At 45.9% G+C, this 72089-nt stretch overlaps 1 protein-coding gene and 3 non-coding genes across 4 annotated transcripts; all 4 read right to left on the bottom strand.

Moving 5' to 3' along the window:
• Nucleotides 1-38826: 38826 nt before the first annotated feature.
• Nucleotides 38827-51015, bottom strand: RPS12 (ribosomal protein S12). The gene is made up of 6 exons (XM_077289342.1): nt 50918-51015; nt 50736-50783; nt 50164-50280; nt 39546-39648; nt 39214-39315; nt 38827-38917 (listed from the first exon to the last, which is right to left on the bottom strand). The coding sequence occupies exons 2-6, from the start codon at nt 50747-50749 to the stop codon at nt 38855-38857; spliced, it is 399 nt and encodes a 132-aa protein (XP_077145457.1). The 5' UTR covers nt 50750-50783; nt 50918-51015; the 3' UTR covers nt 38827-38854.
• LOC143810841 (small nucleolar RNA SNORA33) lies at nt 38992-39123 on the bottom strand. Its single transcript, XR_013223220.1, has one exon. It is a non-coding gene; the product is annotated as a small nucleolar RNA SNORA33 (small nucleolar RNA).
• LOC143810850 (small nucleolar RNA SNORD100) lies at nt 39381-39467 on the bottom strand. The gene has a single exon (XR_013223229.1). It is a non-coding gene; the product is annotated as a small nucleolar RNA SNORD100 (small nucleolar RNA).
• On the bottom strand, nt 39728-39797 carry LOC143810815 (small nucleolar RNA SNORD101). The gene has a single exon (XR_013223197.1). It is a non-coding gene; the product is annotated as a small nucleolar RNA SNORD101 (small nucleolar RNA).
• Nucleotides 51016-72089: the final 21074 nt, after the last annotated feature.

Genomic DNA, 72089 nt, shown 5'->3' on the forward strand with positions numbered 1-72089 from the left:
TCCCAGGAAGGCTTTAACTTGCTTTTTGGAGACTGGTTTCGGCCATGTTTGGATTGCCTCCACTTTCCTGATTTGGGGCTTTATTTCTCCACGACCCACTATATAGCCTAGGTATTTAGCTTCTTCCTTACCCAAGGCACACTTCTTCGGGTTTATTGTAAACCCCGCCTCTCTTAGAGCATCAAACACCGCTTGGACTTTCTCCAGATGACTCTCCCAGTCTGGGCTAAAGATGACGATATCATCTAGGTACGCAGCAGCGTAGGCCTTATGGGGTGCAAGGACTCTATCCATAGCCCTCTGGAAGGTCGCCGGAGCTCCCTGTAGGCCAAACGGCATCCGGACATACTGGAAGCATCCATCAGGTGTCGAAAAGGCCGTCTTCTCCTTGGCTTCCTGTGCCATGGGGATCTGCCAATACCCCTTTGTCAAATCCAAGGTGGATATATATCTGGCGTGCCCAAGCCTTTCGATGAGCTCATCAACGCGGGGCATGGGATAAGCGTCAAACTTGGAGACCTCATTCAACTTCCGATAGTCGTTGCAAAACCTCCATTCTCCATCAGGTTTTGGGACCAGGACAATTGGGCTCGACCAACCGCTCTTGGATTCCTCAATGACTCCAAGCTTCAACATACACTCCACTTCCTTGGAGATAACTTCTCGACGAGCTTCAGGAATACGATAGAGCTTCACGTTCACCTGCACATGTGGCTCTGTTAGGACCTCGTGCTCTATGTCCTTCGTGTGTCCTGGCAACTCTGAAAACAGGTCCCTGTTTTTCTGGAGTAACTCCCAGCACTGCTGTTTCTGGGACTTCGATAGCGTCTCCGCTATAGTAACCGCTCCAACCTCACCTTCTGGGTTGCTTAACAACGATGGAGATACTGTCAGCTCTCTATCTTGCCACGGCTTGATGAGGTTGACATGGTATACTTGGAATGGTTTCCGTCTTCCTGGTTGGTGAATTTTATAATTTACTTCACCAAGTTTCTCGACAATCTCATATGGCCCTTGCCATTTGGCCAAGAACTTGCTTTCCACCGTCGGAACTAACACAAGAACTCGGTCTCCCGGATTGAACTGCCTCACTCTTGCAGACCGGTTGTAGATTCTGGCCTGAGCTTCTTGTGCCTGGAGGAGGTGTTCCTTCACGATAGGCATCACCTTTGCAATCCTCTACTGCATCAGGGCCACATGCTCAATGATGCTTCTGTGGGGCGTGACTTCGGCTTCCCAGGTTTCCTTGGCTATATCCAGGAGTCCTTGCGGATGTCGGCCATATAGAAGCTCAAACGGTGAGAATCCTGTGGAGGCCTGTGGAACTTCACGAATGGAAAACATCAGGTAGGGTAAGAGACAATCCCAGTCTCTACCATCTTTCTCTATAGCTTTTCTCAGCATGCTCTTCAGTGTCTTGTTAAATCTCTCAACAAGGCCATCTGACTGGGGATGGTACACCGAGGTCCTCAACTGGGAGATTTTCAGGGCTTTGCACAACTCCCTCATCATTTTGCTCATGAAAGGTGTCCCCTGGTCAGTCAGGATCTCTTTCGGCAGACCTGTCCAGGAAAAGACATGGACCAACTCGCGGGCTATACTCTTTGAGGAAGAATTTCTCAGAGGAATTGCGTCAGGATAGCGTGTGGCATAGTCCAGGATGACTAATATATACTGATGGCCCCGGGCTGATTTAACTAAGGGACCGACCAAGTCCATGGCAATTCTCTCGAACGGCACCTCAATAATGGGCAGGGGCACAAGGGGGTTCCGGAAATGAGGAGTGGGAGCAGTTAGCTGACATGTAGGGCAGGACCTGCAGTAGTTCACTATTTCCCGATGACACCCATGCCAATAGAACCTCTGCACAACCCGTTCATGCGTTTTTTCCACCCCAAGGTGTCCACCCAAGATGTGTGAATGGGCCATGTCCAACACCTTTCGTCTATATGGACCCGGCACTAGCAACTGCTCTACCAACTCCTCCCTTATTTTCGTGACCCGGTACAACAACTCCCCACTCATCAGAAAATGGGGAAATCTGGTGTCTGCCCCCGGCTCCTGTACCACCCCGTCAATAACTGTGACATTATTAAAGGCTTCCTTCAGAGTGAGGTCCCTATGTTGGGCAGTCCCAAAATTTTCACCGGTTACCTCTAACTCCATAGTGTCAGATGCAGGGGATACTTCCTCCTCATCCCCAACCAGCACACAAAAAGGAAACCTGTCTGTCTCTGGGTGTGGTGACACCCTTCCAGGGTTCACTGGTTCCCTACTTTTGCTAGGGAGCTCAGAACCTTTTCCCCACAAATCCCAAAACAGACAGAAATCCTGGCCAATAATTATAGGGTGCAACAAATCCTGCATGACGCCGACTATGTGGGACTCAGTGTCACATGCCGTTTCAATGTCCACCCTGGCCAAAGGGTAGTCCTTGGCATCACCATGTATGCACCGCACGCCGACCTTCTTTCCTGGGAGCAGGTGGAGAGGGAAAGTGGCCCTCACCAGGGTCACTAAGCTCCCTGAGTCGAACAGCGCCGTTGCTGCTCGACCGTTCACCCTTACGGGACACGCTTGAGGTCCCTCGTTGGGCGGAGAGTTCACACTGCAGGCTGGATACGCATAGTATGAACAACGGCGTCCCATGCTGCAGTCCATCTGCTCAGTGGTCTGGGAACAACGGGCAGCTATATGTCCTGGCCCGTGGCACCTCCAGCAAATAATGTCACGCGTAGGGACCTTGGGCACCACCTCCCCCGCCCTTTGTGACCTTGGACGCGCCACCCCTTTTTGGCACTCAGCAGCTTTCTGGGACCCCCAGTACGGCACGGGCTGCCTCCCAAAGGAGCCTTCCATCCCTTGGTATCTCTCGACCAGTCCGATCAGTTCGTCGGCATTCTGGGGATCACCCTGGGCAACCCAAGTCTGTATGGACCTCGGGAGGGAATGCACAAACCGATCCATCATCACTCGTTCCACCATCTGTGCCGGTGTACATGACTCTGGCTGCAGCCATTTCTGGACCAGGTGCAACAGATCAAACATTTGAGAGCGAGGCGGTTTGTCCCGGTGATAGGCCCAGCTGTGAACTCGCTGTGCCCTGACAGTCAGTGTCACCCCAAAACGTGCGAGAATCTCGACTTTCAATTTGTGATACTCTTTGGCATCCTGCAAGGTCAAATCATAGTACGCCTTCTGGGGTTCTCCCGTCAGGTATGGCGCCAGTACCTCTGCCCACTGCTCTGGCGGGAGTTTTTCCCTCTCAGCGACCCTCTCAAACATCGTCAGGAAGGCCTCAACATCATCCCCGGGGGTCATTTTCTGCAATGCGCGTCTTACTGTCTTCCGGACGTGGGTGTCATCAGCCAGACCTGGGGTTGGGGCACTCGTCTTGCCCTGGATGGCGGTTGCCAGAAGCTGCATCTGCTGCCATTGCTCCTGCTGGTTCTGTTGCATCTGCTGCCGTTGCTCCTGCTGGTTCTGTTGCATCTGCTGCCGTTGCTCCTGCTGGCTCTGTTGTATCTGCTGCACCAACAGCCTGTTGGTCTCTTGCTGCTGTGACTGCAACAGCCTGTTAGCCTCTTGCTGCTGTGACTGCAACTGGACCAAGTGTTTCAGCAGTTCCTCCATTTTCCCCGGCTGGCTTACAACAGACTTGACCCAGGACATTCAATAACAGACTTTTCGCCTCCGCTGGGAACGCTGCCCGCACGTCTACCACCAATTGTAGGGATTTCACTCACTCAGGTGCGACGGCTGACACTTAGGAGGCAGGTTCCAACAAAAGTTCAAAGGTTTATTGCTTCATAAACCAGTTTAGCATAAACAGGAAAAACAAATAGCCTTTAACTCAGGCAAAAGGGAAAAACAAGAGTCCATTCCTTCAGGCTCAGTGCTAGAGCCTTAACACACTGGAGGCTAGCCCCTCCACACATATATCCTGTGTTAAGCATTTGCCTGTCTTATATAGAGCTAACCACACCCAGTAACCCATCACATGATTAGCCATGTGGTCTGACATCACCACAGGTCCTGGAACACACATATATACATGGTTATATACAACAAAGAAATACTCCGGGCTACATTACAGCAACAAGGCACTTATGTGGCACATACCTCCCGTCGACTACACACCCTTTAGCCATGCTACAATATGTATATACAGTATATATATATATATATATATATATATATATATATAAAGTAATATTATATCCTTCAAAGGACCATACAGGTCTTTGCATAGTAGAGGCATTACTACTTTCTGTGGGACACTTTAATTTTTCTGGGGTCAGTGGTCCACACTGCAGGTGCACACAGAGTGGGGAGTTTTTGTAGGTTGGGAATAGATGGAGACAGCGCTGGAAATGTGAGAAGTCAAATGTACCTTTCTTGTAATCTGTGCAGATGAGTCCTTGCTGGAGAAGTTGTCATGTTGGTCTGGGCTAGATAGAAAAGTGAACGAGCCAAATCAGAAAGAACGTCATCTGTAAGTTACTATATATAACTGTACTGTAATCACTTCTTCTGCGGAACTGGTATCTACCAATATACGGTGACTTTAAGGTTGTAATATTGCTCTTTTTAGGTAGCATTTTTTTTTATTTAGTAGCAGCTTAATGTAATTCAGTCATTATAGTAAAAGGTGTATGATGGTATCATTGGTCTTTGTATAGAATGTAGTTTCATGTAGAGGTGATGATATTATAATATTACTAGCTGTTTCCAGCCAGCTAACGCTCGGCACGCTCATTGCTATCTAATTAACGCTGCTGGTGATTAACCTAAAGTAAATAATGACAACATTCAATAACGCTTACGCAGGTGGTAAATTAACTTAAAATGAAGTTAATAACAATAATAATCATTAAAAATTTGAATAATACTAATAATACATTTTATTCACAGTGTAAAATCAAAACCAAACTGGATTCAGTAAGATGTGCGTTTTTTATTCATTCCAGCATCTAAACAAATTTCATAACGAAACATAAATTGGTGGGGGGTGGGATTATGTGTGGTAATGGGGTGGGGGCGGGATTATGTGTAGCAATGTGGTGGGGGGGCGGGATTATTTATTATTATTATTATTATTATTATTTTATTATTTATATAGCACCAACATATTCCGCAGCGCTTTACAACTTATAGAGGGGACTGTGATGTGATGTGGTGGGGGGTGGGATTATGTATGTTAATGTGGTGGGGGGCGGGATTATGTGTGGTAATGTGGTGGGGGGTGGGATTATGTGTAGCAATGTGGTGGGGGCGGGATTATGTGTGGTGATGTGGTGGGGTGGAATGTGGTGGGGGGCGGGGATTTATGTGCAGTGATGTGTTGGGGGGCCGGATTATGTTTGGTGATGTGGTGGGGGGCCGGATTATGTTTGGTGATGTGGTGGGGGGCGGGATTATGTGTGGTAATGTGGTGAGGGGATGGGATTATGGGTGGTAATATGGTTGGGGAGTGGGATTATGTGTGGTAATGTGGTGGGGGGGTGGGATTATGTGTGGTAATGTGGTGGGGGGGTGGGATTATCTGTGGTAATGTGGTGGGGTGCGGGATTATGTGTAGTAATGGGGTGGGGGGCGGGATTATGTGTAGTAATGGGGTGGGGGGGCGGGATTATGTGTGGTGATGTGGTGGGGGGCGAGATTATGTGTGGTGATGTGGGGGTGGGATTATGTGTGGTAAAGGGGGGCGGGATTATGTGTGGTAATGAGTTGGGGGGGCGGGATTATGTGTGGTAATGTGTTGGGAGGGCGGGATTATATGTGGTGATGTGTTGGGGGGCGGGATTATGTGTGGTGATGTGGTGGGGTGTGGGATTATGTGTGGTTATGTGGGGACGGGAGTATGTGTGGTGATGTGGTGGGGGGCGGGATTATGTGGGATAATGTGGTGGGGGGCGGGATTATGTTCTTCATGTCCGAGTGTGGACCTATTTGTCCAATTAGTGACCAAAGAATTTTTAGATATCCCCAGATATATCTATAGGGATAATCTGACAAGAGAGGAGAGGGGGCGGCTTCGTGTCCTTCAGGACCTTGGGGATGTAGTGTTTAAACCGGCGGACAAGGGGGGTAATGTAGTAGTAAGGCCCAATGTTATGTATGAAAAGGAGGCGTTCCGCCAGCTTCATAATCGGGTCTGCTATAAAAAGCTTACATTTAACCCCTTGTCCGCCTATACTAAACAACTTACTGATATAATTAGAAATGCTAGGGATGCTGGTACGATTACTAGCGATTTAGCGGCAGCACTGGTGGTGAGTGAACCCACCATCCCTACGTTCTACCTTCTCCCTAAGGTCCACAAGGACATGAAGACGCCCCCTGGCCACCCTATTATCTCTGGTAGAGGTAATTACCTAGAGAAGGTAAACCAATGGATTGATTCCAAACTGCAACCATTGGTTATAAGCTTGCCTTCGTACCTTAAGGACACTGGTGAGCTTTTGAGGTGGATGGATGGGGTACACCTTGAGGAGGATGAACTTTTAGTGACGGCTGATGTCGAATCACTCTACACGAGTATTCGGCATCAGGATGGTCTGCGTGCTATTGAATTTTTTCTCGACACATCCAATTTCTCAGTGGAGATTAAGAGCTTGATATACCAACTGTTAGAATTGTCTTTGACACAACATTTTTTTGTTTTTAAGGGGTCCTTCTTCCTGCAGCTTCAGGGAACAGCCATGGGGGCCCCATTTGCCCCTGCATACGCCAACTTGTTCCTGGGGCTGTGGGAGAGGGACCTCCCCCTGCCAGATTGTCCGGAGTCAATGTGCCGTGTCCTTTTGTGGACACGATACATTGACGACATATTGATAATCTGGCGGGGTTCTTCTGTTAGTTTGCATGATTTTATGGCATCCTTGAACAACAATTCATGCAACATCACATTGACGTACAAATTTGATGGTGACACTATAGAATTTTTGGATGTCACATTGAAACGGGATGTTGCAGGTGGCCTACAAACGGTCATTTATAGGAAGCCGACTTTGACCAACCTTTTGTTGCACGCCTCCTCCTCGCACCCTGACTATGTTATTCGAGCTATTCCTACGGGCGAATTCCTCCGGCTGCGGCGATTGTGCTCTACTGAAGCAGATTTTCTCTGCCAGGCCAAAGATCTAAAAAACAGGTTGTTGTCCCGAGGTCATAGTAAAAGGAGTATTAAAAAAGCATTTAATAGAGCTAGATACACTTCCAGAGATTCACTCCTTTATAAAAACAATGATAAACAGGAACGTGATATTGTCCGCTTTGTCACGAGATATCACTCGCAATTCCCAATGATGAAGAGGATCCTCCAGAGGTCCTGGCATGTCTTAAAAGCAGATCCTGTAATTGCATGCCATTTGCCTGAGAGGGCTGGGGTTGCGGTTAGACGATCTAGGAACCTTAGAGACATGCTTGTTCATAGCCACTACACAGGCCATGGGGTGGGAACTTTTTTGGATTCAGTGGCGGTTCGAGTGGGTTGCGTTCCCTGTGGCCGCTGTGTTGCTTGCCCTAACATTGAGAGGGCAAGTGTCTTCTCCAATTTTGATGGATCACGGGAGTATAAAATTCGTAAGAAAATCCACATGTTCCACTAGGAACGTGATTTACATGGTCACCTGTCCATGTGAGAAAAAATATGTTGGAATGACTACTCGCCAACTTAAAACACGTATACGGGAGCATGTTTTGGGCATCAGCGCAGCGGCCACGGTGGAGGACATCACCACTCTCAAAACATTGCCACGCCATTTTAGGAGGTTCCACTCCTGTGATGCCAGTCTCCTCAGGGCTAGAGGCATTGACCTTCTGGACATAGGGATTCGTGGAGGGGGCAATTTCCAGCGGTTGGCCCGTGTTGAGTCCAGATGGATCTGGACGTTGAACACGGTCCAACCTGCGGGACTTAATGACAACATAAGTTATGCCCCCTTCCTATAATCAATTTGTAACTAGTCTGTAATTATAATAACTTCGTGCGGTCCTTGGTCTTTTCTGTGGTTTGGTTCCACTGGAGGGGCCGTTGTATTGTTTTTAATTGTTTTTAACAGGTTTCTGTTTTTTCCTAGTGTATTTTGGCCCCGTGACAGCCGCATATGTTATATGATGTACTATCCTATATGGTGAAAATCTTCGAGTCAAGTCTATTCCAGTTTCGAGTATCCAGTCTACGTCATGCAGTTTCTGGATTTTTATTGGATGAACTGGCTAAAATTCATCTGTGTCGTTTTGTTTTTTGATTTGGGATGCTGGTTTAATATTTAAAATGATTACATATTGTTGTATGATGTTGTCAATAATGCTCATTTGATATTGTGTGGGTAATCGTTGCACTTTGTGTAGATGCAATGCCTTTTTCTATACTTGTCTATGCTCTTTAGGTATATTTTTTATAGATACATTGCAGTAGTTGGGCTATACATTTCTTATATGGATATATTTGCAGTATCTAGGACTTTATTTTCTAGTCCTATGTCATCTACAACTTATATATGTTTATATTATATTTATTTACTTTCTATTGCCCTCATGATTCATCTGTAGCGAGCTCTGACACTACGATGATAGTACGAATATGCCTATATGTACTTCTTAGTGCCCAATGTTTATTATGACATATATTTATTATTAGTTTGATTGACCATACTTACGGTAGTTTTATCCATATTGTTCATTGATAGTGTTGATATATTTGCCGTTGTATCCTTCTGTGTCTGCGCGTCTTTGGGATGGTGGTTGGATGCTTGTGGTCACATTGGGCCGCTGTGATCTCCGGCGTTCCTCTGCCTTTCTCGGAGCGCATTGACGCGAAGGTTGCCATGGTGCGGCGTGACAACTTCCGGGTTTGTCCGCATTCATTTCCGGGGTCTCCTTTCCTTTTTAAACCCTGTGTGCACACTTGTTTAATGCCCCCTGACGAAGGTGTGAGCACCGAAACGCGCGTTGGGGCGGAGGCACGTCCCCGGGATAATCAGTCCCTCTTTTGCGGTGGGTACCTTGTTGCGGCTACGTATGTATTCAAACATCTTTGTCACCATTATTATTATGTTACAAGTCAGGATTATCAGTGTGACTTAGTACACCATTTATGGTTAGATTGCTATGTCTTATAGATTGTGTTTCACTGTAGCCTGCATTCCGAGGTCGCACCCTTAATGGATTGTTCCAGCTATATTTCTACTCTTTCTTTATGTTTGTTCTTTTTTTAGGTTACTTTGTATATTTTGTTTATTTTTTTACTAATAATACTTTATGAGCATATGATTGTGGTATAATCATGAAGGACTGTCATCCTGTGTACGTGCCTCCTTGTCAGTTTTTATAACGTCTCCTCAGTGTAGCCACATTTCCCTCCGCACACTTGTTTTAGTTATCATTAATAAAGTATATTTTTGCACATTATAGTTCTGACCATGTGTCATCCTTTTTTAGTGTTGGTAGGTAATACGCAGAGCAGAATCTGAGTGGAAAAATCCGCAATGTGTGCACATACCCTAAAAATTCTTTTGGCCAGAAAAAAAGCTGCTGATTATGAATGTGCTGGGGTGGAGCTTGGGCAGAGTCTCAAGGGGGCCTGAAAATTTTGCCAGTATGGGGCCCCGAAATTCCTAGTGGCAGCCCTTGTCTGTCTCATAAGCTGCAGACTGCAGCTTCCTGAGACTTCAGTGTGCTCACGCAGGCGACGCGATGACATTATTGTCTCATGCCGCTCTGCGGACCATAAGAGAAAGGCTGCAGTGGCGGGAATCATGATGAGGTGAGTATAAACTTCATTATTTTTAATATGGAGACCTGGGGCCATCAATCATACTTTATATATGGGGGAACTGGGGCCATCTAACTACATACATGGGAAGAACTGGGGCCATCCTACTATATATATATATGGGACAACTGGGGCTATTATACTAAATATATGGGGATAACTGGGGCCGTCATACTATATATATATATATATATATATATATATATATATATATATATATGTATATATATATATATATATGTATATATATATATATATATGTATATATGTATATATATATATATATATATATATATATATATATGTATATATATATATATATATATATATATATATATATATATATAGGAAATATATATATATATATATATATATATATATATATATATAGCACAATGGCCCAAGTTGCCCATATACAGTATATAGTATGATGGCCCCAGGTCTCCCCACATATATAATATGATGGCCACAGTTATCCCTATATATATATATATATATATATATATATATATATATATATATATATATATATATATATACACTGTATATATATATATATAGGGATAACTGGGGCCATCATACTATATATGTGGGGAATATCGGCAACTTGGGCTTTGGCCATTGTGCTATATTTATGGTGGGAACTGGGGCCATAGCACTATGTCCAATATATATGTGGGGCTGTGGGGACCATCATACTATATATGTGGACCTTCATACTATCTATCTATATAATTGTCTAAGGGGTACTTCCGTCTGTCTGTCTGTCTGTAACTAATTTACGTAACGGAAATCCCGCATCGCTGATTGGTCGCGGCCCCGATTGGGGCGGGATTTGAACACCGCTTCACTTTTTACTATTGATGCTGCCTATGCAGCATCAATAGTAAAAACAGAATGTTAAAAATAATATATATATATATATATATATATATATATATGTATATACAGTATATATATATGTATATACAGTATATATATATATATATATATATATATATATATATATGTATATACAGTATATATATATATATATATATATATATATATAAAATAATATTATATCCTTCAAAGGACCATACAGGTCTTTGCACAGTAGAGGCATTACTACTTTCTGTGGGACACTTTAATTTTTCTGGGGTCAGTGGTCCACACTGCAGGTGCACACAGAGTGGGGAGTTTTTGTAGGTTGGGAATAGATGGAGACAGCGCTGGAAATGTGAGAAGTCAAATGTACCTTTCTTGTAATCTGTGCAGATGAGTCCTTGCTGGAGAAGTTGTCATGTCGGTCTGGGCTAGATAGAAAAGTGAACGACCCAAATGAGAAAGAACGTCATCTGTAAGTTACTATATATAACTGTACTGTAATCACTTCTTCTGCGGAACTGGTATCTACCAATATACGGTGACTTTAAGGTTGTAATATTGCTCTTTTTAGGTAGCATTTTTTTTTATTTAGTAGCAGCTTAATGTAATTCAGTCATTATAGTAAAAGGTGTATGATGGTATCATTGGTCTTTGTATAGAATGTAGTTTCATGTAGAGGTGATGATATTATAATATTACTAGCTGTTTCCAGCCAGCTAACGCTCGGCACGCTCATTGCTATCTAATTAACGCTGCTGGTGATTAACCTAAAGTAAATAATGACAACATTCAATAACGCTTACGCAGGTGGTAAATTAACTTAAAATGAAGTTAATAACAATAATAATCATTAAAAATTTGAATAATACTAATAATACATTTTATTCACAGTGTAAAATCAAAACCAAACTGGATTCAGTAAGATGTGCGTTTTTTATTCATTCCAGCATCTAAACAAATTTCATAACGAAACATAAATTGGTGGGGGGTGGGATTATGTGTGGTAATGGGGTGGGGGCGGGATTATGTGTAGCAATGTGGTGGGGGGGCGGGATTATTTATTATTATTATTATTATTATTTTATTATTTATATAGCACCAACATATTCCGCAGCGCTTTACAACTTATAGAGGGGACTGTGATGTGATGTGGTGGGGGGTGGGATTATGTATGTTAATGTGGTGGGGGGCGGGATTATGTGTGGTAATGTGGTGGGGGGTGGGATTATGTGTAGCAATGTGGTGGGGGCGGGATTATGTGTGGTGATGTGGTGGGGTGGAATGTGGTGGGGGGCGGGGATTTATGTGCAGTGATGTGTTGGGGGGCCGGATTATGTTTGGTGATGTGGTGGGGGGCCGGATTATGTTTGGTGATGTGGTGGGGGGCGGGATTATGTGTGGTAATGTGGTGGGGGGGTGGGATTATGTGTGGTAATGTGGTGGGGGGGTGGGATTATCTGTGGTAATGTGGTGGGGTGCGGGATTATGTGTAGTAATGGGGTGGGGGGGCGGGATTATGTGTAGTAATGGGGTGGGGGGGCGGGATTATGTGTGGTAATGGGGTGGGGGTGGGATTGTGTGTGGTAATGGAGTGGGTGGGCGGGATTGTGTGTGGTAATGGGGTGGGGGGGCGGGATTGTGTGTGGTAATGGGGTGGGGGGGCGGGATTGTGTGTGGTAATGGGGTGGGGGGGCGGGATTGTGTGTGGTAATGGGGTGGGGGGGCGGGATTGTGTGTGGTAATGGGGTGGGGGCGGGATTGTGTGTGGTAATGGGGTGGGGGGCGGGATTGTGTGTGGTAATGTGGGGGGGCAGGATTGTGTGTGGTAATGTGGTGGGGAGCGGGATTGTCTGTGGTAATGTGGGGGTGGGATTGTGTGTGGTAATGGGGTGGGGGCGGGATTATGTGTGGTGATGTGGTGGGGGCGGAGCTACTGTGCAGGGGCAGGATTAGCGAGCAATCACGATGCCTCTTATATACATAGATGTATTCGCTGTGTAGTTGTGATAGTAGCAGGCACTGTGTAGCCGTATTGTATGTATGTTTGTAAGTAAGCTCAGTTATGGCGCCATATCTAAGCAGTAAGCTTGGTTCTGGTACTGTATCAATGTAGTAATCAAGATTATGGTACTGCTACAGTTTCTATATAGCAGGCTTGGTTCCATGTAGTAGACTTATTAAGCTCTGTTCTCCCATATCTCTGGAGTATTCTCCGTTCTTATCCATATCTCTGTAGTAAGCTCAGTTCTGCTCCCATATCACTGTAGTAAGCTCTGTTCTGCTCCCTTATCTCTGTAGTAAGCTCTGTTCTGCTCCCATATCTCTATAGTAAGCTCTATTCTGGTCCCATAACTCTGTAGTAAGCTCTGTTTTGCTCCCATATCTCTGTAGTAAGCTCTGTTTTGCTCCCACATCTCTGTAGTAAGCTCTGTTCTGCTCCCTTATTTCTGTAGTAAGCTCTGCTCCCTTATCTCTGAGTAAGCTCTGTTCTGCTCCCATATCTTTGTAGTAAGCTCTATTCTGCTCCCATATCTTTGTAGTAAGCTCTATTCTGCTTCCATATCTCTGTAGTAAGCTTTGTTCTGCTCCCATATCTCTGTAGTAAGCTTTGTTCTGCTCCCTTATCTCCGTAGTAGGCTCTATTCTGCTCCCATACCTCTGTAGTAAGCTTTGTTCTGCTCCCATATCTCTGTAGTAAGCTTCTGTTCTGCTCCCTTATTTCTGTAGTAAGCTCTATTCTACTCCCCTATCTCTGTAGTAAGCTCTGTTCTGCTCCAATATCTCTGGAGTAAGCTCTGTTCTGCTCCCTTATCTCTGTAGTAAGCTCTGTTCTGCTCCCTTATCTCTGTAGTAAGCTCTATTCTGCTCCCATATCTTTGGAGTAAGCGCTGTTCTGCTCCCTTATCTCTGTAGTAAGCTCTATTTTGCTTCCATATCTCTGTAGTAAGCTTTGCTCTGCTCCCATATCTCTGTAGTAAGCTTTGTTCTGCTCCCATATCTCTGTAGCAAGCTCTGTTTTGCTCCCATATCTCTGTAGCAAGCTCTGTTTTGCTCCCATATCTCTGGAGTAAGCTCTGTTCTGCTCCCTTATGTCTGTAGTAAGCTCTATTCTACTCCCCTATCTCTGTAGTAAGCTCTGTTCTGCTCCCTTATCTCTGTAGTAAGCTCTGCTCCCTTATCTCTGTAGTAAGCTCTGTTCTGCTCCCATATCTCTGTAGTAAGCTCTATTCTGCTCCCATTTTTCTGTAGTAAGCTCTGTTCTGCTCCCTTATCTCTGTAGTAAGCTCTATTTTGCTTCCATATCTCTGTAGTAAGCTTTGTTCTGCTCCCATATCTCTGTAGTAAGCTTTGTTCTGCTCCCTTATCTCCATAGTAAGCTCTATTCTGCTCCCATATCTCTGTAGTAAGCTTTGTTCTGCTCCCATATCTCTGTAGTAAGCTCTGTTCTGCTCCCTTATCTCTGTAGTAAGCTCTATTCTGCTTCCATATCTCTGTAGTAAGCTCCGCTCTGCTCCCATATCTCTGTAGTAAGCTTTGTTCTGCTCCATTATCTCCATAGTAAGCTCTATTCTGCTCCCATATCTCTGTAGTAAGCTTTGTTCTGCTCCCATATCTCTGTAGTAAGCTCTGTTCTGCTCCCTTATTTCTGTAGTAAGCTCTATTCTACTCCCCTATCTCTGTAGTAAGCTGTTCTGCTCCCTCATCTCTGTAGTAAGCTATGTTCTGCTCCATCATCTCTGTAGTAAGCTCTGTTCTGCTCCCTTATCTCTGTAGTAAGCTCTGTTCTGCTCCCTTATCTCTGTAGTAAGCTCTATTCTGCTCCCATATCTCTGGAGTAAAGGCCCCGTCTCACATAGCGAGATCGCTGCTGAGTCACTAGTTTTGTGACGCAACAGCGACCTCAGTAGCGATCTCGCTATGTGTGACACGTACCAGCGACCAGGCCCCTGCTGCGAGATCGCTGGTCGTGTCGGAATGGCCTGGACCTTTTTTTGATTGTTGAGGTCCCGCTGACATCGCTGAATCGGTGTGTGTGACACCGATCCAGCGATGTCTTCACTGGTAACCAGGGTAAACATCGGGTTACTAAGCACAGGGCCGCGCTTAGGAACCCGATGTTTACACCCTGGTTACCAGCGTAAATGTAGAAAAAAACAAACACTACATACTCACCATCTGATGTCCGTCAGGTCCCTTGCCGTCCGCTTCCTGCTCTGAGTGCCGCCGTACAGTGAGAGCGCAGCACAGCAGTGACGTCACCGCTGCGTTCTGCTCTCACTGTACGGCGGCACTCAGTCAGAGCAGGAAGCAGACGGCAAGGGACCTGACGGACACCGAAAGGCAAGTATGTACTGTTTGTTTTTTTTGGTAACCAGGGTAAACATCGGGTTACTAAGCGCGGCCCTGCGCTTAGTAACCCGATGTTTACCCTGGTTACCCGGGTGCTGCAGGGGGACTTCGGCATCGTTGAAGACAGTTTCAACGATGCCGAAGTCGTTCCCCTGATCGTTGGTCGCTGGAGAGAGCTGTCTGTGTGACAGCTCCCCAGCGACCACACAGCGACTTACCAACGATCACGGCCAGGTCATATCGCTGGTCGTGATCGTTGGTAAATCGCTATGTGTGCCGGGGCCTTAAGCTCCGTTGTGCTCCATATCTCTGGAGTAATCTCGGTTCTGGGCCCAGAATGTACCATCCTGTTTTTAATGCCTGTTATCTCAACTGCTTTAATACAATGGCCAGAGATAAGCAGGGAAAAGGAGGGCCACCGCAACTCGAGGGCCACTGCCTTGTGATTGCCTCCCAGGCTGAAAAGTGCCAGCCAACCCCTGTTACAGCTACAGACTGAAAGAAACTGAAGGAGTCATATATTAAAAATTGTCTTATACTGACATCTAGCTGCTGAAAGAAAACACTGCAATGCTTGCAGAAATGCAGGACGAGCCCTAGTGGCGCTCATGGAACTGAAATGTAGACTCGACCTAAAATTTTACAAGATCAGATCGCTCTTGGCATGAGTGATCAGTCCCCACTCTATAGGTCTCCTCTACTCAAAATAAGTGATTAGACACCTCTTGTAAGACCATTGACCGTGAAAAGACGTTTCGCTTGCTCTTTGAATTTATGGTAATTTCTATGAATAGATCTGCATATAATTATGTGTTGACACAATTTGATCAATATAACAGCTGAAGTTTATTGTTCTGTGGCTTCAACAGATACAGTTCTCATCCTCTGCAATCAGTTCATACTAGCACCCCTCATCTTCACACATAAGATTTCTAAAGTACCCTTCCTACAATAGTAAGGGAGCACCGACTCTGTATTTTGTTCCCTTCTGTCCTATAGGCACAAATCGCTTTTCCTATTTGTGATTGTTGCCACATCTGCATCAAAGCCACAAGTGGTTTTCCCATCACTGACACCGCGCTACCAATCCTTCAGCTTCCATACTTACCAAATTCAGCCAGGTGATATAGATTAATTGTACTACTGCTCATTGTCCTAATATATTAGACTGGTATATTTATCTTATCTAAATATACGGTAAAACAACTTTTAAGTGTATTATTTCACTTCACCTATCCATCTAGCACATAAATACAGTGACTGGAAAAAGTGTTAATACCCTGTGAACCTTTCCACATATTTTCACTAGCGTTGAGCGAGTGTGCTCGGATATAGCGTTTACTGGTGTGATACGAGTATCGAGGCGCCTCGAGTAATTTGTTCAGGTCCCCGCGGCGGCATGATTCACGGCTGTTAGGCAATCCCCCATGGGTTGCTTCTGTCAAACAAACTGGCAAACCATAGTAAACCATTCATAGATACATGACTATGAAGGATATGGATTTTTGTGTGGTTTTAATTGCACTGTCTCTTGACTGGCCATTAATTATGTGAAAGATTATTCTTTGCTTGACATCATATGTTTCTTTTTGGACTTTGTTAGGGTTCTATAAAACGCCTATCCATTACTAATCCTATATTGTAAATAAACACACAGCCAGAATATAGCCTTTTATTTGAAATAGAACAAAACACACATTTGCATTTCCATTTAAAAATAACAGGCATAGTTATACTCAGCTAATGCCTAATTCCACTGAATCCCCCGTTCTCCTGTAAGAAAACAAAAATAAAAAACAACAATATCTCTCACCTGTCCATGCTTCTGTCCCACGCCATAATCCATGTCTGGGGATAAATAATTTTTAACCTGGACAGTGCCAAGATGCAACCGTCCAGGCTGAGAACCACTGATGAATGAGCTGCTGCGAGCTCAGCGTCAGTGACTAGCGGTGACATCAATGAGGTCACTGAGGCTGCGTTCACAGCTGGGCAAATGAACTGCTGTGACCTATGCGCTATGAGAAAAAGTCTCATGGTGCAGTGGCAAATTCACCAGGAGATTTTCACTGAGGTGAACTCGCCCCTACACAGTGAGACTTTTTCTCACGGCGTAGAGGTCAGACAGCCGCGGTTCCCATGCTGACAAATGACAGCGTGACACTGCAGCTATAAAGTTTACCTCCGGTCAGTGGTGTCGTTTGATGGGACTATAGTCTAGTAATACATATTAATATAATGCTATATACAATTACTGCATCTATAAATTAATATATACAGTATATAATTGATAGTATATACTATTACTAGCCTCTGACCTCTAGCAGAGCTACTCCTGAGTGTATGGAGATCTCCAAATCTGGGGTTAGCCCACTGATAGTTTGGTGGCTGTTTTGGGATAATAAATTCCCTGTTTTTAGGGGTTTTTGTTTAGTCTTCCAATATAGGTCAATATACTAGAAAGTCTACTGATGAGTCGTCTATGGTTTGAACAACGAGTGAGTGTGGATTGTCACCCTACCCTTTATACATTGCTGAGATGTTGGGTTTATGTTTGTATTAGTCAGTCTCTGGATGTTTTCAGAGGGTGAGTTGTATTTTTGGGATTTAATAAAGTTGAATTTTATCTCATATCAGTGATAAGCAATACTGTACAGCCACATACGGGGTATTTCCACATTCAGCAGAAATTGTGGGACAAATTATGGTGCCGTTTTTACCAATTTCCCAGTGTGAAAATGTAAAATCTGGGGCAAAGCTAAATTTTGGAGGTAAAAATGTAATTATTTTTTTCTTCACAGCCCAATGGTATAAAATTCTGTGACCCACCTGTCGTGTCAATATGATCACTGCACCCCTAGATGAATTCATTGTGAGGTATATGTTGTTTTGTGCCTGTCACTGTGACATGGCACCCTCAAAATCTGAACTTCAATTTGGGGTTTCTTCCGTTCTGAGCTGTACATTGTGCCTCAAAAGTATTTTTCAAACACATATGGGGTATCTTAACACTCAGGGGAAACTGCACAAAAAAGTTTTGGGTCCATTTTCTCTAGCTAACCTTGTGAAAACGAAAAAATTTGGGGCTGAAACAACATTTTTGGGTGACAAATATTTTTTTGCCTTCTTTTCAACAGATCAACATTGTTTTACTGTATTTTTCATAGCAATTTTGCAGATGAATAATTCAAATATACATTATATAGCGCTTTTTCTCTATTTTTCCCATTTTCTGTGGCAGTAATGAAGTTTCAATGTTCTAGAGCGGATTTTGCTGTGCATCTGCAGCAGATTGGCCGCTGCGGATTCGCAGCAGTTTTCCATGAGTTTACAGTACCATGTAAACCTATGGAAAACAAAATCCGCAGTGCACATGCTGCGGAAAAAACTGTAGCGTTGTTTATTCCGCAGCATGTCAATTCTTTGTGCGGATTCCGCAGCGGTTTACACCTGCTCCATAATAGGAATCCGCAGGTGTAAAACCGCAGGTGGAATCCTCACAAAATCCGCAAAAAAATCGTGATAAATCTGTGGTAATTCCGCAGGAAATCCGCAGTACGAGTTACCAAAATCAGTCCGGAAAAATCCGCAGAGTAATCCGCAACGTGTGCACGTGGCCTGAATGTGGTTTTGAGCACCTTGAGGGGTGCAGTTTTTAGAATTGTGTCACTTTTGGGTATTTTCTGTCATATAGACCCCTCAAAGTCACTTCAAATGCAATGTGGTCCCTAAAAAATGGTTGTGTAAATTTTGTTGACAAAATTAGAAATAGTTGGTCAGCTTTTAACCCTTATAGCTTCCGAACAAAAAAAAAATTATGATTCAAAAATTGTGCTAATGTAAAGTAGACCTGTGGGAAATGTTACTTATTAAGTATTTTGCGTGACATATCTCTGTGATTTAAGGGCACAAAAATTCAAAGTTGGAAAATTGCTAAATTTTCGCTAAATTTCAATTTTTTTCACAAATAAACGCAAGTTCTATCGAATAAATTTTACCACTATCATGAAGTACAATATGTCACGAGAAAACATTTTCAGAATCGCTAAGATCTGTTGAAGCGTTCCAGAGTTGTAACCTCATAAAGGGACAGTGGTTAGAATTGTAAAAATTGGCCTGGTCATTAATGTGCAAACCACCCTCGGGGCTTAAGGGGTTAAAGAAAGAGGCAAAGTCTTCAGCAGAAATGAGAGGAGAGGGAGGAGGTGCTGGGGGACAGAGTAGAGAATTAAAAGTGTTGAAAAGCAGGGGATTACAGGAGGTAGGAAAAAATAGAGTAGTATGGGGGTGAAAGTGAAAAGAATTATATTCCGTTACCTGATAGTCAATTCCAGTCCAATTCTAGTCTAATTCAGAGTAGTGTAATTAGAAATCTGTAATTTGAAAGATGGAATTTGTAAGATGCTTGGAGTGCTACATTATGCAAAGTAACCACTGATCTGAAAGATGAAAGCCAAACTGTCTTTAAAATACCTGTTCAGCAACACAATCTATACTCACTTCCTGCAGCGGTGCCACTCCAACAATATTGACGCTACTATTCCAGGCCAATCATGTGATATTGGCTGCAGAGGCCATGTGACAGTAATCAGTAGCCGCTGACCAGTTTCACTATTAGTACAGAATGGACTTTCACATTGATAGAATATGGGTGAGCTACAATGGTCACAAGAACCCACTGGAGAAATCAGCAAAGACATTGTAGTAATGGTGCTACAGTTATAAGAGAGTATACACTCACCGGCCACTTTATTAGGTACACCATGCTAGTAACGGGTTGGACCCCCTTTTGCCTTCAGAACTGCCTCAATTCTTCGTGGCATAGATTCAACAAGGAGCTGGAAGTATTAGGGTTGAACAATTAATATAAATGTTCAATTCTCTAGTTGCCTACTCCTGGCCTAATGGATATTGATCATGTGCACTAAAGAAATACACCAGACACAGTCAGCTGTAACTCTCCTTGATCAATGTATGGCTCAGCTCCAAGAAGAGATTTATTAGTCAAACACAATGTTATATATCTCCTGTAAGGGGGCTCGGTTAGTTCTAAAATGGGAGTGATCGGATGTATTCCATTGGTTAGTGGGTTGGGCATGAGCAAGTCCATGGGCGGATCCATGAGGTCATCAAGGTGGGTTGGTCCGTGAGGTCATCAAAGTGGGCGTCACTGTGGGTGGATCCATGAGGTCATCTGGGTGGGCGTCATCTTGGATACCAGACCGCATGGTCTGCTAAAACAGGAAATGGCGGCCATCTTCAGTGTCTTCATTGTTCATCTTGGATACCAGACCGCATGGCTCTGGTACAGGAGATGGCAGCCATCTTAAGTGTCTTACTTTGTCTGAGGAAAACTTATGTAAGGTTAAACAATACATGTTATGGGTTACTTCTCTCAATTACCTTATGTGTTGAGGTTAATTAAGTATTTGATCTTATGGCTCTCCTCAACAGTCCCCCCTAAATACTTTATTAACCTTTTCTTTTATCTTGATCCCACCGTGGTTCCCTAACCCATCGATGTTAAGTGTTATTATGACATCAGAGGCTTCATGACAATATGGATGCTATAGACACCAGAGAATGTGTGACTAATTATGGGTATACTGAGGAGGTATATCGGAGCGTGTTACCAGTGTCCTCGGGACTTCCCAACCTGCTGGATCTATTACTCTCCAATCTCCCATCTCCATGGTTACTTAGAGTAAAATACACATGTGCGACTAACCCTGTTGTACACATCCTAGATCCGACCGTCTTGCCCGGGAGGGGGAATTGGAGTTTTCACCAGTTTGAGACAAGTTTTCCCTTGTGGAAAACCTCCCTTTGTAGCTGGACTTTGACAAGCAGGTCAGATCCTACTCTGTCCCTAACTGTCTAACAAGTTTATAATGTGAGAGATGGATCCAGGAGGCGCTCAGCAACCCTGACTGAAGTAGGAGTAGTCAGGAGCACTTGGTAGGGACCCTCAAATCTCGACTCCAGGAATGTCTTTCTGATGAACGTCTTTACCAGCATGTAGTCACCAGGTTAGAAAGTATGGGTACCGTCACTGGAATCTGGACCTGGAATGGATGATAAAACTTGTACATGTGTTATTGGCAGTTCTTTAGTAACAACAATTACATATTTTACAAGAGTATCACTTCCTAAGGCTAGCTGTTGTGGAAAATATTGACCCAATCTTGGAGGCCCCCCAAAAAGAATCTCGTATGGTGTGAGTTTAATGGGACCCCTTGTAGTGTTTCTGACTGAGTATAAGGCAACGTGCAAAATGTCTGTCCCAAGTCTGACCTCCTAACTGGCTTTCAGTATTTTATTTTTCAAGGTGCCATTCAGTGTTTCTACTTTCCCACTGCTGTGTAGGTGATATGGAGTATATAAACCCAAATCCGCTCCCACTAATGTTCATAGTTCCTTAGACAGTGCTGCAATGAACGCAGGTACTTGGTCACTCTCAATTACCTCTGGGACCCCATATCTGCAGACTACTTCAGTCATCAGTCTCTTAACAGTCACTCTGGCAGTCATGTTGGTTACTGGATAGGCTTCGGGCCATCCTGAGAACATGTCAGTCACTACCAGTACGTACTCGCACTTCCCTACTTTTGGCATTTGAATACGATCGATCTGAACTCTCTGAAAGGGATAGTGGTTTAGCCAAATGTTTCTGAGGCGGTGCTGGATTGCATGTTGCACACACAAGGCAGGACTTGCAATATTTTTGGGTGACAGTAGAAATCCCAGGTGCCATGTAGGTCTTCCAAATCAGGTCATTCATCCGATTCTTGCCTCTGTGGGTGATACCGTGTGCCCATTCTGTCACTGAAGGGTACAGATTACGGGGTAGACCTTTGTGTTCACCCTCCAGACTCCATCTTCATCTTTTTTTAGTTCCTCCTTCTTGCCATGACTTCTTTTCATCATCTGATGTCTTGTCTTGATGTAGATGGATAATCCTCATAAGAGAGGCTTTAGTCCCTTCTTCAGTGTCTTGTGAAACGTACATCGCTGCTTTCTCTTTCCTAAATGGATCCACAGCATAGGTTTTTTCTGTTTTGTCAGCAAAGAAGTTCCCCCTTGCTTCTGGAGAATCCAATCTCCCGTGAGCTTTGATCTTGATCACTGCAACCTCTGAAGGTAGATTCAGAGCGACCACAAGTTCTTGTATGATAGCAGCATGTTTTACAGGAGTTCCACTGGACGTTAGGTATCCTCTGGCTGCCCAGATACTGCCGAAGTCATGAGCCACTCCAAAAGCGTATCTTGAATCCGTGTAGATGTTGACCACCTTCTCCGTCGCTTCCTGACAAGCCAACGTCAAAGCTTTAAGTTCCGCTTCTTGTGCAGACATGTGCGGTGGTAGCGATCCAGCTGAGATGACCTGGTCATGTGTAACCACGGCATACCCCGTATGGAATCTTCCTGTTTTATCTGCAAATCTGGAACCATCAGTGAAGAACGTCAGGTCAGCATGTGGGAGTGGGTCTTCAGACACGCTTTTCTGGGAGGCTACTTCTTCATGCATTTGTTCGAGACAGTCATGATCCTCTGAGTGTGTAGAGGCATCTTCTCCGAGAGCATCAGTATCATCCACATCCCCCCTGGAAAGAGGAAGCAGCGTGGACAGTTTGAAGATGCTGCAGCGGACAAGAGTGACATTATCCAGAACCAAGAGCGAACATTGGAGTCTCATATGATGCTGCACCAACAGATGTTTAGGTTCCAACAAAGCAATTATGTCGTGTGGAGCCATTAAGAGAACTGGATGTCCTCAGATGATATCAGAAGTTTTATCCAGAAGCATATGTGCAGCATGAACAGCTCTGAGGCAAGTCGGGGAAGCTTGAGACACAGAGTCCAGGCGGGCAGAGTAGTAGCCGATTGGTCTTGTTCTTCCCCCATGTTTTTGTGCTAGGACTCCGAAAGCATGTCCTGCTACTTCATTGACAAACAAGTAAAAAGGTAGTTGATAATTTGGGATTCCAAGAGCTGGTGCAGACTGTATGGCCTGTTTAAGAGCTTAGAAAGCTTCCACGGATTTGGTACATAGTGGAAACGCTGACGTCTTGAGGTCATCGTACAATGGCTGCATCAGCTTTGAGGCATCTGGAAACCTTTGGCAACAATAATAATTGATAGGTCAGCCAACTCATCCGAGGCCCTTGTCTTAGGTTCTTGGCAGAACTCAACACCAGAGTCCCATGTCTCGTCATGCTCCTGTAGAAAGGCATCGGCTGTTTTTCTGGATCTAGAACTTGGTTCAACAGAGTAGCAGCGTGCCGGGGTGTAAACTTGACACAGATGGTGGGCTCCTCAGACATGAGCATTGGCACTGTTGGCGGTGGCACCTGAAGCGGGAGTAGAGATGTAGTCCCTTGTGTATGAGGAGCCGGAGGAGGTAACAGTCCTGGAATGAAGGGCTCTATTTGGGCAGCTCCAGTATCATGGTATGGGCTCCAGGTGACGCAGGCAGTCTTAAAAGCTTTAACAGTCCTGTCCTCATTAATGCGAGTTATTGCTGCACGAAGTTGTTGAGCACTAACGTCTGGATGAATAGGGTCATAAGTAGGGGTCACAGCATGTATGATCATTCTACACAGGAGATTGCCAGCTTTAGTCACCGCTATGTCCCCAACAGCTATCTGACCACGTGACTCAACAATGATTTGACTGTCAGCTTGAATAGTCGCCCCTCCTGCTTCCACTATAGCTCTAGCTACACCTCCATTGTGCTCTAACCGAGAATTGGCAGCATTAACAATAGCGTCTGTCTCCAATGTTGTTATGTCACCCTTTCCCACCACTAACAAGGGTCCCTCAGGAAGTTCTTTTTCAAAAATAGGTTGCCAACATTCCCTCCCCTTTGTGCTTCCTGTGCTATTGGTATCCCCCTCCCACATTGAGCCCCCCCTTGATACAGTCGCCACCGTCCCATACAGGTGTGCGCTTGGCTGCGAGACAGCCCGTGAGGTACTGGGCATAGGGTTATGTAGGCTGCGTGAGAGTGCTGTTGTGGAAGCATTGGGAGGAGAGGCCGCTGCTTGGAGCATCTCATGTGGGTGTGCGGCTAAATTGGCAGTGGAAGTGACAGTAGAAAGGGTAGGTGCTGGGGACGATCCAGGTAGGAGGACTACTGGATTCACAACAGGAGTGATAGAGGAAAGGGTTGGTGCCCCATTGGAAACAACAGAGATAGGAAACATGGGTAAAGCCTGTTCACTTCCCGAAGGAATATAGTATTGGCCGTTAGTGGTCATTACTGGGTAACAAGGATTTGGTGATGTGGCGTGTAGCCTTAATCTGAGATGTTCACCACCAGGAGCAGCACATTCGCCATCCACAACATGGCTGCCTTCAGAATTAACACCTTTGCCATCCACAACATGGCTGCCGTCAGAATTATATTTACCACCACCAAGATGGCTGCCGTCAGAATTATATTTACCACCACCAAGATGGCTGCCGTCAGAATTATATTTACCACCACCAAGATGGCTGCCGTCAGAATTATATTTACCACCACCAAGATGGCTGCCGTCAGAATTATATTTACCACCACCAAGATGGCTGCCGTCAGAATTATATTTACCACCACCAAGATGGCTGCCGTCAGAATTATATTTACCACCACCAAGATGGCTGCCGTCACATTTAGCACCTGGCTCTGGGCCACCATTTTGGCTGCTATCACATTTAACACATTGGCCATTAGCAAAATGGCCACCATTACATTTACCACATGGCTCTGAGCCACCATTTTGGCTGCTATCACATTTAACACATTGGCCATTAACAAAATGGCGACCATTACATTTACCACATGGCTCTGAGCCACCATTTTGGCTGCTATTACATTTAACACATTGGCCATTAACAAAATGGCGACCATTACATTTACCACATGGCTCTGAGCCACCATTTTGGCTGCTATTACATTTAACACATTGGCCATTAACAAAATGGCGACCATTACATTTACCACATGGCTCTGAGCCACCATTTTGGCTGCTATTACATTTAACACATTGGCCATTAACAAAATGGCGACCATTACATTTACCACATGGCTCTGAGCCACCATTTTGGCTGCTATTACATTTAACACATTGGCCATTAACAAAATGGCGACCATTACATTTACCACATGGCTCTGGGCCACCATTATACGGTGGTGGCCGCTCACAGGATATATTTTTGTAATACACATAGGTCAAAACTCTACCTCTTTTTTTCCTTTCCTCCTCTATCCAATTTTCTCTATACAGACTTTCAGAGACTCTTTCCCATGCCCTAGCAGTAGACAACAATCCATTATCTTCTAGGATACCTTTTCTTTCTTTCAAGACAAGCTTCCAGTCCAGGGGCTGCAACCTTCCCCCTTCTGGCATTCCACACAACTTCATAAGCTTTTTACATTGCTTAATATGACTCTTCCCTTCACGAGTCGCTACTAATGTGCATGAGTCTAACTTGCCATCTGAATTTGGCTTAGTGCCTATACGGCAGAACTGCATTAATTTCTCCATCTTTCTATAGATATATATCTATCTATCAAGATAACAAACACCAAACAAACAATAAGACGGGGGAGATGACTCAAACCTGAGATTCTAAAGGGAACTGAGTCTGCAGTACCCAGTTCCTATTGCTTCTTGTCACGTGGTCCCTGTCTGACTTCCGTGCTCCGTACTTTACAAACCAATTATTCCCTACTTTGTCAAATTGCTCCCTAACTTACCGGTCCCCGTGCAGAGTCACTCACTCGATGTCACGGGGCAAAAAAAGGAAAACTATAAATTTAATTGGCTCAAACTGAGTCAATCACTCCAAGTTTCAATGAGCCGCTACACAATTTATTATGCCCGAACTGAGCCAATCGCTCCAAGATTTACCGGGTCCCCCTAGGCCGAGTCAATCACTCAAGGTCCTAGTCCTCATGTACAGAACTGAAAATCTTATCACAGGCGACAACCGTATACCACAGACAAAAATTATTTTTTTATTTTTATTTTTTTTTTTTTTTTACACTTGCTTTCTTTCCTTCTTTAAAAACAAAACCTGTTTTTCTCGTCCTACCACATGCTTTTCTTTCTGTAAACAAACCTGTTTATTCTTTCCTAGTAACCTGCTTTGTTCCAAACACAATGCTTTTCTTTAACTACCAGTACATACCCTGTTTTTCCTGTTTTATCACTTGCCTGTAGCCCTCTGTAAACACTTCTATTTGTCATCTCCCCTCTTCACAACATGTAACAGGCAGTAGGCAACTAAAATATGTGACGGTTCTTGCAATTAAATGACCAGCAGCGGAGATACCCTTTCTGCCGTCTTACAGATACCAAGAAAACCGGACACGGTCAGGCAATCTGCACAGGATACCCCGAAAGACACAGGTAAAGACTACAGATTATAAAAAATCAGCAGACTTACCGTGTTCTGTTAAAGAGGTGATCAGTCTCCAGATTCGGGGTACTCAGTGCATCCAGCCGTTCCACCCGCCGGTTTTACAGGGTTCAGGACTCTCCTCTGCTGGCCCCACGTTGGGCGCCAAATATTAGGGTTGAACACTTAATATAAATGTTCAATTCTCTAGTTGCCTACTCCTGGCCTAATGGATATTGATCATGTGCACTAAAGAAATACACCAGACACAGTCAGCTGTAACTCTCCTTGATCAATGTATGGCTCAGCTCCAAGAAGAGATTTATTAGTCAAACACAATGTTATATATCTCCTGTAAGGGGGCTCGGTTAGTTCTAAAATGGGAGTGATCGGATGTATTCCATTGGTTAGTGGGTTGGGCATGAGCAAGTCCATGGGCGGATCCATGAGGTCATCAAGGTGGGTTGGTCCGTGAGGTCATCAAAGTGGGCGTCACTGTGGGTGGATCCATGAGGTCATCTGGGTGGGCGTCATCTTGGATACCAGACCGCATGGTCTGCTAAAACAGGAAATGGCGGCCATCTTCAGTGTCTTCATTGTTCATCTTGGATACCAGACCGCATGGCTCTGGTACAGGAGATGGCAGCCATCTTAAGTGTCTTACTTTGTCTGAGGAAAACTTATGTAAGGTTAAACAATACATGTTATGGGTTACTTCTCTCAATTACCTTATGTGTTGAGGTTAATTAAGTATTTGATCTTATGGCTCTCCTCAACAGTAGCATTCCTCAGAGATTTTGGTCCATATTGACATGATGGCATCACACAGTTGCCGCAGATTTGTCGGCTGCACATCCCAAAGATGCTCCATACAAGGCAGGATGGATCCATGCTTTCATGTTGTTTACGCCAAATTCTGACCCTACCATCCGAATGTCACAGCAGAAATCGACTCATCAGACCAAGCAACGTTTTTCCAATCTTCTACTGTCCAATTTCGATGAGCTTGTACAAATTGTAGCCTCAGTTTCCTGTTCTTAGCTGAAAGGAGTGGTACCCGGTGTGGTCTTCTGCTGCTGTAGCCCATCTGCCTCAAAGTTCGACGCACTGTGCGTTCAGAGATGCTCTTAGGCCTACCTTGGTTGTAACGGGTGGCGATTTGAGTCACTGTTGCCTTTCTATCAGCTCGAACCAGTCTGCCCATTCTCCTCTGACCTCTGGTCAAGAGGTCAACAAGGCATTTCCGCCCACAGAACTGCCGCTCACTGGATTTTTTTTCTTTTTCGGACCATTCTCTGTAAACCCTAGAGATGGTTGTGCGTGAAAATCCCAGTAGATCAGCAGTTTCTGAAATACTCAGACCAGCCCTTCTGGCACCAACAACCATGCCACGTTCAAAGGCACTCAAATCACCTTTCTTCCCCATACTGATGCTCGGTTTGAACTGCAGGAGATTGTCTTGACCATGTCTACATGCCTAAATGCACTGAGTTGCCGCCATGTGATTGGCTGATTAGAAATTAAGTGTTAACAAGAAGTTGGACAGGTGTACCTAATAAAGTGGCCGGTGAGTGTATATTGTTTTATTTTCTATGGTGCCGTTAAGTAAATAAAGGGTGCTGGGAGTTTTATTATTTTTGATAATATAGGGTTAAGAACTACAGAAAGGTAGCTGCTAACTACCTGCTTGTTCTTCCCAATGCCGTTTTTTTGGCGTCTCAACCGATGTCATGCTAATTAACAGCTGCTGCTTAACTGGGACGGATGTCTACAGTGACGCCCATCAACAGACCAGATTGGAACAGCTGCTCTTTTGAGAGGTGAAATGAAGCAGGTAATCGGTGACTCAGATGGCCCCCGAGCAGAAAAAACAAGAAGTTGGCAACTACCTGTTAGTTCTTAGCTTCATGCAAAAAAATAATAAAAGTCCAGGATAGTGATGGGTGAACCTGTAGATGTTCAGGAGCTGGGGGTTCTGCCAAACATTTAAAAAGAGTTCAGGGATCAGTACCCTAACTCAAAACTCATTCAGATGAATTGGGGGTGCCCAAACGTCCATTGTTTGCCATGCTGTTGTCTGCACGACAGCGCGGGAATCACAGACACTGATCAGCAGTAAGATCATTACCTCCGGTCAGAGCACTGCGGTTCCCACGCTGTCAAATGACAGCATGTGAACTAGCAGTTGTGACAGGTGATAAAAAAAAAGCTTGCCACCGGTCACAGGCATCAGCTAATGAAAGTATTACTCTCATCGTCTTATTACACCTGCTCTCACTGATAGCAGAGTAGGCGAAGCTGATTAGAGTATTTATCAGCTGATGCCTGTGCAATAAAAAAATGGCTTGGGTTCCCCTTTATTTTTGATACCCAGCAAAGCTAAAGCTGACAGTGGCAAGTAAGGTAATAGTTGTGGGGCTGATGTCAGCTGACATCAAGCCCACAGGTTAGTATTGGAGAGGCGTCTATAAGATGCCCCCATACTAACCCCAATATCATATTGTTAAAAAAAAAAAAACACACAGCCAGAATATATTCCATTAATTGAAAGACACAGACTCCTTTATTTTAAATAACTCCCTACCCCATTTTACCCATTCACTAAATATAAAAAAGCAAAGTTATACTCACTAGGGTTGAGCGAAACGGGTCGGCCATTTTCAGAAGTCGCCGACTTTTGGCAAAGTCGGGTTTCATGAAACCCGACCCGACCCCTGTGTGGGGTCGGCCATGAGGTCGGCGATCTTCTGAATCTGGGATTTTTAGGAAGGAAGGCTGCCGGAAAGAAGCCGAGGGTGAGTATATACCTAATAGGAATATACTCACCCTCGGACGCACCCTGCTTCTTTCCGGCAGCCTTCCTTCCTAAGAATCAGCGCGTGAAGGACCTTAAGATGACGTCACGGCTTTGTGATTGGTCGCGACGGCCCATGTGACCGCCACGCGACCAATCACAAGCCGCGGACGTCATTCTCAGGTCCTAAATTCCTAGAAATTTAGAATTCTAGGAATTTAGGACCTGAGAATGACGTCCGCGGCTTGTGATTGGTCGCGTGGCGGTCACATGGGCCGTCGCGACCAATCACAAAGCCGTGACGTCACAGAAGGCCCTGGACGCGCTCATTTTAACCAAAGCAGGCCGCCGGTTCCCTCGGTAAGTTGCAGGGGCCGCCGGACAGGTGAGTATATCAATATTTGTTATTTTAATTCTTTATTTTACACTTAAATATGGATCCCAGGGCCTGAAGGAGAGTTTCCTCTCCTTCAGACCCTGGGAACCATAGTATCCCATTGCAGTGCATTGGGTTTCGTGTTTCGGCCGACCCCAACTTTTTTATAGGATCGGCCGATTTCACTCGACCCGACTTTTGAGAAAGTCGGGTTTTGTGAAACCCGACCTGATCCTATAAAAGTTAAGGTCGCTCAACCCTAATACTCACCTTTCCGCAGATAATCCATTGATGCCCATGGGCCACTGTAAAAGACCGATCTCCACACCAGCCAGAGCACACTGAAACAGAAGCGTGGTTAGCTCCTGCAGTGGGTAGCGCTGAAGTAAGAAAGCTGATGAACCCTGGTCACCTCACTTTGCAGAAATTTCCTGAACAAAACCGGACTTTTTCTGCAGGAAATCCGCATGCGTTTTTTACGCGTTTGTTTCGCTTTTTTCTGGAGCTTCCCAATGTGTTAAATAGCGGGAAATCCGCAAAATTAATGAACATGCTGCGTTTTTTACCGTAATGCTTTTTTTTTGCGGAAAAAAACGCAACATGTGCACAAAAATTGCGGATTGCATTCTATTAATAGGATGCTTAATGGATGCGTTTTTTCGCAGTTTTATTGCGAAAAAAAACGCAAAAAATCCGGAACGTGTGCACACAGCCTGAGAATTGTGGAATGCTGTTAGATTAGGTTATATTGTGTTATAATGCACTGGGTGACAAGAGAGTAACATAATGCTATGTATATAGAGGTCTCTAGTAATTCCACATGTAGCCGCCATGAATTAAGATCCAACAGCATAAGCAAAAAAAAAAAAAAGTATAACCCACAGTCTGTATAAGATGCAGTGTATCACAGTGATAAGTCAGGAGGCATAGCAGACAGAAGAAGGGGGAGAGGGTAAGGCTACTTTCACACATCAGGTTTTTGATTTCAGGCTAAATCCGGCAAATTTGCAAAAAAACGGATCCGGCGTAAATTGTGAAAAACTGATGCACCGGTTCCATTTTTAAGCTGGATCCGGCTTTCTTTACTTACTGCGCATGGATGAGAGAGAGAGAGAGATTCATTCATTCACACACCTGTTCCATGCGTTTATTGCCGGAAACGTCCCTTCTGGCTTTTTCGCCGCACAAAAAAAAACCTTGCAGTGAACGTTTTTTGTGTCCGGCGAAAAAGCCTGAGAGGACGGATCCGGCACAAAATGGATGAAACGCATGTCCTTCAGGCACAATCCGGCGCTAATACAACTCTATGGAAAAAAACCGGATCCGGTGTAAAAAAAAAAAAAAAAACGGATCAGTTTTTTACAAAAATTGCCGGATTGTGCCTGAAACAAAAAAAACTGATGTGTGAAAGTAGCCTAATACCCCCAATGCAAGTAAAGTACAACACGTCAATTGCAAATATTTTACACAAAAATACTCACCCAGCAGGCGAGTGTTTGCAATTTCCATGTGTTGTACTTTACTTACCCGAGAATTCCAGCGTAAACACCTTAATGCATAGCTCTCATCCTTTTAATAATGCCTGACTTACTGGAGAAGTAAACAATGAGGGGGTTTATTTTCTGAGTCCTTGCATGCTCTGGTTCTCCCTGGTGCTTAATATGGGTGCATCTTTCAATAGTTCCCTTAAAATTTAGGTGTAATGGAAATTTTTTGACGGTTATGGATTTTAGATACCAGGATAAATATGAAACATGTCCATGTGTTGGAGAACATGAAGTGGGAAAAGTTTATGATAAATACCTCCCACAATCCATCAGTTTAATCCTTTTTGAAAGGTTTCCTGCCGATATTAAAAATGTTTCTCTTTGTATCAGGGTACCGTAGCCAATCGGATAGCTTTCCAAGTTAACACACAAGCTGCAGAATGTCTAAAATCTTTTTAAAAGTTATATCGTTTGTATTGTCAAAAATCAACCAATAGAATAATCCTCTCCAAGTATGTAAGCAGGCATTCCTCACATGTACTTAGCCTGTCCAGCAGCCGTAAATCATGCAGCTGCAGTGATGAAAACTAAGTCTCCGAGCACTAACAAATACTCGGAGACCACCCGAGCATGCTCTGGGAAACCCAAGCAACGAGTACACTCGCTCATCACTAGAAACCCAAATAGGTCACACAGTAGGAAATTACATCCAATGTTCTATGCAGTATTTACACTAAATCATGCTGTCTTTTTATTTTTTATAGGATTCAATCATCCAAAGATGTGCGAACAAAGCCTTAGTTCATGCACACAGCCATGAACGAACAACCGAGAAAATTTGACTTGTCTTCCTCCCGGAGTCATCCTAGTTGCACCTTAACCACTCGTCTCCTAAATGGACACCAACCCTCTGATGTGATATGGCTCTTGCCAACTAGGAACCATTGGCGATATCAATTTTTTCTTCATATTGGAATCAGTAGGCGTTATGGGGGTTCACCTTTGTCTATATATATATCCCAATTGGGGCCGGAGTACTGATGAGAGAACTTGTTAGGCAAAAGTTCGCACGAATGTAGCATATTCAAAGTTGGACACCTGAGCATTTTTACTAAAAATCAGAAAAATTTGTTACATGATCGCTTTTCCACTAATGCTTTTGTTATGACTTTGGCTACGATAGTGGAGCTGTATGAGGAGCAGGGGGTAGGGGTGGAGACGGGACCCTTAATGAGGAAAGTGGGCGGGGAGGTCAGAAGAGCAGAACACTTTATTCTTAACTATGTGTGGCAATTCTGGCAGCCAATCAGGACACAGAACCCATCCACAATGTTCAGACACAAGCACTTGTGTCATTGGCTGCTGAAGTCACATGTCCCTCTCAATACAAAGGGTGGATATGTTGTTTTAGCTCCATTTTGTCAGTGTAGCTCAGAAAGGCCGCTCCTGGCTAGACGGTTAGGTAGTTGATAGTCAGTTTAGATACATAGGATCCTGTGCGGCCGTGAAATCGGCCTTCCAGCAGATCAATCGTTTTTGCCAATTGTGTGGGTCAAAACACCAGGGCACATTGGAGTACATAACTCTTTTATGCTGCTAATATTGTGCTTGAGCCAAGAGTCCACATTTGAGAGTCTAAGGCCTCTTTCACACTTCAGTTTTTTGGCATCAGTCTAAAACCGCCAGTTTCCTCAAATAACGGATCCGTCATTTTTTTTGGCGGATGTTATTTTCCCATAGACTTGCATTGGCGACGGATTGTGACGGATGGTCGTCAATTGGGCGGACGTTGTCTAGATATAGACGGACATTGAAACGTTTTTTGTCAACGCCGAAATGACGGTTCGCAGCGGATCCGTCGCGTCCGTCATTCCATAGAATGGCCGCCTATGGGCGACGGATCCGTCGCGACCGTCATTTCGGCGGATCCGTCGCCCCAATCCGTTTTTTCAATTGCGCATGCTCCAAAAAGTAGATACTTTTCCCAGACAACCCCCAAGTAACGGATCCGTCAAAAAAAACGGATCCGGTGGAACCGTTTTCTCAACAATTGTGATGGATCCGTCACCATGACGGAAGTGACTGACGCCAAACAACTGAAGTGTGAAAGAAGCCTAAATGGTTTGTTCTAATAGCGTGCTGCAGAAAGCAGGCTACGTTGCTGCACAAAAATATTTTGTGATTGTAATATTTTTGGCCAGGCAGGAGTCCACATTTGAAAATACAAATTGTTAGTGCTAATAGCGTGGTCCTAAACCAAGGCAGAGCTTGCCATCCACTGGAGCACGTTTTCTGGCCCTCATCTACAAGGCATACCGCTGTGCAGCTGCTAAAGGAAGGAAGTCAAATAGCCCATTCAGTAACAGAAGTTCTCAAAATGCTGCACAATTACTCACTGCAGCAAAACAAACCTACTTCTCATCTCTCACATCATTCCTGTCTCACAACCCAGAGCACTTATTCAGTACTTTCAATTCTCTCCTCCATCCCCCAGCTACCTCTCCCTCACCACTCATCTAAGCTGAAGACTTTGCCTCATTCTTTAAGCAGAAGATAAACATCAGGCAAAGCTTTTGCCTAAAGTCCCCACAGCACCTCCTAACTACTTAACTCTCCTCCTCCAAAACCAACTTCACCATAACGGAAGATCAACTTTCCTCACCAAATTACATCCCGCCACCTGTGAACTTGACCCAATCCTGTCCCCTCATTCCAACCCACCTCTTTAACCTGTCACTAACAACTAGTGTCTTCTCATGCTTCAAACATACCTCGATCACACTCATCCTCAAAAATATCTCCCTTGACCCATCTTTTGTGCATAGCCATTGCCCCATAACACTTCTCCCCTATTCCTCAAAACTACTGGAACACGTCCATTTTGAACGGACCTCCCACCTCTACTCCCTCTTTGACCGCTTACAATCTGGCTTTCGACTGCACCAGTCCACCGAAAGTGCCCTTACTCACCAACGACCTGCTAATCGCCACATCCAAGTGACACTACTTTGTCCTCCGCCTTCAACACAGTGGACCATTCTCTCTTGCTACAGACTCATCTCTAGGAATCACATATTTGGCCCTATCTTGATCTCCTCATACCTAACAGGCTGGACATTACGTGTCTCCCACTCACAGCACCTCATCCCCTATCTGTCGGTGTCCTTCAAGGTTCAGTTTTAGGACCCCTGCTCTTCTCCATCTACACCTTTGGCCTGGGACAACTCATAAGAGTCTCACAGGTTTCAGTATCACCTCTTTGCTGATGACACACAGATCTACCTCCCTGGGCCTAGTATCACCTCTTTACTAACTAGAATCCTACAATGTGTCCGCTGTTTTATTTTTCTTCTGTGTTAGATTTCTAAAACTTAACATGGATACAACCGAATTCATCAGCTCTCCTCCATATCCATTAAAGCTTCCCACTCTCCCCAGTCTCACAAGCTTGACTCTGAACTGTCATTCAAACCTGAGATCCAAGCCCCTTTCACATCCTGCAGACTCCAAACTATCTCCCAAATCTGAACATTCCTCAACCATGAATCTGCAAAAAGCATTAGTGCATGCCCTCATCATCTCCCACCTCGACTACTGCAAGCTCCTGCTCTGGGGCCTCCCTTCTAACACTCTCGAACCCCTCTAATCTATCCTAAACTCTGCTGGCCGACTAATCCACCGGTCACCCGGCTATTCCATGGTTTCTCCCATCTCAATCCATGCCCTGGCTTCCCATTGCACATAGACTCAAGCTCCAAACCCTAAATTCAGCAAAGCCATCCAAAATCTGTCTCCTCTATACATGTGACAAGTCTCCTGGTACTTACCTGCATGCAACCTCTGATCCTCACAAAATCTCCTTCTCTACTCACAATCGCATACAAGATTTGTCCCATGTATCTCCCCTACTCTGGACCTCTACCCCCACACATCACTCACATATAGTGGAAACCTTCTAAAGGAACCTGAACACCTACCTCTTCCAACAAGCCTACAAACTACATGGTCAGGAATAGACATGATAGACGTCAGTATCCGTAGCGGTGGGATACCCAGGAGACTTGCTCAACTTGAGTTCAGATGGATTTGGACCCTCGGGACACTCCATCCATCTGGACTCAATGAAAATATCAGCTATACACCATTTTTGTGATCACTGGTCTAATTATAATAAAATGACACGCTATTTGATGCTGTAACTATGTTTTTAGTTTTAGCATGCACCTTGTTCGTCCAATGTTTCTTCCAGTGATGTGTCATTCGCCAACAATCCGACACAAAGAGCCAGCTCCCTGCTGTGAACGATGGAAGCACCCCAGTGAGAGCCACTAAAATCCCTGAATGGCTCTCACTGGCCAATCCCGGACTTTGGTAGGCGTAAACCCGCCCACCTGAGCAAAACTCCACCCACTCAATTTAATTGGCCCCTAGCAATGGCAGAGTTTCTGCGGTAGGTGGGCATGGTTTCAGGCACCTGAACACGCATTCAATAGGGATCCATTTAGGATTCAAAAAGCCATTTTGTGAGCCGAAAGAGTCGGCTCTTCTTGGTGAGCGGAGCCATGAAAGCTGGATCACCAAAAAGAGCCGACTGCCCATCACTAGTTCCTTCTACGTGACAGCAGATATATCTGGATGCACAAACAGAAACCTTCTGACAGACCTCACAGCATGATCTGTGATGCAAGATATTGTATTGGCTACATGTTGGAATACCCTTAATTTTTCCAAATGTGGCAATTAGTCACGTATTAGATCTGCTGCTGTCATATCTTTATTATCATATTTGATACACAATGTGTTTCTTTAACCCCTTAATGACAGCCAATACGTCTTTTAACTGACCTGAGATATATGAGAATAGCCTCCCCATACAGGTGACAATCTAGCAGCTGTCGGCTGTACACTATAGCTGACAACTTGCTGCATCAGCCACGATCAGTGTTTGCACCTTGCATATCTGTTTAACCCCTTAGATGCTGCTGTCAATAGTGACTACATCATTATAAATGGTTAACAGAGTGTGGGGGCTTCCTCTTTATCCCAATTGGTGCCCTCAGATCATGATCGTGTGGTCCTGATGTTTGCGATGGCTATTCATGACCAATTTGCGGCCTTAGAGTCTAACGGCTGTAGTAATCTGTTCAGAAGTTAGAGGCTTTAAGGTGGTAAAAATACACATTTTCATTCCTGTCATGCCACCTTGCATTAATTCCTGTAAAGCACCTGAAGAGTTAATAAACTACCTGACAGCAGTTTTCAATACGTCAGGGGGTGCGGTTTTTAAATTGGTATCACGTTTGGGGGTTTCCCAATATATAGGACCCCTAAAGTCACTTCAAACATGGATAAGTTCCTAAAAAAATAAATTTTGTAAATTTCCTTGAAAAAATGAAAAATTGCTGCTACATTTTAAATCCTCCTAAAATGCTAACAAACTAAAATAACATTTTATAAATGGTGCTGATGTAAAGCCGACATGTGGGAAATGTTGTTTATTAATGTTTTGCTGTGGTATGACTTTCTGGATTAAAGGGATAATTATTCAAAGTTTGAAAATTGCTAATTTTTTTACATTTTTCTCAAATTCCTGATATTTTTTATAAATAAACACAAAAGATATTGACTTAAATTTACCATTATCATAAAGTATAACGTGTCACGAAAAAACAATATCAAAATCACTGGGATTTGTTGAAGCGTTCCAGAGTTATTACCACATAAAGTGACACTGGTCAGATTTCAAAAATTTGGCTCCGTCACTAAGGGGTTAATGTATAGCTATTATGCAAAGGACCTTTCAGGTCATGCACTATGTGCAGCTACAGTTGTGCTCAAAAGTTTACATACCACCGCAGAATGCTTTGCTTTCTTGGCCTTTTCCCAGAGAATACGAATTATAACACCAAAACTTTCCTCCACGTGTGGTTGGGTGAAGACATTTTTGTCAAACTACTTTGTTTCCTCTTTTTAAATCATGACAACCCAAAACATCCAAATGACCCTGATCAAAAGTTCACATACCTCATTTCTTAATACCGTGTATTGCCCCCCCTCTAACATCAATGACAGCTTGAAGTATTTTTTGGTAGTTGTGGACAAAGTTCTTCATTTTCTCAGATGGTAAAGCTGCCCACTCTTCTTGGCCAAAAAATTCCTGGGCTGTCTAGCATGAACTGCGTGCTCAAGATCTCCCCAGAGTGGCTCAATGATCGAGGTATGTGTGATACTTGTTAATACTGATGTATTCCCCCTATGTGAAGCAGCGATTTGTTTCTTACCACCTATTAAAGAGATACCCATTATGTGTATATTAGCTTATGTGATATACTCCATATAATCACTTGCCCAGGTTTTTGCAGCATGAAATTTGACATCTCCCCTCACCAGTTGCGCATCTTAGGGTATGTGCACACGTTGCAGATTTACTGCGGATCTGCAGCATTTTTTTCTGTGCAGAAATGCTGCAGAACTGGAAGTGATTTACAGTACAATGGTGGCAGAGGTGTGGTGATGCTGCAGAGTGCACCTGTGCAGGGTCCCTTCCTCAGTAAACCAGCAGCAGAAATGTGGCAACGCCACAGCCTGGTCTCCATGGTGAACAGAATGCATCACCAGTTTCCCTGTGGCCATCTTCCTGAAGCTGTGGGCTGCTGAAGGTTTCAGGAAAATGGCTGCCGGAGGCCATGCAGGCACAGATTAGATCTCAGTGGCTACAGGAAAATGACTGCAGGGAAACTCGTGATGCACTTGGCTCTGTTCACATCGTACACCTGGCTGCAGCAGCCACATTCCTGCTGCTCCATGCTATGCTTCACCGCCAACACCAGAACTGCATCATTGCCCCAATTCTGAAGCTGCCGGCTTTGAGAGACCCTGCTCTACTCCCCACTGGCCCTCAGGTAAGATACCTTAAATTTAGTCAATAAGACAGAACCCCATCTTATAAAAAGTTTTCTGCTATTTTCAACCCCAGTGCACGTTATGGTCTGGTGTTGTCTGCCATATTTTTTCAGACTAGAAATTCTTTTTTTTTTAACCCCTTACTTACATTGGATGGGATAGTACATCCGATGTCAGTACCCCTGCTTTGATGTGGGCTCTGGTGGTGAAACTGCATCAAAGCCAGAACATGTCGGCTGTTTTGGACAGCCGACATGTGCCTGCAATAGGCATGGGTGGAATTGTGAGCCATCTGTGCATGTTAACTGGTTAAATGCCACTGTCGAACAGACACTGGCATCTAACATGTGCACTGACCCCTGTCATGTGATTGAGGTCATTGGCATAACCAGAAGTCTCATCGAGACCTAGATGGTCGTTGATGCTGGATTGCCATTAGCACCACCCTGTGGTTAGCACTCACAGCAATACTGTAATTCTGCTACATAGAGGCGATCTGAGCATCGCCTCTATGTAGCAGAGCTGTCGAGCTATGGCAGCTTCTAGCCTCCCATGAAGGCTATTGAAGCATGCCAGAAGTTAACTAAAGAAGATTTAAAAAAAAAAAAAAAAAAAAAAGTATATATTTTTTTTGCCCCATTCAAAATAAATTTTTCCCACAACAGAAAGACTGCATGTTTCCCTTGAAATATTGATTAAAATAGTCAAGCAACACTGCAGTCAGTTAGTCCCATAGGCTTTGAATGAAACAGCTCCACAAACATTCATGGCTAAGGAAGTATAGTAAGGAAGGCAAGGAGTGTATTAAAACCATATTAATGATACCCCTAGTGCTGTGCATATTTAGCCACAAGCATTCCAAGATGAACTAAGCCAAACAATATTGACGTTCAATACTTTTATTCAGATGTTCATTTCTTGCACTTGAAGTATTCTTCAATTACATCCTTGGCCTGGGATTCCTTGCCATAGTCCTAAGACAAGAATACGGTAGTTATTACAATGGGTATTGAAGCTAGCAACATCACACCATGGGTAGTATGGAAAACTTTGTAGCCATTTTTGGGGACCTTAGATGCCACATGAAGGCCCCAAGGCTCGTATGATGGCCTTAATCTTGCCATCATGTTTAAACACATTCTGCAAAACATCCAGTTTAGCAGAAGCTCAATAATGGCAAAAAAAATCTTTGACAACTATTGCCTAAAATTACATTTGTCCACTGGTGATATCGCCAAACACCACTACAAGTGCCAACATTTATAGTCACCTTGACAACCACACAGCTACAGCCAACCACCTTGCGGGGCTTGCCTTCTCTGTCGATTTTACAGAGTCCCACCCATTCACCTAGCTTCTTGCTGTCATCAACCTAAAAAGACAAAGACCAATCTTAGCAATCAACAGTAAAGATACAAAAATGTTAAATTAATGTGTGCTGCTACTCAGAAGAAATTGGGTAACATGTAGGCAGTTTTCCTCACAATATTCAGTAGAGGGAGCCAAGTAATCATCATGTGCAGCATCCAATGGGAATAGAGACCACTATGAAAGGACGCTCCATGACATGGTTTGGTATCCATTATATACTGTAGTACTCACCTTGATGAGATTGATCTGATGCTCAGCACACAGAGCCTCAACTAGCTTCACGTACATTGGCTCATCACAGTTGGAAGCGAGGACGCACAGGTGAGCTTGGCGTCTGCAATACAAGGGATCACGTTAATGGCAGCAGACCCCCTCCTCTTATCCCATTTATAAAATTGTGACTTCAGCAACAGGCTTGTCAGCTCTAAGTTGTCACTCATACAGAGTGAAGGGGTATCCGACATAACAAATCATCATTCAAGCACTGTAGCATATCAGCAACTTCAGAAAGTAACAAACTTAACAAGGTTTATTAATTTCTCATTTCAGTCTATTGTAAGACAATTTCAGGTGCAGGAGATGGGCTTTGTTTTTAGGAGACGACTACTTTAGGCGCTTTGTTGCTGCAACCTCACAGCACAATACAGCTGAATTGGGGTCTTAGTCCATGAGCCGGGCCAGATATCGGTACCACCCGGAGTGACTAATTTTCTTTGGTATTTTTAGGTAGATGCATGTCTGTAGTTTATTTTTTGATATGATAGCCCTTACATATACGTAGCTTATTAACCCCTTCAGCCCTAGGCCTATTTGTACCCAAGTGCCTAAGCCAATCTGACCTGTGCCACTTCATGGGCTAATAACTTTGGAACGCTTTCACCTATCCAAGCCATTCTGAGATTGTTTTCTCGTGACATATTGTACTTCACGTCAGTGCTAAATGGGAGTCAATATATTTTACCTTTCTATATAAAAAAATGCTAAATATTCGGAAATTTTGGAAAAATCGGCAATTTTTTAACTTTGAAATTCTCTGCTTTTTACAAAAATACTGATACCCCCCATAATAGTTATTAATTTACACTCCCCACATGTTTACTTCATATTGGCATCATTTTGAAAATGAAACCTTATTGTTTTACGACGTAATAGGGCTTATAGTTTTATGCGCAATTTTTCACATTTACAGCAAAACCCACTTTTCAAAGGACCAAGTCACTTCTGAAGTCACTTTAAGGGGCTTACATAACAGAAACCACCCATAAATTACCCCATTTTGCAAACTACACCCCTCAAGCTGTTCAAAACTCATTTTTAAAAACTGTTAACCCTTTAGGTGTTCCACAGGAATTTTAGCAGAATGAAGGCGAAATTTCAAAATTTCATTTTTTTTCCAGATATTACATTGTAATCCAATTTTACCTGCAACCTAGCAAGGGTTAACGGCAAACCCAAACTTGGTTACCCTAATTCTGCAGTTTATAGAAACACCCCACATGTACTCGTAAACTAAAGTATGGGCACACAGCATAGCTCAACACGGAAGGAGCGCTATGTGGTTTTTGGGTGGCGGATTCACTGGAAGAAATCTAGGGGGCCATGTCACATTTGAAGGCTGCCTGAGGTACACCCACAGTGGAAACCCCAAAAAGTGACCCTATTTTGGAAACTACACCCCCAAGGAATCTTTTAGGGGGTATAGTGACCACTTTGACCCAACCAGTGTTTCACAGTAGTTGGAAACACTTGGTTGAGAAAATGGAAAAAGTGCATTTTTTACATGAAGGTGTCATTTTAGGCTCATTTTTTTATTTTTAAGAGGTGTACCAGCAAAAAATGCACCCCACTATTTGTTCACCAATCTCTCCCGAACACAACAACACCCGATATGTTGTCGTACACTGCAGTATTGGGGAACGGCAGGCCTCGGAAGGGAAGGAGCGCCAAATGACTTTTGGAGTGCAAATTTTACTGGAAGAAATCTAGGGGGCTATGTCACATTTGAAGACACCCTGAGGTGCCCCAACACACGCACACACACTGACACATACACGTTCTGTGCTGAACAGGACTCTCCGGTCTTCTCTGCAGAGCTCCTATCTCCCTCTGTAGAGGCTGACACCTATTTCAGGATGCAGGCCTTAGAGATCTGTGTGTTGAATCCGGTGTAATCGCTGAAGGATCAGTGTCTGGAGTGATGGACGGCCGGAGGTACAACAGAGCAGTGAGACTACACAAGCTGGTCTATGAAGCACTTATGAGGCTTGCATGGAAAAACTTCCTTCCATGGCTAGAAGAAAACCATGCAAGGGACCTTCACCATCTGGATGAAACACTGAAGAACATCACAAACTTTCGCATCAGTGTGTCGCAGGGATCCTTCGAAAAGCTCTTGGATAATGAATCTTGCACACTTACCCTGAAGCTCTTTCAAGTTTATCTTGAGACCCTCAGAAATGAACAACTCTCAGCATTCTGGATGTCATACTTGGACATGGTCGAGACCATGCTGGCCCTGGTTCGAGCTTCAAGAGAAGGCAACTGGATGCTTCACCTAGGAGCAATCCGACAGATGATACCATGGTGTTTTGCCTATGACAAGGTCAACTATGCCCGATACCTAACCTATTACTATGCCACAATGTCTCGGCTGCCCATAGAACACCCAGAGGTCCATGAATACTTCATGCAAGGTGGCTTTTCGGTCCAGATCGGTAGCAAGAATCCTTTTGGACGAATTCCTGTGGACCAGACCATTGAAGAGACAATCAACAAAGACACCCAGACACCAGGGGGCACAAAAGGCTTCAGCCTCAAAGTTGGAGCTGTTTCCAGGTTCTACCTGACATCAGAGTACCGCAGTATGTACTTGAGGCAGCTGAGGGCCCTGGTAGGCCAACAATATACTGACTTCAGCCATTCAGACCTACAGGTGTCTAGGATTAGAAGAGATGAAGCCGATGTCCAATCTTTCGTTCAACTGCTGGAGACAGGTTGGGTGAACCCCTTCAACAAAGAGCATAATGGTGAACTTATCAGTTTGTCAACAGCGACTGTAGCACCACCAGATGTAGCCAAAGACCTTCAAGGGGCATACAGTATAGGAGAGGATGCATATCAAACATTCAAGGATGAGCGTTTGGGTACCGATAAGCCAACTACATTGTTTCATGACAAGATGACGAAGAACAAACTTAAAACGTTCTCTAACATCCAAATGAAGACACGCAGACAAGGTCTTGGCAAGGAGGTAATTTTGAAGGCTGACAGAAACCTATTTGGCCAGATGATACTTGTAGCTGAGAACAGAAAGCTACAAATGAGTGATGTCTTGACTCATCCCCTGGGTCCATTGCCATGGGCACTTGCCAATGGTGATGGGTCTATCCGCAAGACCAACAAGGCTGCCCTCGCAAGGGAGTTGGAGAGGAATGCTCGTCCTGCAGAAGTGATCCCCGAGCCCTCTGCAACCATCATTGATGGGATGAGCCTGGTTCAGAAACTGAAGGGAAACAATGCAACATTTGGCCAGCTAGCAGGCACAGCAATGAGTCGCGCTATCCATGAGGGTGCTAAGAGCAAGCGCATTGATATTGTCTTTGACGTCTACAAGGAGACATCCATCAAAGATACAGAAAGAGTCAACAGATATGAAGGCACAGGGATCCATTTCAAGAACATTCAACATGGGCACAACATCCAGCAGTGGAAAAAGCTTCTAAGTAGTTCCTCCAACAAGGCAAGTCTCATAAAGTTTCTGGTAGAAGAATGGAAGGCGAAACACCACAGGGAGAAGCTTGAGGAGAAGGAGCTGTATGTCACATGTGAGCAGCTCTGCTTTAAGATCACCAAAGAACAGTGGGAAGAGGCTGCTGACCTTAAGTCAAATCAAGAAGAAGCAGACACACGCCTCCTTCTCCATGCTCTTCATGCAGCAGAATCTGGTTACAAGTCGGTCATCATCACTTCGGAGGATACTGATGTCATGGTCCTGTGTCTGGGCATGTGCCACAAAATCCCATCCCACCTGTTCCAGAAATGCGGTACACAGAACCGGACAAGATTCCTGGATATCACCACTCTGAGCCGAACATTGGGAGGCAGCGTATGTGATTCATTGATTGGTATGCATGCATTTACAGGCTGTGACACCGTCAGTGCATTCGCTGGCCGTGGGAAGATGACGACACTCAAGCAGTTGAAGATGAACAAGACATACCAGGATGCCTTTCAGGAAGTTGGTCGTTCATGGGAAGTGTCTACCGAACTTTTTGAGAAGTTACAGGAAATCACCTGCCACATGTACCTGCCAACTACCCAAACAACTGAGGTAAACAGGCTCCGTTATCAGCTGTTCTGTGCCAGACGTGGAGTGGTAGAGTCAAGTCAACTCCCTCCTTGCCAGGACTGCCTTTTCATGCATGCACTGCGTGCAAACTACCAGGCTGCGATCTGGAGGAGAAGTCTGCAGAGCCAGCCATGGGTTGCAAACCCAACAGACTGCGGTTGGATGATAGATAACGACGGAAAGCTTGTTGTCAAGTGGATGCAAGGGGCACCAGCACCAGAAGCTATTATACAGCTACTGTCCTGCAAGTGTGTGCGGTCATGTGAACTTCCTCAGTGTACTTGCCTCAGCAATGGCCTGAAGTGCACAGACATGTGCAGATTACAGACATGCCAGAACAAGGGTACTGAAGACGAGCCAGTAGAACAACAGTCAGATTCAGAGTCCGATGTTGAAGATATTATGGAGTAACATATATATATATATATATATATATATATATATATATATATATATATATATATATATATATATATATATATATATATATATATATATATATATATATATATATATATATGCACATGACATGTTCAGTGTGTATTTACATAACTTGGATTAAATTTTGTTACAAATACTACATCTAGTCACTCCGGGTGGTACTGATATCGTCATATTTGGTTCTTGGCTCATGCTAAAATTCCTGTGGAACACCTAAAGGGTTAACAGTTTTTAAAAATGAGTTTTGAACAGCTTGAGGGGTGTAGTTTGCAAAATGGGGTAATTTATGGGTGGTTTCTGTTATGTAAGCCCCTTAAAGTGACTTCAGAAGTGACTTGGTCCTTTGAAAAGTGGGTTTTGCTGTAAATGTGAAAAATTGCGCATAAAACTATAAGCCCTATTACGTCGTAAAACAATAAGGTTTCATTTTCAAAATGATGCCAATATGAAGTAAACATGTGGGGAGTGTAAATTAATAACTATTATGGGGGGTATCAGTATTTTTGTAAAAAGCAGAGAATTTCAAAGTTAAAAAATTGCCGATTTTTCCAAAATTTCCGAATATTTAGCATTTTTTTATATAGAAAGGTAAAATATATTGACTCCCATTTAGCACTGACGTGAAGTACAATATGTCACGAGAAAACAATCTCAGAATGGCTTGGATAGGTGAAAGCGTTCCAAAGTTATTAGCCCATGAAGTGGCACAGGTCAGATTGGCTTAGGCACTTGGGTACAAATAGGCCTAGGGCTGAAGGGGTTAATAAGCTACGTATATGTAAGGGCTATCATATCAAAAAATAAACTACAGACATGCATCTACCTAAAAATACCAAAGAGAATTAGTCACTCCGCTTGGTACCGATATCGTCAAATTTGGTTCTTGGCTCATGGACTATCTATTGCAACGAAAAGTAAAGTCAAGACTTTACCATTTACATACACAGTAGCCATGGTCCGCAGCACAGAGCGGATAATTATTGCTCAATGTGTCGCAGAAACTGTAGCCATAGCTTTAAAGTTACAGAATCTACCAGGGATGAAGGAACATTGTCTGTATCTGGTGTAGCTTTTAATATACTCATTAAAGTCACTAGATACCAGAGAACAGGCATTTCACCTATACAGCCATGCAGTTGATAGTTGTGCAACGTTTATCACTTTAATTGGCCCCATCTTAAAAGGCATTTTCTCATTGTTTAGATCAGGTTTGTGTTTTATAGGGTAAAGGCCCCGTCTCACAGCGACGCTGCAGCGATACAGACAACGATGCTGATCGCTGCAGCGTCGCTGTGTGGTCGCTGGGGAGCTGTCACACAGACAGCTCTCTCCAGCGACCAACGATCAGGGGAACGACTTCGGCATCGTTGAAACTGTCTTCAACGATGCCGAAGTCCCCCTGCAGCACCCAGGTAACCAGGGTAAACATCGGGTTACTAAGCGCAGGGCCGCGCTTAGTAACCCGATGTTTACCCTGGTTACCAGCGTAAATGTAAAAAAAACCAAACAGTACATACTCACCATCTGTTGCCCGTCAGGTCCCTTGGCGTCTGCTTCCTGCTCTGACTGAGCCGCCGTACAGTGAGAGCAGAGCGCAGCGGTGACGTCACTGCTGTGCTCTCACTTTACGGCGGCAGTCAGAGCAGGAAGCAGACGCCAAGGGACCTGACGGACATCAGATGGTGAGTATGTACTGTTTTTTTTTTTACATTTACGCTGGTAACCAGGGTAAACATCGGGTTACTAAGCGCGGCCCTGCGCTTAGTAACCCGATGTTTACCCTGGCTACCAGTGAAGACATCGCTGGATCGGTGTCACACACACACCGATTCAGCGATGTCAGCGGGACCTCAACGACCAAAAAAAGGTCCAGGCCATTCCGACACGACCAGCGATCTCGCAGCAGGGGCCTGATCGCTGGTACGTGTCACACATAGCGAGATCGCTACTGAGGTCGCTGTTGCGTCACAAAACTTGTGACTCAGCAGCGATCTCGCTAGCGATCTCGCTATGTGAGACGGGGCCTTAACATTTTAAATTTGCAGCCAATTCTAGCATTTGCCTCCCTTTATAGCAAGGCCGGAAATGCCTACAGGACAGTAGGAGAGAGTATGAAAGGGCTTTTGTCTTGTAGGCTGGATTGTGGACATTTATACAGCATCTTAGATTGCCGTGTATCAGGGCTGAAAGGTGGTGGCCTTCTCACATGGGGCAAGCCTGGTGGCAGGTTCCTATTTAACCCCAGAGCTTTTTTCGGTTTTTGCCTTTTTCATTTATTGCGCCCCTCCTTCCCAGAGCCATAACTTTTCTTTTTCCCATCAATATGGCCATGTGATGGCTTATTTTTTGGGGGATGAGTTGGTACTTTTGAACGACACCACTGGTTCTACCACGTAGTGTATTGGAAAATTGAGGGGGGGGGGGGGGGGGGGGGGGGGGGGAGTGCAATCCCACACTAGGTTCACTAAATGCTAAAACTGACCTGCCGTTATGATTCTCCATGTTGTTACAGGTTCATGGACACCAAATAAGTAGGTTATTTATTTTATCCAAGTGGTGAAAAAAAAAATTCCAAAAGTTTAAAAAAAATAAATGCGCAATTTTCCGAGACCTGTAGCGTCTCCATTTTTTGTTCTCAGGTTTTGTGAGGGCTTATTTTTTTGCGTGCCAAGCTGACGTTTTTAATGATACCACTTGTGCAGATATGTTTTTGATTGCCCGTCATTACACTTTAATGCAATGTCGCAATGACAAAAAAAGTAATTCTGGCGTTCCAAATTTTTTTCTCGCTACACCATTTAGCGATCAGGTTAATGCTTTGGGCGATTCTGAACACGGCGATACCAAATGTGTAGGTTTGATTTTTTTATTGTTTCATTTTGGACGGGGCGAAAGGGGGTGATTTAACTTTTATTTTTTTCATATTTTTAAAAACATTTTTTTTACTTTTGCCATGCTTCAATAGCCTCCATGTGAGGCTAGAAGCTGGAACCACTCAACCGGCTCAGCTAGATGGCAGCGATCATCAGATCACAGGGGGGCGCTCACAGCAGGCCGGCATCAGTAACCGTAGAGGTCTCAAGGACTTCTATGGTTACCATCCTGATGCATCACTGACCCCAATCATGTGACGGGGTTGGCGATGCGCTCATTTCCGGCCATGCGGCCGGAAGTGGTAGTTAAATGCCACTGTCAGGAGCATTTAACAGGTTAATAGTGGCAGGTGAATTGCAATTTCACCCACCGCTATAGCGCACACGTCAGCTGTACAAAACAGCTGACATGTTGCGACTTTGATGTGGGCTCACCGCCAGAGCCCACATCAAAGGGGAGACATAACATGCACCGTACTAGTACGGCACATGTTGTGAAGGGGTACTTCCATCCAAGATAGATTTTTTTTTATTTTTATATGGACCCATCACCTCACATTCTAATAAGGGTATGTGCATACGATCAGGAAATGCTTCGTACTTGTGCAGCATCCTGATGTAACAGTATAGTGGATGGGATTTCAAGAAATACCATGCCCACTATGCGTCCACAGACTCCTGCGATCACCAGCGGAGACTGACATGCGGCATGTGTCTCAAGACTGCCGCATGTAGTTTTCTCTTGCGGAGATGCTCAGCCTCTGCAAGATAAAATTCACCCGTACAATGTAGTGAGGCGGTGAATCTGCACGGTTCAATGAACACAAGCGGAATCACCTGCGTTCAATAGCAAGCAGCAGACATGCACTGTGTCCAAAGCACTGCCGATTACTGATCGTGTGCACATAGCCCAAAAAGCCAAGTACAGCTGCAACATCACCTTGACCACTGCAGCCAATCACTGAAAGTGCAGCTCACATCGGCACTACATGGGTAGAGCTCAGTTGCGCTGATGCAGCCATGTAATGGAAACCAGGACATCAACCCCGCACTAGACCCCAGGAGGATCAGTAAACCATAAAATAAACTGAAGGAGAAAGCTCTACATGGGACGAGTCCATTAAAGGGAACCTGTCACCCCCTCAGGCATTTGTAACTAAAAGCCACCTTGTACAGCACTAATGCTGCATTTGGACAAGGTGGCTTTTAGTTATGCTCCTTGCACACGGTGAAACACTTATAAAATGTGCCCCCTCATACCGTGAAATCGCCAAGGAGGTGGGACTTTCCTTCCTAATCAGATGCAGCACAGCTGTCATTCCTACCCCCTTGGCACCGCCTCCTCAGCGTTGTTTGAATCTGTCCCAGAGCCTGTGCTGTTATGCGTGATCCCTTGGACATGCGCAGGTAGCACTGCCCGTCTTCGGACATCATTTAATGTCAGGCTGACTGCCTGTGTGGCGCGCTGCCTGAGATCCCGCCCCGCAGTGTCTTCTGACTTATTCGCCGTGGCATGCGCTTAGGGATCAGCTGACGTTGAACAGTCTGGAGGCAGAGGGAGATCAGTGAGGCGAAGATATGCACTGCACATGTCCATGAATCCCAGCCCTGCAGTGTGAATTCACGGTGGCGATTTCACAGTATGAGGGGCACATTTTACAAGTGTTTATTTCAGCGTGTGCAAGGAGCTTAACTAAATGCAGCATTAGTGCTGTACAAGGTGGCTTTTAGTTACAAATGCTGCATTTGGACAAGGTGGCTTTTAGTTATGCTCCTTGCACACGATGAAATAAACACTTATAAAATGTGCCCCCCCATACTGTGAAATCGCCCCCGTGAATTCACACAGCGGGGCTGGGATTCATGGCCTTGCGCAGTGCATATCTTCGCCTCTCACTCATCTCCCTCCGCCTTCTTCAGACTGTGCGGCGTCAGCTGATCCCTAAGCGCATGCCACGGCAAATAAATCAGATGACTGTGGGGCGGGATCTCGGGCAGCGATTTCATGGCATGAGGGGGCACATTTTATAAGTGTTTATTTCAGCGTGTGCAAGGAGCATAACTAAAAGCCACCTTGTCCAAATGCAGCATTGGTGCTGCACAAGGTGGCCCTTAGTTACAAACGCCTGGGGGGGGGGGTGGTGACAGGTTCCCTTTAAGAGGTCATCACCACAACAGAGCTCCCTCCCTGCTCACAGGCATCTGCACAGGTAACATTAAAGGGAACCTATCACCCCGTTTTTTAAAGATTAAATAAAAATAGTGTGAAATAGGGGCAGAGCTGGGCTTTACATTAGTGCCTTTTTGTTGCCTTTATTCCCCCGTTAGGCTGCCGAAATACCTGTGTGAAGTAGCCGTTTTGTCCTGTCACTCAAGTTGGTCAGGTCGGATGGGCGTGGTTACAGCGCTTTTTTCCCTCAGAATCCTGCTCATCATTACGTTGGTGGCGTAGTGGTGTGCGCATGTCCAAAGCGAAGATCCACTGCCCAGGAGATTCAAAACAGCGCGGGCTTCGCTATTCGCTGTTTACCGGTGGGCGCGGCCATCTTTCCTGTGGCTGCGCGTGCGCAGATGGAGCGCTCTGCTGCCCGGGCTTCAGGAAAATGGCCGCGGGTTTCCACGCGTGCGCAGATGGAGATCGCGGCAGCCATTTTCCTGAAGCCCGGGCAGCAGAGCGCTCCATCTGCGCACGCGCGGCCACAGGAAAGATGGCCGCGCCCACCGGTAAACGGCGAATAGCGAAGCCCGCGCTGTTTTGAATCTCCTGGGCAGTGGATCTTCGCTTTGGACATGCGCACACCACTACGCCACCAACGTAATGATGAGCAGGTTTCTGAGGGAAAAAAGCGCTGTGACCACACCCATCCGACCTGACCAACTTGAGTGACAGGACAAAACGGCCACTTCACACAGGTATTTCGGCAGCCTAACGGGGGAATAAAGGCAACAAAAAGGCACTAATGTAAAGCCCAGCTCTGCCCCTATTTCACACTATTTATATCTAATCTTTAAAAAACGGGGTGATAGGTTCCCTTTAAACAGGTCTTTGGTAGTGTAACAGCAGCCATTTTAATACAGGAACTACCTAAAAAAAAAAAAGTGTGTTTTGTTAAAGTAAAAGGCACATTTGAGGTAATCATACCTCCACAACCAGCTCTTTAGACATTAAGAACTTTAATGAACTTACTTGTCAAGAGCCTTGGCAGCTTCCCGGATCCCACGGGCCAGGCCGTCATGTATAAGTGCGGTCTTCAGCACTTCTTGAAGAGCGGTGTTAATATCCATTACACCTCCAGCAGAAATGCTGCAAGACAGAAACCATGCTGGGTACTGCAGCACCACAGATACAGCCCTGCCAAGGCACAAGCCCTGGTACCAGCAATGGGTGCCTGTAGGTTTAACCACTGAGGGGGAGAGCCATACAGGTAACAGGCAGGACAGGGGACCGAGGCCAGCCTCCACAGGGCACCGGCACAGCCGCCCGGCCTCACCACCGGCAGGTACAGCCTCCACAGGGCACCGGCACAGCCGCCCGGCCTCACCACCGGCAGGCACAGCCTCCACAGTGCACCGGCACAGCCGCCCGGCCTCACTAACCGTTACACCAGAGAAAAGACTCCAAGTTAAGTCTCAGTTCCACGCGCGGGACGGAGCACTATATCCGGGACTGGAGCCGGCGGAGGGAGACAACTAACAGACAATACACAGCGGGGACAAAACACACGGCCCCAGCACAGAGCCCGGCGGAGGGACACTCACCCTTCCTCGGCCATCCTTGATGTCTAATGGATGTTCGGCGTTACTCCGCTGTAATACAGACATAAAGGAGAAGCGTCAGCTGCGGTAATGGCGCCGCCCGTATTCCCGGACTCAGGGAAGGCGAGATGCCAAAGATAGGCGGCAGATTGTAAGCGGCGCGGACCAGCGCAGCCATTACTTACCCAACCTGCTCCACTGCATTCAGGAAAGAGAAAGCCATGCGCTCACGTCACGTACTTATAGTCAGCCAAGCGTAGCTCCGCCTCCTTACGTGAGGGCAAAGGCAAGAGATGCGTGCGTGGCTGAATGAGACTAGTCCGCCATGTTTGTTGCGGGCAACATCCACCTCACATCTGCATGTATGAAGACACAAGTGCAGAGTGTAGGGGATTCTCGTACGTGGAATTACTAGCAGCTCCTGTACACTAGTGTGTGCGCAAGTGGGAGAAGCCCATTATTAGTAATGGAAACTGCTGGCTGGTTCTTTAGCCTGAGAGAAACCTACAGCAGTGCATAGGACCTGTATACTGACACCCTGTTCACACATTGCAGATGTAGTCATTGTTTTGCATAACAGTTTTAGAGACAACGAGTATATGTACAGGATTTGTTCTCTTTACCAGTCCTGAATAGATTCACTAAAGTGGGAAGAGCAGGGGCACGGCATTGCAAACACTGACCTTCAAATCAAAACTTGCTGGCAGGCACAGACTCCACAGGGCACCGGCACAGCCGCCCAGCCTCACCACTGGCAGGCACAGACTCCACAGGGCACCGGCACAGCCGCCCAGCCTCACCACTGGCAGGCACAGACTCCACAGGGCACCGGCACAGCCGCCCAGCCTCACCACTGGCAGGCACAGACTCCACAGGGCACCGGCACAGCCGCCCAGCCTCACCACTGGCAGGCACAGACTCCACAGGGCACCGGCATAGCCGCCCAGCCTCACCACTGGCAGGCACAGACTCCACAGGGCACCGGCACAGCCGCCCAGCCTCACCACTGGCAGGCACAGACTCCACAGGGCACCGGCATAGCCGCCCAGCCTCACCACTGGCAGGCACAGACTCCACAGGGCACCGGCACAGCCGCCCAGCCTCACCACTGGCAGGCACAGACTCCACAGGGCACCGGCACAGCCGCCCAGCCTCACCACTGGCAGGCACAGACTCCACAGGGCACCGGCATAGCCACCCAGCCTCACCACTGGCAGGCACAGACTCCACAGGGCACCGGCATAGCCACCCAGCCTCACCACTGGCAGGCACAGACTCCACAGGGCACCGGCATAGCCGCCCAGCCTCACCTCTGGCAGGCACAGACTCCACAGGGCACCGGCACAGCCACCCGGCCTCACCACTGGCAGGCACAGACTCCACAGGACACCGGCATAGCCGCCCGGCCTCACCTCTGGCAGGCACAGACTCCACAGGACACCGGCATAGCCGCCCAGCCTCACCTCTGGCAGGCACAGACTCCACAGGGCACCGGCACAGCCACCCGGCCTCACCACTGGCAGGCACAGACTCCACAGGACACCGGCACAGCCGCCCGGCCTCACCACTGGCAGGCACAGACTCCACAGCACATCGGCACAGCCGCCCTTCCACACCACTGGCAGGCACAGACTCCACGGGACACAGGCACAGCCGTCCAGCCTCACCACTGGCAGACACCTACTCCACGGGACACAGGCACAGCTGCCCGACCTCACCACTGGCAGGCACAGACTCCACAGGGCACCGGCACAGCCGCCCGGCCTCACCACTGGCAGGCACAGACTCCACAGCGCATCAGCACAGCTGCCCGGCCTCGCCACTGGAAGGCACAGACTCCACAGGGCACCGGCACAGCCGCCAGGCCTCACCACTGGCAGGCACAGACTCCACAGGGCACCGGCATAGCCGCCCAGCCTCACCACTGGCAGGCACAGACTCCACAGGGCACCGGCATAGCCACCCAGCCTCACCACTGGCAGGCACAGACTCCACAGGGCACCGGCACAGCCGCCCGGCCTCACCACTGGAAGGCATAGACTCCACAGGGCACCGGCACAGCCGCCGGGCCTCACCACTGGCAGGCACAGACTTCACAGGACACCGGCACAGCCGCCCGGCCTCACCACTGGCAGGCACCTACTCCACGGGAAACAGGCACAGCCACCCGGCCTCACCACTGGCAAGCACCTACTCCACGGGACACAGGCACAGCCGCCCGGCCTCGCCACTGGCAGGCACAGACTCCACAGGGCACCGGCACAGCCGCCCGGCCTCACCGCCACCTCAGCAGCATAAAGTTTGCCAGACATGATACTCCGGTGCCTGCAGCTGAATTTCTGGCTGAAGCGAACACCTGTTGTAAGATGCACCTAATTCACCAAGTGGCGTGCATCTCTTGATGATTTAGGTACACTTTACTCCAGAGGGCACAGCGCCAATCTTAATGAATTGGGCCATTAGTCTTTCCAGAATATTTCCAGGTTTCAGGACCTACTGGTGCTTAAAACTTCAAAATACTGCCGAAATTTGTGTGTGAAATTGTAAGGAGATGGACATTCTGCCCACGTTTCCCTCTTGAAGAAACAAGTTTACTGATGTAAAATGTTATATGATGGAATGTGAACTGCGGTGTGTAGTGTGTGTAGTTTGACAATAGGGTTAGTAAGACTTAATGTTTGGGACTAGCCCAGAGTGGGAGGCACTAAGTTGAAGGGAAAGTGATCATTTCTTGTTAGACTGTCAGATAGGGCCTGGAGTGCTTACCAAGAGCACCTAAGGTCCAAGGTGAGTAGAGACACATACTGGGGTGTCCCTTAGTGAGAGGAGACTGAAGAAAAGGGATAGCGAGATCCGAAACAGAAGTGACTAAAAGACAGAGTGACCTTCACGAGACAGGTCCTGGGAGAGGACGCCTAGCCACAAGAACCAGAGTTTAGAACTCTTGAAGATAGCGGGCCTAAGTGGGACTGAGTGAATGAAATGAGTTAGGTGTCCCCAACGGGAATTCCAGAGCTTCAGCATTACCGGCCATACTGACACCCTAAAGGGAAGACGCAGGACAAGTATATTATTCTTTGTAAGCAGGACTGTAGTGTTAGGCTGCCGTCACACTAGCAATATTTGGTCAGTATTTTACATCAGTATTTGTAAGCCAAAACCAGGAGTGGGTGATACATGCAGAAGTGGTGCATATGTTTCTATTATACTTTTCCTCTAATTGCTCCACTCCTGGTTTTGGCTTACAAATACTGATGTAAAATACTGACCAAATACTGCTACTGTGATGGCAGCCTAAGAGCTGGGTTGTGGTGAAGTAGCGAGAAACAGTGGACATAAAGAACAATAGAGAAATGAAGGAAGGAATCTGTGTGTAGAAAATGCTGTTGTGAGGAACGGGTCCATGGACCAACTTAGCTGGAAAATCTGTATATGGGGGTGACTGCAAGACCTGGTTAGGGGTGGGCTGAGTATTTTACACATTCTATCCTTGCGTTTTCCCCTATATGCCTTTAACCCTTTTGTATGCCACTGTTTATTATGCACAATTTTGTCCTTGTATTAAACAAAGTTTTTGCTTTTCTTGTGATATGGTGCAGTTATTGTTTTGACAGCATGTGTATACAGGTCCTTCTCAAAAAATTAGCATATAGTGTTAAATTTCATTATTTACCATAATGTAATGATTACAATTAAACTTTCATATTATAGATTCATTATCCACCAACTGAAATTTGTCAGGTCTTTTATTGTTTTAATACTGATGATTTTGGCATACAACTCCTGATAACCCAAAAAACCTGTCTCAATAAATTAGCATATTTCACCCGACCAATCAAATAAAAGTGTTTTTTAATACCAAACAAAAAAACCATCAAATAATAATGTTCAGTTATGCACTCAATACTTGGTCGGGAATCCTTTGGCAGAAATGACTGCTTCAATGCGGCGTGGCATGGAGGCAATCAGCCTGTGACACTGCTGAGATGTTATGGAGGCCCAGGATGCTTCAATAGCGGCCTTAAGCTCATCCAGAGTGTTGGGTCTTGCGTCTCTCAACTTTCTCTTCACAATATCCCACAGATTCTCTATGGGGTTCAGGTCAGGAGAGTTGGCAGGCCAATTGAGCACAGTAATACCATGGTCAGTAAACCATTTACCAGTGGTTTTGGCACTGTGAGCAGGTGCCAGGTCGTGCTGAAAAATGAAATCTTCATCTCCATAAAGCATTTCAGCCGATGGAAGCATGAAGTGCTCCAAAATCTCCTGATAGCTAGCTGCATTGACCCTGCCCTTGATGAAACACAGTGGACCAACACCAGCAGCTGACATGGCACCCCACACCATCACTGACTGTGGGTACTTGACACTGGACTTCAGGCATTTTGGCATTTCCTTCTCCCCAGTCTTCCTCCAGACTCTGGCACCTTGATTTCCGAATGACATGCAAAATTTGCTTTCATCAGAAAAAAGTACTTGGGACCACTTAGCAACAGTCCAGTGCTGCTTCTCTGTAGCCCATTTCCTGCACACGCCTGTGCACGGTGGCTCTGGATGTTTCCACACCAGACTCAGTCCACTGCTTCCTCAGGTTCCCCAAGGTCTGGAATCGGTCCTTCTCCACAATCTTCCTCAGGGTCCGGTCACCTCTTCTCGTTGTACAGCGTTTTCTGCCACATTGTTTCCTTCCAACAGACTTACCATTGAGGTGCCTTGATACAGCACTCTGGGAACAGCCTATTTGTTGAGAAATTTCTTTCTGGGTCTTACCCTCTTGCTTGAGGGTGTCAATGATGGCCTTCTTGACATCTGTCAGGTCGCTAGTCTTACCCATGATGGGGGTTTTGAGTAATGAACCAGGCAGGGAGTTTTTAAAAGCCTCAGGTATCTTTTGCATGTGTTTAGAGTTAATTAGTTGATTCAGAAGATTAGGGTAATAGGTCATTTAGAGAACCTTTTCTTGATATGCTAATTTATTGAGACAGGTTTTTTGGGTTATCAGGAGTTGTATGCCAAAATCATCAGTATTAAAACAATAAAAGACCTGACAAATTTCAGTTGGTGGATAATGAATCTATAATATATGAAAATTTAATTGTAATCATTACATTATGGTAAATAATGAAATTTAACACTATATGCAAATTTTTTGAGAAGGACCTGTATATGTTTAATAGGATATACAGTTATATGAAAAAGTTTGGGCACCCCTATTAATCTTAAGCTTAATGTTTTATAAAAATTGTGTTTTTTGCAACAGCTATTTCAGTTTCATATATCTAATAACTGTTGGACACAGTAATGTTTCTGCCTTGAAATGAGGTTTATTGTACTAGCAGAAAATGTGAAATTTGCATTCAAACAAAATTTGACAGGCGCATAAGTATGGGCACCCTTACCATTTTCTTGTTTTAAATAATCCTACCTACTTTTTACTGACTTACTAAAGCACTTTTTTTTGTTTTGTAACCTCATTGAGCTTTGAACTTCATAGCTAGGTGTGTGCAATCATGAGAAAAGCTACTTAAAGTGGCCACTTGCAAGTTGTTCTCCTGTTTGAATCTCCTCTGAAGAGTGGCATCATGGGCTCCTCAAAACAACTGTCAAATGATCTGAAAACAAAGATTATTCAACATAGTTGTTCAGGGGAAGGATACAAAAAGCTGTCTCTGAACCTGTCAATTTCCACTGTGAGGAACATAGTAAGGAAATGGAAGTACACAGGTACAGTTCTTGTTAAGGCCAGAAGTGGCAGGCCAAGAAAAACATCAGAAAGGCAGAGAAGAAGAATGGTGAGATCAGTCAAGGACAATCCTCAGACCACCTCCAGAGAGCTGCAGCATCAACTTTCTGCAGATGGTGTCACTGTGCATCGGTCAACTATACAACGCACTTTGCACAAGGAGAAGCTGTATGGGAGAGTGATGCAAAATAAGCCGTTTCTGCAAGCACGCCACAGAGTCGGCTGAGGTATGCAAAAGCACATTTGGAGAAGCCAATTTCTTTTTGGAAGAAGGTCCTGTGGACTGATGAAACCAAGATTGAGTTGTTTGGTCATACAAAAAGGCGTTATGCATGGCGGCAAAAAAACACAGCATTCCAAGAAAAACACTTGCTACCCACAGTAAAATTTGGTGGAGGTTCCATCATGCTTTGGGGCTGTGTGGCCAATGCCGGCACCGGAATCTTGTTAAAGTTGGGGGACACATGGATTCCTCTCAGTATTTTATTATTATTATTATTATTTATTTATATAGCACCATTAATTCCATGGTGCTGTACATGAGTATCAGCAGATTCTTGACAATAATGTTCATGAATCAGTGACAAAGTTGAAGTTACGCAGGGGATGGATCTTTCAGCAAGACAATAATCCAAAACACCACTCTAAATCTACTCAGGCATTCATGCAGAGGAACAATTACACTGTTCTGGAATGGCCATCCCAGTCCCCAGACCTGAATATCATTGAACATCTGTGGGATCATTTGAAGAGCGCTGTCCATGCTCGGTGACCATCAAACTTAACTGAACTGGAATTGTTTTGTAAAGAGGAATGGTCAAAAATACCTTCATCCAGGAACTCATTAAAAGCTACAGGAAGCGACTAGAGGCTGTTATTTTTGCAAAAGGAGGATTTACTAAATATTAATGTCACTTTTCTGGTGAGGTGCCCATACTTATGCACCTGTCAAATTTTGTTTGAATGCAGATTGCACATATTCTGTTAGTACAATAAACCTCATTTCAAGGCAGAAACATTACTGTGTCCAACAGTTATTAGATATATGAAACTGAAATAGCTGTTGCAAAAAAAAACAATTTTTATAAAACATTAAGCTTAAGATTAATAGGGGTGCCCAAACTTTTTCATATAACTGTATTTTCCTGTTTTGTGTATACATTGCTCAAAATAATAAAGGGAACACTTAAACAACAGAATATGACTCCAAGTAAATCAAACTTCTGTGAAATCAAACTGTCCACTTAGGAAGCAACACTGTTTGACAATCAATTTCACATGCTGTTGTGCAAATGGCATAGACAGCAGATGAAAATTATTGGCAATTATCAAAACACACTCAATAAAGGAGTGGTTCTGCAGGTGGGGACCACAGAACACGTCTCAGTACCAATGCTTTCTGGCTGATGCTTTGGTCACTTTTGAATGTTGGTTGTGCTTTCACACTCGTAGTAGCATGAGATGGACTCTACAACCCACACAAGTGGCTCAGGTAGTGCAGCTCATCCAGGATGGCACATCAATGCGAGCTGTGGCAAGAAGGCTTGCTGTGCCTGTCAGCTTAGTGTCCAGAGGCCGGAGGCGCTACCAGGAGACACGCCAGTACACCAGGAGACATGGAGGGGCCATAGAAGGGCAACAACCCATCAGCAGGACCGCTACCTCAGCCTTTGTGCAAGGAGGAACAGGAGGAGCACTGTCAGAGCCCTGCAAAATGATCTCCAGCAGGCCACAAATGTGCATGTGTCTGCACAAACGGTTAGAAACCGACTCCATGAGGATGGTCTGAGTGCCCGACGTTCACAGATGGGAGTTGTGCTCACAGCCCAACACCGTACAGGACGCTTGGAATTTGCCACAGAACACCAGGATTGGCAAATTAGCCACTGGCCCCCTGTGCTCTTCACAGATGAAGGCAGGTTCACACTGAGCACATGTGACAGACGTGACAGAGTATGGAGATGCCATGGAGAGCGATCTGCTGCCTGCAACATCCTTCAACATGACCGGTTTGGCAGGCGGTCAGTAATGGTATGGGGTGGCATTTCTTTGGAGGGCCGCACAGCCCTCCATGTGCTCGCCAAAGGTAGCCTGTCTGCCATCAGGTACCGAGATGAGATCCTCAGACCCCTTGTGAGACCATATGCTGGTGAGGTTTTCCCTGAATTCCTCCTAATGCAGGACAATGCCAGACCTCATGTGGCTGGAGTGTGTCAGCAGTTCCTGCAAGATGAAGGCATTGAAGCTATGGACTGGCCTGCCTGTTCCCCAGACCTGAATCCGATTGAACACATCTGGGACATCATGTCTCGCACCATCCACCAACGTCACGTTGCACCACAGACTGTCCAGGACAAGGCAGATGCTTTAGTTCAGGTCTGGGAGGAGATCCCTCAGGAGACCATCCGCTGCCTCATGAAGAGCATGCCCAGGCATTGTACAGTAGGGAGGTCATACAGGCACGTGGAGGCCACACACTACTGAGCATCATTTCCTTGTCATGAGGCATTTCCACTGAAGTTGGATCAGCCTGTAACTTCATTTTCCACTTTGATTTTGAGCATCATTCCAAATCCACATCTCTGTGGGATATTAGTTGTGATTTACATTGATCATTTTTATGTATTATTATTCTCAACACATCCCACCATATAATGAGTAAAGATTAGCATGTGGAATATTTGATTCAGTCATATTTAGGATCCGGTATTTTAGTGTTCCCTTTATTTTTTTGAGCAGTGTATGTATATATATATATATATATATATATATATATATATATATATATATATATGTATATGTGTGTATAGACAGTGTGCAATCCAATTTTTTATCGGATTGCTCTCATCCGTTTTCCTCGCAGACGAGTATGAGCCCTTATATACATCATGACAGAGGGTATAACAAAAATGGGTAGGTGCAACACCCTTTTGCTCATCTGTAATTGCCAGCTGAATCTCGGACCTCATTTTTAAATACTGTTCTTCTTTCCACTTTTTTCCAGGTTAATCAATCACTGTCCAGGAAAAGAACCACCAATCCAACCTTTTTGAACTTGATTGAACCTGCTCGCTTCTCCACACTGAAGTGACCTTTCACCGGGTAAGTATACTGTATAGGTGAATGTAATAGCCACTGTGACCACCAATGAATAGGGAGTTAATAAGTACCAATTGCAGGCTCTGCATCACCAGGAGTCCCCCATGTTATTTGCTTTATGGGGGGGCTTCCATGGTAAGAAAACCCATGTAATAACTAACAATATCCACCCATAAAAAGTTAAATAACACTACACAACAACAGTGGATTAAAATAGGCCATGATGTTTATTAAGAATAGCTAGTAAATTTAATAAATAACCATGAAACCAGAAATGTGAGACCAACCATATTACCATAACTTTACAATTCAAGTCACTGGGAAAGCTCAAAAGATTCCTGGATATCTTTTGAAGCGTTTTGCCATAGTTTCTGCTGAAAAAAAATTCTTCATTATTAAATTGAGTGAAGAGAAAATGATTTTCATAAAAAAAAACAGGAAAACCCTTCAAAATTCTATAAAGCAAAAATGCCAGCAACCAAAACTATAGAAAGAACTCTTAGAAAATGACAAAAAAAACAACACAAAAGATATCGTACTTCAGGAAAAAATAAAAATGCCTGAGTTTCCTGAAATGGCTTACACGTCAAGTTCACATGACCATATTGTTCAATCATTTTTAAAGGACCATCCACCTCCCTATAACTTTGACATTGGTACCAATGTGTACCATGACTGTTGGGTTTTCCCAGCAATCTGTATATCCCATCCACAATATGTCAAACCCGAGCACCCGGAAGACAACACACTGTTTGGCATTTCACAATCTTAGCGGCAGATGATCCTGTCTGTCTGCCTAATTATAGATCCCCTTACCACCAACATCTGTCTTGCCTTTGTTGCACTCCTATCTCCTTTTCTTCATACAGCAGCCATTTTTCTGGTTGCTAGGAGCAACGTTCTGCTGTAGTGATCTGTTGTGAATTCTGCTCTTGGGCTCCCTCCGGTGGTTGTAAGTGGTAGCGCTGCTGTCTCTGAATCGCAGCATTTATCAGGTGTGTTCACTTTCTGCAAATCTGACTGGGCTATTTAGTCTTGCTTCTCCCTTTAGTCAGTGCCAGTTGTCCATTGTTCCTGGAGGATTCACATCTCTGCCTGGTCTCTCCTGCTTTGCAGTTCTTTTTCAACAAAGATAAGTTCTGGCCTTGATTTTTTTTCTGTCCACATGCTGTGGCCTTATTGTTCAGTTCTTTTCCATGTTTTTTGTCTTGTCCAGCTTGGTCTGTATAAGGATTTGTTTAGCCAAGCTGGTATCTCTGGAGATGCAGATATACCCTCCATATCTTTAGTTAGCTGTGGAGTTTTTGTATTTTCTGTGGTTGATATTTTCTAGTGTTTTAATACTGACCGCATAGTACTCTGTCCTATCCTTTCTATTTAGCTAGAATTGGCCTCCTTTGCTAAATTCAGATTTCAGTCTGTGTATGTTTTTTCCCTCTCCTCTCACAGTCAATATTTGTGGGGGGCTGCCTATCCTTTGGGAATTTTCTCTGAGGCAAGATAGTTTTCCCTTTTCTATCTCTAGGGGTAATTAGTCCTCCGGCTGTGTCGAGATGTCCAGGGAGTGCTAGGTACATTCCACGGCTACTTCTAGTTGCGGTGTTAAGTTCAGGGTCTGCGGTCAGTACAGGTACCACCTTCTCCAGAGTACGTCTAATGCTGCTCCTAGGCCACCAGATCATAACAGTACAACTGGCCAACAATGAGTTAAGCTCATCTCAGAAGAAGGGAAGGAAAGTGCTGAGCCATTTTTTTTTCTGTAGTCTGTTGTGTTTTTTTTTTTTCTTCCCTCTTTACTTCTGGGTGGCTCAGGAGTTTGGCGCTGGTATGGATGTTCAGGGATTGGCTTCTCGTGTGGATCAACTTGCTGCTAGAGTACAGGGTATTTCCGATTATATCGTTCAGACTCCGGTTTTAGAGCCTAGCATTCCAACTCCTGATTTGTTTTTTGGGGATAGGTCCAAATTTCTGAGCTTTAAAAATAACTGTAAACTGTTTTTTGCTCTGAAACCCCGTTCCTCTGGTGATCCCATCCAGCAGGTTAAAATTGTTATATCTCTGCTGCGTGGTGACCCCCAGGATTGGGCATTTGCCCTGGAACCTGGGAATCCGGCGTTGCTTAATGTAGACACCTTTTTTCAGGTGTTTGGGTTATTGTATGACGAACCTAATTCAGTGGATCATGCTGAGAAGACCTTGTTGGCCCTGTCTCAGGGTCAAGAAGCGGCAGAATCATATTGCCAGAAGTTTAGAAAATGGTCTGTACTGACTAAATGGAATGAGGATGCCTTGGCGGCAATCTTCAAAAAGGGTCTTTCTGAATCTGTTAAAGATGTTATGGTGGGGTTCCCCACGCCTGCTGGTCTGAGTGATTCTATGTCTCTGGCCATTCAGATTGATCGGCGCTTGCGCGAGCGCAGAGTTGTGCACACTATGGCATTGTCTTCCGAGCGGAGTCCTGAGCCTATGCAGTGTGATAGGATTGTGTCTAGAGCTGAACGACAAGGATTCAGACGTCAGAATAGGTTGTGTTTTTACTGCGGCGATTCTGCTCATGTTATTTCTGATTGCTCTAAGCGTACCAAGAGAATCGCTAGTTCTGTTACCATCAGTACTGTACAACCTAAATTTCTGTTATCTGTGACCCTGATCTGCTCATTATCGTCATTTTCTGTCATGGCATTTGTGGATTCAGGCGCCGCTCTAAACTTAATGGACTTAGAATTTGCCAGACGTTGTGGTTTCCCCTTGCAGCCTTTGCAGAGTCCTATTCCTTTGAGGGGCATTGATGCTACACCGTTGGCTAAAAATAAACCTCAGTTTTGGACACAGCTGACCATGTGCATGGCGCCAGCCCATCAGGAAGATTGTCGTTTTCTGGTGTTGCATAATTTGCATGATGCTATTGTGCTGGGTTTCCCATGGTTACAGGTGCATAATCCGGTATTAGATTGGAAATCTATGTCTGTGACTAGTTGGGGTTGTCAGGGGGTTCATGGTGACGTTCCTTTGATGTTAATTGCCTCCTCCCCCTCTTCTGAAATTCCTGAGTTTTTGTCAGATTTCCAGGATGTATTCAATGAGCCCAAGTCCAGTTCCCTTCCACCGCATAGGGACTGTGATTGTGCTATTGACTTGATTCCAGGCTGTAAGTTCCCTAAGGGCCGACTTTTCAACCTGTCTGTGCCAGAACATACCGCCATGCAGAGCTATGTTAAGGAGTCCTTGGAGAAGGGGCATATTCGGCCATCTTCTTCACCATTGGGAGCAGGTTTTTTTTTTTGTTGCCAAAAAAGATGGCTCCTTGAGACCCTGTATTGATTATCGCCTCTTGAATAAGATCACGGTCAAATTCCAATACCCTTTGCCTTTGCTTTCTGATCTGTTTGCTAGAATTAAGGGGGCTAGTTGGTTTACTAAGATTGACCTTCGAGGGGCATATAATCTTGTTCGTATTAAGCAGGGTGACGAATGGAAAACTGCGTTTAATACGCCCGAAGGTCATTTTGAATACCTTGTGATGCCATTCAGACTCTCTAATGCTCCATCTGTGTTTCAGTCCTTCATGCATGATATATTTCGGAATTATCTTGATAAATTCATGATTGTATATTTGGATGATATTTTGATTTTTTCAGATGATTGGGAGTCTCATGTGAAACAAGTCAGGATGGTATTTCAGATCCTTCGTGAGAATGCCTTGTTTGTGAAGGGGTCTAAGTGCCTCTTTGGAGTACAGAAGATTTATTTTTTGGGCTTCATTTTGTCTCCCTCATCTGTAGAAATGGATCCGGTTAAGGTTCTGGCCATTCATGATTGGATCCAGCCCACATCCGTGAAGAGCCTTCAGAAATTTTTGGGCTTTGCTAATTTTTATCGCCGTTTCATTGCCAACTTCTCCAGTGTGGTTAAACCCCTGACCGATTTGACGAAGAAAGGCGCTGATGTGACGAATTGGTCCTCTGCGGCTGTTTCTGCCTTTCAGGAGCTTAAACGCCGATTTACTTCTGCCCCTGTGTTGCGTCAGCCGGATGTTTCTCTTCCTTTTCAGGTTGAGGTTGACGCTTCTGAGATTGGGGCAGGGGCCGTTTTGTCTCAGAGGAATTCTGATGGTTCCTTGATGAAACCGTGTGCCTTCTTTTCTCGAAAGTTTTCGCCTGCGGAACGCAATTATGATGTCGGCAATCGTGAGTTGTTGGCTATGAATGGGCATTTGAGGAGTGGCGACATTGGCTTGAGGGGGCTAAGCACCGTATTGTGGTCTTGACCGATCATAAGAATCTAATTTATCTCGAGTCTGCCAAATGGCTGAATCCTAGATAGGCCCGATGGTCCCTAGACAGGCAAAACGTGTGCTTGCAAGTAAAAACAGGGGTAAAGGAGCATCTAAAACTGAATGTGAAACCCAGTAACTAATGGTAAATGGAACAGCACCAGCATATGTAACCATGATGTACACGCAATAATTAACAACCCTCAATATAACGCCAACAATAATCTGGAAGCCAAAAATGGGTTGCAGATTATATGAAAAGAGGAAAAATATATATAATACCATAAGAGGATATGTTAATAAAGAGTGAGGTTATATAGTTCACCGAAGCACAAGGTAATATAGGGCTATAAGGGGATATAGGAGTGGGTAATGTTGGACACTGAAGCAGGAGGTAATATATAACGCTAGGTTGGAAACAGCATAAAGAACACCACACGCCAGGTAAAACCCGGTGGGTATATTGCCAATATGCCCACCCCCACTCAGATACAACCAACACATACATACCACCAATCACCCAGTATCAGACATCCCCCGGGGGCACATGAACATGCACACAACTCTTATGCACAGTTATGTCACATAAGTACGGAGATCTACATGATGACTGAACATAGTTTTATTTGAAGAGAAATATAAACATCACGAATATATAGCAAAACATGTAGATAATTTAATAAAGTTACCAGCTAATACAGGATACTAAGAGCCAATATATTCATTATAAAGCACAATATACAAAAATGGAGAGCACAGGAGAAGGGCCAATAAGGCCATATATACGCAGTGCTAAAAAATAGCACTCCCCATGAGCCAAATACCATTTTATTATGCTGAATTGCACAACCCCTTGAGCCAATAAGTTATATGTATAAAGTGCAGAAACCCCCCAATACAGTGACCACATAAGAGACCTCACCCCAGTGAGCAAAAACTGGCATTTGAACCACCAAAAGATGCTAGAGATGGAGTCTTGTAAGTAAGGCAATTACGCAAGAAAGAAGAACCACCATAAGTACTGGGAACAGTATATAAATAAAGTCCATGACGGATGCAGCAGGATGATAAACTGCAGACCAGGTCCATGAAGGAAGACAGACAACGGCAGGTTCTCATAGTCCCACGATGTACCGTAAGCACATAGGTTTATCCCAGAAATCCAGTGAAGAGCAGATCTTCATTGAGACCTACGGGAGCAATGGAACCAAGATTAAAGATCCATCTAGCTTCCATACGTAAAAGCAGTTGTTTGTAAATGCCACCCCTATTGGATGTACGAACTTTATCCATCCCAATGACTTTTGTGTTCACAGTCTGGCCATCATGGTGTGCCAAAAAATGAGATGCCACTGGAGTGAGCACTTTTCCTTTCAAGGAGTCACTGCGTGCCAGATGAATGGTAGAAAAATGTTTCTGTACCCTGCGGCGTAGCTCCTGAGATGTCTGGCCAACGTAAACACGCTGACATGGGCAAATAAGGGCATAGATGACCAAGGTCGTCCTACAATTTATGTAGGAACTAAGCCTATGTTTGCTCTGGTTAGTAGGATTCACAAAAAAGTCCCTGGTGGGGCACATATAAGGACAGATGTTGCAATCCCCACAGGCAAACGACCCACGAAGGTCAATGCCCCGGTTCAGCCTAATGGTCTGTCGTCTGCAATGGCTGCTTGTAAGGAGGTCCCTAAAATTGGGTGCCCTCCTGGCTGTGAGTAGTGGTTGGTCCCCCACTAACCTGGAGGTAGAAAGGTCAGTGGTCAGAATACCCCAGTGTCTTTGAAGGATAGTTCTGATTTGTGACCAATTGTTGTTAAAGCCAGTGATGAATCTTGGCTTATTGTCCCGTACCTTGTTATGAGACACCAGCAATGATTCCTGTGTATGTGCATTAGCCCGCTGAAAGGCTGTAGAGATACATCTCCGTGGGTAGTGCCTTTGTCGAAAGCGATTTGTCAATTGGAGAGCTTCTTGACGGAAATCTTCATCCAAAGTGCAATTTCTTCTAATTCTCAGTAACTGCCCCATAGGGACCCCATTCCTGGTATGTGCTGGATGAAAGCTCCTGTAGTCCAACAAACTATTAGTTGCAGTTGGCTTCCAAAATAGTTTTGTGTAAAAAGCACCATCTCTAGCCATAACCTGCAGGTCCAGGAAGGTCACTGTCGTGGAAGAAAAAGAGTAAGTCAGCACAATGTTGTGAGAGTTCCTGTTAAGAGAGTCGATAAAATCCTGACACTGATCAATACTGCCAGACCAGATGAAGAATAAATCATCTATATATCGACTCCAATGACAGACATGGCGCTTAAACTCCTCCAAGGGGTAGACCATGGTTGCCTCCCACCAACCTAAAAATAGATTGGCGACGGCCGGGGCACAACGCGCCCCCATGGCCACCCCTGAGGTCTGAGGCTAAATCCAGCTAATTTTCAAAAAACAGATCAGGCGAATGTTGCCACCGGATCAGGTTTTTTTCCCATAGATTTGTATTAGTGTCGGATTGCACCGGATGACATTGCATTTTGTCCGGTTTTCGCCGGCTCCGGCAAATCTGCCGCTTCCAGTTTCTTGAAAAAACGTCCATTGCAACGTTTTTTGTCTCCGGCGAAAAAGCCTGAAGTGCCGGATCCGGCGCTTCCGGCTGTTTGCTAGAATGGAAGCCTATGGGAGCCGGAAGGTGCCGGATCCGGAAAAAGGCGGACCCGGCGGCTTGATCCAGTTTTTTAAGCTGAGCATGCTCCAAATTTTTTTTCTATCCAATAATCTAGATAGGCTAGCCGGATCCGTCAAAAAAACGGATCCGTTGCATCAGTTTTTCACAATCTGGGCCGGATTCAGTTTTTCCAACATTCGCCGGATTTAGCCTGACACTGAAAACCTGATGTGTGAAAGTAGCCTTAGCCTCAGCCTGCGGTTAACGCTGCCCGCTATTAAACTGAAATGGTATTCATTCCTCTCCACGCCCATGGGGGCGTGGGGAGGTGCAAATCTTCATTTCTCTTTAGCAGCGGGGACAGACTTCTGTCTCCAGCTGCTGCTCTCTGGCACTGGGAGGCCCCCCCTTGACTCAGGGGCCCCATAGCAGCTGGGTGTGCCACTATTAGTGACACACCACTGGCTGGGAGGCCCCTGAAGCAGTGAGGGCCCTAGGCAGCTGCTGGCCAATATGCCAGCAGGTGTCAGTGCCTGGGCCCACCGGAGAATCCTCCAGTTCTCCGGTGGGCCAGTACGACCCTGACCCCACCACATATCCATCCTAGCCCCACATATATGCAACCTGCCCCCTCCCATATATATCCATCCTGCCCCCCCCATATATATGCATCCTGGTCCCTTGTCCTGCCCCCTCCCCCATAAATCTATCTTTTGCCCCCCATATATATGCATCCTGGCTGTACCATATATATCCATCCTGACAACCCATATATCCAGCCTGGTCCCTTGTCCTGCCCCTCCCCCATATTTTCATCCTGCCCTCCTCCATATATCCATCCTGCCCCTATATATCCATCCTGGCCCCCCATATATCCATCCTAGCCATCCCATATATGCATCCTGCACCCCCATATATATGCATCCTGGTCCCTTGTCCTGCCCCTCCCATAAATCCATCCTGGCTCCCCCATGTATCCATTTTGGCACCCCATATATCCATCCTGGTCCCTTGTCCTGACCTCCCATATAGCCATCCTGACACCCCATATATCTGTCCTGGTTCCTTGTCCTGCCCCCCCATATATCCATCCTGGCACCCCATATCTCCATCCTGGCCCCCATATGTATCCATCCTCGTCCCTTGTCCTCCCCCCATATATCCATCCCGGCCCCCCATATGTATCCATCCGGCCCCTTGTCCTGCCCCCCATATCTCCATCCTGGCCCCCCACATGTGTCCATCCGGCCCCTTGTCCTGCCCTTCCATATGTATCCATCCTGGCCCCCTCCCCTTCTCCTGTATGTGTATCCATCCTGGCCCCCTTCCCCCCGTATGTGTATCCATCCTGGCCCCCTTCCCCTGTATGTGTATCCATCCTGGTCCCACTGTAAGTCTATCCATCCTGGCCCCCCGTAAGTGTATCCATCCTGGACCCCCGTATGTGTATCCATCCTGGCACCCTTCCCCTGAATGTGTATCAATCCTGGCCAGCTTCCCGCCCGGAATGTGTATCCATCCTGGCACCCTTCCCCTGTATGTGTATCTATCCTGGCCCACTTCTCCCCTTATGTGTATCCATCCTGGCCCCCTTCCCCTGTATGTGTATCCATCCTGGCCCCCATATGTATCCATTCGGCTCCTTCTCCTGTCCCCCATATCTCCATCCTGGCTCCCATATGTATCCATCTGACCCCTTGTCCTGCCTCTAATATGTATTCATCCTGGCCCCCCATATGTATCCATCCTGGCTCCCCATGTGTATCCATCCGGGCCTCTTGTCCTGCCCGTGGCCCCCCATGTGTATCCATCCTGGCCCACCGTAAGTGTATCCATCCTGCCCCCCGTATGTGTATCCATCCTGGCCCCCTGTATGTGTATCCATTCTGCCCCCCCGTATGTGTATCCATTCTGGCCCCCTTCCCCCTGTATGTATATCCATCCTGGCCCCCTTTTTCCCTGTATGTATATCCATCCGGGCCCCCTTCCCCCGTATGTGTATCCATCCTGGCCCCCTTCCCCCTGTATGTATATCCATCCTGGTCCCCTTCCCCCATATGTGTATCCATCCTGGCCCCCTTCCCCCAGTATGTGTATCCATCCTGGCCCCCTTCCCCCAGTATGTGTATCCATTCTGGCCCCCCCGTATGTGTATCCATCCTGGCCCCCTTCCCCCTGTATGTATATCCATCCTGTCCCCCTTCCCCCTGTATGTATATCCATCCTGGCCCCCTTCCCCCTGTATGTATATCCATCCTAGCCCCCTTCCCCCGTATGTGTATCCATCCTGGCCCCCTTCCCCCTTCATGTGTATCCATTCTGGCCCCCTTCCCCCTGTATGTGTATCCATCCTGGCCCCCTTCCCACCGTATGTGTATCCATCCTGGCCCCCTTCCCACCATATGTGTATCCATCCTGGCCTCCTTCCCACCGTATGTGTATCCATCCTGGCCCCCTTCCCACCGTATGTGTATCCATCCTGGCCCCCTTCCCACCGTATGTGTATCCATCCTGGCCCCCTTCCCCCTGTATGTATATCCATCCTGGCCCCCTTCCCCCAGTATGTGTATCCATCCTGGCCCCCTTCCCACCGTATGTGTATCCATCCTTGCCCCCTTCCCCCTGTATGTGTATCCATCCTGGCCCCCTTCCCCCTGTATGTATATCCATCCTGGCCCCCTTCCCCCAGTATGTGTATCCATCCTGGCCCCCTTCCCACCGTATGTGTATCCATCCTTGCCCCCTTCCCCCTGTATGTGTATCCATCCTGGCCCCCTTCCCCTGTATGTGTATCCATCCTGGTCCCACTGTAAGTCTATCCATCCTGGCCCCCCGTAAGTGTATCCATCCTGGACCCCCGTATGTGTATCCATCCTGGCACCCTTCCCCTGAATGTGTATCAATCCTGGCCAGCTTCCCGCCCGGAATGTGTATCCATCCTGGCACCCTTCCCCTGTATGTGTATCTATCCTGGCCCACTTCTCCCCTTATGTGTATCCATCCTGGCCCCCTTCCCCTGTATGTGTATCCATCCTGGCCCCCATATGTATCCATTCGGCTCCTTCTCCTGTCCCCCATATCTCCATCCTGGCTCCCATATGTATCCATCTGACCCCTTGTCCTGCCTCTAATATGTATTCATCCTGGCCCCCCATATGTATCCATCCTGGCTCCCCATGTGTATCCATCCGGGCCTCTTGTCCTGCCCGTGGCCCCCCATGTGTATCCATCCTGGCCCACCGTAAGTGTATCCATCCTGCCCCCCGTATGTGTATCCATCCTGGCCCCCTGTATGTGTATCCATTCTGCCCCCCCGTATGTGTATCCATTCTGGCCCCCTTCCCCCTGTATGTATATCCATCCTGGCCCCCTTTTTCCCTGTATGTATATCCATCCGGGCCCCCTTCCCCCGTATGTGTATCCATCCTGGCCCCCTTCCCCCTGTATGTATATCCATCCTGGTCCCCTTCCCCCATATGTGTATCCATCCTGGCCCCCTTCCCCCAGTATGTGTATCCATCCTGGCCCCCTTCCCCCAGTATGTGTATCCATTCTGGCCCCCCCGTATGTGTATCCATCCTGGCCCCCTTCCCCCTGTATGTATATCCATCCTGGCCCCCTTCCCCCTGTATGTATATCCATCCTAGCCCCCTTCCCCCGTATGTGTATCCATCCTGGCCCCCTTCCCCCTTCATGTGTATCCATTCTGGCCCCCTTCCCCCTGTATGTGTATCCATCCTGGCCCCCTTCCCACCGTATGTGTATCCATCCTGGCCCCCTTCCCACCATATGTGTATCCATCCTGGCCTCCTTCCCACCGTATGTGTATCCATCCTGGCCCCCTTCCCACCGTATGTGTATCCATCCTGGCCCCCTTCCCACCGTATGTGTATCCATCCTGGCCCCCTTCCCCCTGTATGTATATCCATCCTGGCCCCCTTCCCCCAGTATGTGTATCCATCCTGGCCCCCTTCCCACCGTATGTGTATCCATCCTTGCCCCCTTCCCCCTGTATGTGTATCCATCCTGGCCCCCTTCCCCCTGTATGTATATCCATCCTGGCCCCCTTCCCCCAGTATGTGTATCCATCCTGGCCCCCTTCCCACCGTATGTGTATCCATCCTTGCCCCCTTCCCCCTGTATGTGTATCCATCCTGGCCCCCTTCCCCTGTATGTGTATCCATCCTGGTCCCACTGTAAGTCTATCCATCCTGGCCCCCCGTAAGTGTATCCATCCTGGACCCCCGTATGTGTATCCATCCTGGCACCCTTCCCCTGAATGTGTATCAATCCTGGCCAGCTTCCCGCCCGGAATGTGTATCCATCCTGGCACCCTTCCCCTGTATGTGTATCTATCCTGGCCCACTTCTCCCCTTATGTGTATCCATCCTGGCCCCCTTCCCCTGTATGTGTATCCATCCTGGCCCCCATATGTATCCATTCGGCTCCTTCTCCTGTCCCCCATATCTCCATCCTGGCTCCCATATGTATCCATCTGACCCCTTGTCCTGCCTCTAATATGTATTCATCCTGGCCCCCCATATGTATCCATCCTGGCTCCCCATGTGTATCCATCCGGGCCTCTTGTCCTGCCCGTGGCCCCCCATGTGTATCCATCCTGGCCCACCGTAAGTGTATCCATCCTGCCCCCCGTATGTGTATCCATCCTGGCCCCCTGTATGTGTATCCATTCTGCCCCCCCGTATGTGTATCCATTCTGGCCCCCTTCCCCCTGTATGTATATCCATCCTGGCCCCCTTTTTCCCTGTATGTATATCCATCCGGGCCCCCTTCCCCCGTATGTGTATCCATCCTGGCCCCCTTCCCCCTGTATGTATATCCATCCTGGTCCCCTTCCCCCATATGTGTATCCATCCTGGCCCCCTTCCCCCAGTATGTGTATCCATCCTGGCCCCCTTCCCCCAGTATGTGTATCCATTCTGGCCCCCCCGTATGTGTATCCATCCTGGCCCCCTTCCCCCTGTATGTATATCCATCCTGTCCCCCTTCCCCCTGTATGTATATCCATCCTGGCCCCCTTCCCCCTGTATGTATATCCATCCTAGCCCCCTTCCCCCGTATGTGTATCCATCCTGGCCCCCTTCCCCCTTCATGTGTATCCATTCTGGCCCCCTTCCCCCTGTATGTGTATCCATCCTGGCCCCCTTCCCACCGTATGTGTATCCATCCTGGCCCCCTTCCCACCATATGTGTATCCATCCTGGCCTCCTTCCCACCGTATGTGTATCCATCCTGGCCCCCTTCCCACCGTATGTGTATCCATCCTGGCCCCCTTCCCACCGTATGTGTATCCATCCTGGCCCCCTTCCCCCTGTATGTATATCCATCCTGGCCCCCTTCCCCCAGTATGTGTATCCATCCTGGCCCCCTTCCCACCGTATGTGTATCCATCCTTGCCCCCTTCCCCCTGTATGTGTATCCATCCTGGCCCCCTTCCCCCTGTATGTATATCCATCCTGGCCCCCTTCCCCCAGTATGTGTATCCATCCTGGCCCCCTTCCCACCGTATGTGTATCCATCCTTGCCCCCTTCCCCCTGTATGTGTATCCATCCTGGCCCCCTTCC

This window comes from Ranitomeya variabilis, chromosome 2 (assembly GCF_051348905.1).
Source record: "Ranitomeya variabilis isolate aRanVar5 chromosome 2, aRanVar5.hap1, whole genome shotgun sequence".
Taxonomy (NCBI): domain Eukaryota; kingdom Metazoa; phylum Chordata; class Amphibia; order Anura; family Dendrobatidae; genus Ranitomeya; species Ranitomeya variabilis.

Excerpts from the sequence above, each read along its gene's own strand:
- RPS12 (XM_077289342.1), bottom strand. Across the intron at positions 39,649-50,163 it reads GCTGCCAAGGCTCTTGACAA|ACGCCAAGCTCACCTGTGCG; the intron begins GTAAGTTCATTA and ends CTTGTATTGCAG. Across the intron at positions 38,918-39,213 it reads GTAGCTGTGTGGTTGTCAAG|GACTATGGCAAGGAATCCCA; the intron begins GTGACTATAAAT and ends TTCTTGTCTTAG.